We start from the raw sequence: 69,194 nt of genomic DNA on the forward strand, positions 1-69,194 counted from the left end.
AGGTCCCTCTGGTATTAGAGTCAGGGATATTCTTGCTGACTATCTTTCTTTCCCCAGAGGGTTGCGTACCATGCAAATGGAGGGGAGTAGATAATTTTTGTTTAGTTAAGCTGGAAACAGAAACAATTGGCCAATTTCTAAAATTATTTTTTAAACGTAGTTTGGGACTCGTAATACATGGAGGACCCTTGACATGGGTTGCAAGCTTAAAGGGACAGCCACTTGGTGCTTCAGGATGAGGCCAATCATTTATATACCCCTTCCCACCTGCTTGGTTTCCATCTTTTTTCTCCCTTCTCTAGCCCTAAGAAGCCAGAGCTGTCAAACAGGAGAGGTGGAGACTGAGGGAAAGCAAACGGATGGGAAGGTGTACTTAGATTATTGTCAGCGGAAGGACTTTGAACAGTCATCAGGTACCGACAGGGTCCCTTTAAGTTGTTTTTGGAAAATTAAAGACTGCTTTCTTGCAAGCTCTTGTTGTTTTCCAAAAACAACCAATACCTTATTACAATGTTCATCAAACTTATTGGGTTTTTTTCTTTTTAAAAAGTGTTTACGAATAAAATTGTAATGCTTGCTCCCAACATACGTCCATTTTGTTGGTTTGTTAGTTTCTCAAATACACTTTTACCTCATGGTACAGTGCACTTGTGTTTACTGATTATTCCACATGAGGAATCACTATGCATGTAAGGATGTCAAGTGCATAACATGCATTCACCAACCACATACATATTTTGCCCTAGTGAACCACAGAAATCAGCATGGCCAATATCTATATTTCTATTAGACTTGTATTATTCTGTATGCAGTTATCTCTAATTATGTACCTTTGTATGGGAGCGATTGGGGACATGAGTGGTAACCTTTCAAGTTAACTAATTATCCAAATAACATTCCCTTTTATAGAATGATGGTGAGGTTTTCTAAAATGGCTGGCCCTCTGTAGTGGCCACCAGGCTCCTGGGAGGAAAGGAACTTAAATCCATACTGTGGCAGAATAATAATAGTGTTATCCATATGCCGATGATTACTTGGATGACATCGTGATCTTCAGCCCAGATTGGGGAAGTCACCTGCAGAAGGTCCAGGCGGTACTCGATGCACTAAAGAAAGCGGGGTTTACCATAAGCCCAAATAAGTTATCCCTCGAGAAAGAGGAGGTGAAGTATTTGGGCTACATCGTTGGAAGGGATGAGATAAAGCCACAAATAGACAAAGTGGACTCAATCTAAAAGTGGCCACAGCCAGTCTCCAAAAAGTAGGTCAGGGCGTTCCTTGGTTTTGTGGAATATTATCAGCGATTTATCCTGAACTTTGCCATGATAGCTGCCCCCTGACTCATCTTCTCAAGGGCACAAAGTTGACGATGGTCAAATGGTCCTCTGATGTGGAGATGGCTTTCCAGGAGTTGAAACTCGTCCTGTGCCAACAGCCAGTCTTGGTCACACCAGACTTCACAAAGGAGTTTGTGCTCCAGATGGATGCTTCCGAAGTCGGTTTAGGAGCTGTGCTCTCCCAGGTAAGAGATGACGACAAATACCCAGTCCTATACCTGAGTAGGAAACTCTCCTCCTATGAGAAGAACTATGCCATCTTGGAGAAAAAGTGCTTGGCCATCAAGTAGGCAATCAACACCCTAAGATATTATTTATTAGGCTGAAGGTTCAGGCTAATATCTGATCATGCACCCCTGAGATACATGGCGGAAAGGGGAAGAATGCCTGGGTAACTAGGTGGTTTCTGGTGCTCCAGGACATCACTTTCCATGTGGAGCACAGGCCAGGGAGGTTGCATGGGAATGCAGATGCAATGTCCAGAGTCCCCTGCTTAGTCAGTGAAGGTGCAAAAACCCCTGGCTTTGGGCAGAGGGGGATATGTGACAGAGTCACTGGTAAAGTGATGGAGGGGAGATACGTGTCACTGTGCATGATTGCATCAGTGATGTAAAACCAGAGTAGTTTCCTCCAGCACACTACTTGTTGAGAGGATTAAATGAGAGTTATGTTATGGGCTGGTTTTAGTGGAGTTCCATAGAGCGGGTGGTCCACCGTATCTCTATCTGCAGTGCCCTGACAGGACCTGTGTGATGTTGAGATCATGTGATCAATCACATGATGGAGGAGTCGCATGGTCTGGGCTTAAATGGCTGACTGTCAGAGCTTTCAGTGTTCATTGTTGGCCTGGAGAGAGAGCACTCCAGGAAAGTGTGTGCTAAACCTGAACCGTGGACATTGCTGCCTGTGAGCGAGCTGACCCGCGCTAGGAAAAGGACTGTTTCTTTTTGTTTCTTTGTTTTTCTGTTTTGCCCAAAGGGCCATGTTTACTTTCCCAAGCTTGGTTTATGCCGTCTACAATAACCAAGTCAATTCTTAAAGAGATAGCGTTCCGGTTATACCTCTGTGTCCAGTGAGCCGCTCTACTATAAAAAAAAAAAATATATATATATATATATATATATATATATATATATATATATATATATAAAGTTCAAAACTGTAAATAAGAGAAAGTACATCAGCGGCACTAACCCACCATCTGACATCAACTGGTTACTCTTTGCGGAGGTAGCAGGCGAACTCCGTGCTACAGCCTGTCATCCAGACTTTGGGTGCTCCTTCACGGGAATACAGTCCTTATTTCATGTAACGTTTTTCAAGAAAGAAATTGTGCGGGCACTCACCAGTCTTCAATAAAAATAAATCCTTTATTGTAAACGAAACATCCAGAAGAAGTGGTTAATGCCGGGGGAGAGCAAGCTCGCGTGAGCGGGGGAGGTCCTCCCCCGCTCACACGAGCTTGCTCTCCCCCGGCCTTAACCACTTCTTCTGGATGTTTCGTTTACAATAAAGGATTTATTTTTATTGAAGACTGGTGAGTGCCCGCACAATTTCTTTCTTGAAAAACGTTACATATATATATATATATATATATATATATATATATATATATAAAATTGGAACAGCATCCAATACCACCTCAATAGCGTGCAAAGCTCTCCCAACCAGCAGTCCAAAAAAGCCTCCAGTAATAATTTCAAAAAAAAAGAAAAGCATCACAAAAAAATAATAAAAAAGTGGACTTTATTGCCTGAGCGGCGTGGCAACGTTTCGGATACAAAATCCTTTTTCAAGCGGTGAACACATAAGTGAGACAACCCTTTATACAAAAGACATACATATCCAATTACAAAGTTCATTATATATAATATTATAAATAAATATACCAACAGTCCATAAAATGGTGTATCAGTGTGACTTATAATATCCTTATTAAATTTATTATCAGTGAACACATTACAGTACATATTGTGTGATTATGTTTAAAATTGGCTCAATGAGCAATTAGTAATTTATAAAATACCAGGTGTTCCAGTCCCTAAAATCATGATAAAAGCGGACTTACACACATAATATTGTTTTCATGCATCCCACAGTCTCCGGCGTCCTATCGCACTTACTGCGCATGTCAGTGACGTCAATATCAACAGACCCATACTGCAATAGCTCGCAGTTGCGCAGAATCACCAAGGAGACCGCGGCGCCATTTTGTTTAAGGGAAAACTGCCATATGAAGTGTCAAATCTCCATAACATCGAAATTAAACAAAAATTAAATAAAAATAAATAGCGATATGCCTAATCAACATCGTCCGGTTCTTATTCGGCAGAATAGCAACAATATATAATACCAGGAAACAATAGAGGAAGCCTTCTCATATTTCTAATGGGACAAGTACAGATGTGCCACAAGCAGGATTTAAAGGGCCAGGGCATAAGCCCAAAAAGTCATAAGGTCTGGGATACCCTCCCCAATTAAGTGGGGCATCCCATTCCTCAATCTGAATACAGAGGCATTTGGGGGCGGCAACCCCCCGCATATCTCCAATCCATTAATGACATAGCATGACCCATATCCATGGCTACATCATTTACATCCCCCGAAAGATAAATACCAACAAAAACACAAAATTGGAATTGTGAAGGGACAGTTGGCGGACCCGGGGGTGTATGAGAGGTTATCTTGTGATCCTAAATTTGCTATTTCCAGAGAGATTAAGAATATTTTGGATAGTGCTTTGGATAGAGATATTATTGATCAAGATGTATATGATTTTTTGACAGTTCAATGTCCAATCACTCTGGTGATGTATATATTACCCAAAATACATAAGTCTCTCGTACACCCTCCGGGTAGACCAATTGTGTCAGGATGTGACTCCATTTTCTCTAAGATTGGGATTTTTCTTGATAAAATCCTTAATCCGATTGCCAGTTGTGCGGAGTCCTTTGTTCGGGACACTATAGACTTCCTTGAAAAAATAAGTGATATCGAGGTGACAGGTGAGGTGATGTTGGCATCGTTTGATTTCACATCGCTTTACACGTCCATTGATCATGGCCGAGGGTTGGAGGCAATAAATAAAAAACTATTGACCACACACTATTCTGTGGAAGCTAGGGAGTTTATAGTTCAACTTCTGGAATTAGTTTTGACCAAAAATTATTTTTTGTTTGGAGATACTTTTTATTTGCAATAACGCGGGACCGCCATGGGCGCGAGCATGGCGCCCGCGTATGCAAATATCGTTATGAGTGTCCTTGAGCAGGACCTCGTCTATGTGTCCCACCACTTTTGCTATGTGGCTGCGTGGTGGAGATACATAGACGATGTCTTCCTCATTTGGACTGGGACTGAAGACATGCTACGTGAATTTCATGATTATTTGAATATGATTGATGAGACAATTAAATTCACTCTTGTATACTCAGACACAAATATACAGTTTCTGGACGTAAATGTCCGAATTGAGAATGACAAATTGGTCACTCAACTGTATACAAAAACGACTGATAAAAATGATTTATTGTTGTTTAACAGCCAACACCCGCGGAAAACAAAAGAGTCTATTCCATACAGTCAACTAATGTGAATAAAAAGGATTGCGAGTGATGCAGATTCTCTGGAAAAATCTACTGAAGTGATTTTAAAAAAAAATTCTGATAGAGGCTATCCGAAAAATCTTTTGCAGAAACAAAAGAAAAAAGTTGATACAATATCAAGAAGGGATTTATTCCAAAAAAAGTCAAAAGTAAAGGAACTTGATCGTATTCCTTTTGTGACCTCCTTTTGTGAGGAAAGCAACAAGATCGCTGATATTGTATGTAAACATTGGGGGATGTTGCATAATTGCTTACCCCAGGTGAAAGAATTTTCCAAACCTCCAATTTTTTCGTATAAAAGAAATCGCACTATTGCCTCCACCCTGATTAAATCGGATATAGGTTCCTTGAAGAAACAAGGCCAAAGTACACTTACTGGCCTTAATAGAAGGGGGTGTTATCCATGTTTGTCGTGTATTAATTGTAGCCTGATACTCAAGGGTTCCAATTTTTTCCATCCTATCACGAATGAGGAGTACAAAATTCAACATTTCTTGACATGTGATTCAGATTTTGTTATCTACTTGTTGCAATGTCCTTGTTCCTTATGGTATGTCGGTGAGACTACGTGTGATTTTAAAACAAAGAATTAATCAACACCGACATACCATAAGGAAAAAACGTATGGACCTACCTGTCTCCAAACATTTTGCGGAAAAATCTCACACTGAGAGGGAACTGCGTTTTCAAATTATAGATATGATACCTATTTAAAGGAGAGGGGGTGATCGTGTGCGGTTGCTCAAGAGAAGAGAATTGGAGTGGATAAAGAAATTAAACACTCTGAAACCGCATGGCCTTAATGTAGACTTTAAACTTAGTCAAGTTATGTGATATACAGTTTGGTTACTATCCTTTCTCATGTTATACGATCTTATGGATTAAGTAATTGATGTATTTTACATGAAAATAAGGAATAATTTTTTCCTTTTTCTTTTTTTCTTATTCCAGGTGTCCCATTCTGAGAATCGAATATTGTTAAAAAAAAAATTTTGCCTATGAAGTGACTAATTCTCTTTTTCTATATATATTTCATTGGCCTTCACATCTCTTGGCTGTTTTGGTTCTTTTTTATACTTGATATACTTGTGAAAAGCTAATAAATATAAAATATGAATATGAAAGAATAATAAACTTTGAATATCAGGAACAATTCCAATTTTGTGTTTTTGTTGGTATTTATCTTTCGTGGGATGTAAATGATGTAGCCATGGATATGGGTCATGCTATGTCATTAATGGATTGGAGATATGCGGGGGTTGCCGCCCCCAAATGCCTCTGTATTCAGATTGAGGAATGGGATGCCCCACTTAATTGGGGAGGGTATCCCAGACCTTATGACTTTTTGGGCTTATGCCCTGGCCCTTTAAATCCTGCTTGTGGCACATCTGTACTTGTCCCATTAGAAATATGAGAAGGCTTCCTCTATTGTTTCCTGGTATTATATATATACGTGGCAGATGTATATAGGACATGTGATAGTGTACAGTATAAGGATAGGACATAAGATAAGGATAATAGACTTAGTATATACTATTATAGGATAGATAGTAACTGTAGTTAGCTAAGGTGTAGGATAAGACACAGTTAATTCTTGGGGTTAGCCCACAGTGGGAAGGAGCTAATGCTAGTGAAAAGCAGGTACTTTTTGGTAGTGACTCAGATAGGCAAGTACAGTAACAAGGACAAGTTCAAGTGCAGTGGGCTGCTAGTGCCAACATGTACCTAACCTTCAAGGCAGTGGGAGGTTGTACTAGAATCCTGTGCGGATATTCCTGTAACGTTAGGAGCTCAAAACCATGTATGGAGGCTAAAGGGTGCATTGTGTTCTCTTCAATACAGGGAAAGATGGACACGGAACCGTGTGAACGAAATGTAGAAAATCCCAGGTGCGCTGCGGAACTGGATAGGAAATAAAGATAATCTAGTGATAATCCAGGAGGAACGAATGGTAGGGCTGAAGATGTGTTGTGCTCTATGATACCATGATACCATCTGATTAACTTTAACTATCCAGTAAACATTTGCTTGTTGAAATAAACTTGGTGTTCCCTGAGTTGTGTGTGGCAGCTCCTGAACATGGTGGCTTGGAGAGGCTTGCGGCCTATAAGTTCGGAGGCTAGTGGCCTATAAGTGAGTGTGATGCACCTCATAACTGACAGCACACTGGGACACTGTTTTCCTGTAAAGTGCCAGAGCGTAACAGGACAGCAGTTCGGTCATGACTACCCCTCTCAGCTACTTTACAGATTCCTGATGCATCCTTGGATGATTTGGAAAATATGAGAGCATCCAAGGTGCCATTAACACAAGGCACACAGCAAGGCACCCAAGCAGGTCCCTCTGGTATTAGAGTCAGGGATATTCTTGCTGACTATCTTTCTTTCCCCAGAGGGTTGCGTACCATGCAAATGGAGGGGAGTAGATAATTTTTGTTTAGTTAAGCTGGAAACAGAAACAATTGGCCAATTTCTAAAATTATTTTTTAAACGTAGTTTGGGACTCGTAATACATGGAGGACCCTTGACATGGGTTGCAAGCTTAAAGGGACAGCCACTTGGTGCTTCAGGATGAGGCCAATCATTTATATACCCCTTCCCACCTGCTTGGTTTCCATCTTTTTTCTCCCTTCTCTAGCCCTAAGAAGCCAGAGCTGTCAAACAGGAGAGGTGGAGACTGAGGGAAAGCAAACGGATGGGAAGGTGTACTTAGATTATTGTCAGCGGAAGGACTTTGAACAGTCATCAGGTACCGACAGGGTCCCTTTAAGTTGTTTTTGGAAAATTAAAGACTGCTTTCTTGCAAGCTCTTGTTGTTTTCCAAAAACAACCAATACCTTATTACAATGTTCATCAAACTTATTGGGTTTTTTTCTTTTTAAAAAGTGTTTACGAATAAAATTGTAATGCTTGCTCCCAACATACGTCCATTTTGTTGGTTTGTTAGTTTCTCAAATACACTTTTACCTCATGGTACAGTGCACTTGTGTTTACTGATTATTCCACATGAGGAATCACTATGCATGTAAGGATGTCAAGTGCATAACATGCATTCACCAACCACATACATATTTTGCCCTAGTGAACCACAGAAATCAGCATGGCCAATATCTATATTTCTATTAGACTTGTATTATTCTGTATGCAGTTATCTCTAATTATGTACCTTTGTATGGGAGCGATTGGGGACATGAGTGGTAACCTTTCAAGTTAACTAATTATCCAAATAACATTCCCTTTTATAGAATGATGGTGAGGTTTTCTAAAATGGCTGGCCCTCTGTAGTGGCCACCAGGCTCCTGGGAGGAAAGGAACTTAAATCCATACTGTGGCAGAATAATAATAGTGTTATCCATATGCCGATGATTACTTGGATGACATCGTGATCTTCAGCCCAGATTGGGGAAGTCACCTGCAGAAGGTCCAGGCGGTACTCGATGCACTAAAGAAAGCGGGGTTTACCATAAGCCCAAATAAGTTATCCCTCGAGAAAGAGGAGGTGAAGTATTTGGGCTACATCGTTGGAAGGGATGAGATAAAGCCACAAATAGACAAAGTGGACTCAATCTAAAAGTGGCCACAGCCAGTCTCCAAAAAGTAGGTCAGGGCGTTCCTTGGTTTTGTGGAATATTATCAGCGATTTATCCTGAACTTTGCCATGATAGCTGCCCCCTGACTCATCTTCTCAAGGGCACAAAGTTGACGATGGTCAAATGGTCCTCTGATGTGGAGATGGCTTTCCAGGAGTTGAAACTCGTCCTGTGCCAACAGCCAGTCTTGGTCACACCAGACTTCACAAAGGAGTTTGTGCTCCAGATGGATGCTTCCGAAGTCGGTTTAGGAGCTGTGCTCTCCCAGGTAAGAGATGACGACAAATACCCAGTCCTATACCTGAGTAGGAAACTCTCCTCCTATGAGAAGAACTATGCCATCTTGGAGAAAAAGTGCTTGGCCATCAAGTAGGCAATCAACACCCTAAGATATTATTTATTAGGCTGAAGGTTCAGGCTAATATCTGATCATGCACCCCTGAGATACATGGCGGAAAGGGGAAGAATGCCTGGGTAACTAGGTGGTTTCTGGTGCTCCAGGACATCACTTTCCATGTGGAGCACAGGCCAGGGAGGTTGCATGGGAATGCAGATGCAATGTCCAGAGTCCCCTGCTTAGTCAGTGAAGGTGCAAAAACCCCTGGCTTTGGGCAGAGGGGGATATGTGACAGAGTCACTGGTAAAGTGATGGAGGGGAGATACGTGTCACTGTGCATGATTGCATCAGTGATGTAAAACCAGAGTAGTTTCCTCCAGCACACTACTTGTTGAGAGGATTAAATGAGAGTTATGTTATGGGCTGGTTTTAGTGGAGTTCCATAGAGCGGGTGGTCCACCGTATCTCTATCTGCAGTGCCCTGACAGGACCTGTGTGATGTTGAGATCATGTGATCAATCACATGATGGAGGAGTCGCATGGTCTGGGCTTAAATGGCTGACTGTCAGAGCTTTCAGTGTTCATTGTTGGCCTGGAGAGAGAGCACTCCAGGAAAGTGTGTGCTAAACCTGAACCGTGGACATTGCTGCCTGTGAGCGAGCTGACCCGCGCTAGGAAAAGGACTGTTTCTTTTTGTTTCTTTGTTTTTCTGTTTTGCCCAAAGGGCCATGTTTACTTTCACAAGCTTGGTTTATGCCGTCTACAATAACCAAGTCAATTCTTAAAGAGATAGCGTTCCGGTTATACCTCTGTGTCCAGTGAGCCGCTCTACTATAAAAAAAAAATATATATATATATATATATATATATATATATATATAAAGTTCAAAACTGTAAATAAGAGAAAGTACATCAGCGGCACTAACCCACCATCTGACATCAACTGGTTACTCTTTGCGGAGGTAGCAGGCGAACTCCGTGCTACAGCCTGTCATCCAGACTTTGGGTGCTCCTTCACGGGAATACAGTCCTTATTTCATGTAACGTTTTTCAAGAAAGAAATTGTGCGGGCACTCACCAGTCTTCAATAAAAATAAATCCTTTATTGTAAACGAAACATCCAGAAGAAGTGGTTAATGCCGGGGGAGAGCAAGCTCGCGTGAGCGGGGGAGGTCCTCCCCCGCTCACACGAGCTTGCTCTCCCCCGGCCTTAACCACTTCTTCTGGATGTTTCGTTTACAATAAAGGATTTATTTTTATTGAAGACTGGTGAGTGCCCGCACAATTTCTTTCTTGAAAAACGTTACATATATATATATATATATATATATATATATATATATATATATAAAATTGGAACAGCATCCAATACCACCTCAATAGCGTGCAAAGCTCTCCCAACCAGCAGTCCAAAAAAGCCTCCAGTAATAATTTCAAAAAAAAAGAAAAGCATCACAAAAAAATAATAAAAAAGTGGACTTTATTGCCTGAGCGGCGTGGCAACGTTTCGGATACAAAATCCTTTTTCAAGCGGTGAACACATAAGTGAGACAACCCTTTATACAAAAGACATACATATCCAATTACAAAGTTCATTATATATAATATTATAAATAAATATACCAACAGTCCATAAAATGGTGTATCAGTGTGACTTATAATATCCTTATTAAATTTATTATCAGTGAACACATTACAGTACATATTGTGTGATTATGTTTAAAATTGGCTCAATGAGCAATTAGTAATTTATAAAATACCAGGTGTTCCAGTCCCTAAAATCATGATAAAAGCGGACTTACACACATAATATTGTTTTCATGCATCCCACAGTCTCCGGCGTCCTATCGCACTTACTGCGCATGTCAGTGACGTCAATATCAACAGACCCATACTGCAATAGCTCGCAGTTGCGCAGAATCACCAAGGAGACCGCGGCGCCATTTTGTTTAAGGGAAAACTGCCATATGAAGTGTCAAATCTCCATAACATCGAAATTAAACAAAAATTAAATAAAAATAAATAGCGATATGCCTAATCAACATCGTCCGGTTCTTATTCGGCAGAATAGCAACAATATATAATACCAGGAAACAATAGAGGAAGCCTTCTCATATTTCTAATGGGACAAGTACAGATGTGCCACAAGCAGGATTTAAAGGGCCAGGGCATAAGCCCAAAAAGTCATAAGGTCTGGGATACCCTCCCCAATTAAGTGGGGCATCCCATTCCTCAATCTGAATACAGAGGCATTTGGGGGCGGCAACCCCCCGCATATCTCCAATCCATTAATGACATAGCATGACCCATATCCATGGCTACATCATTTACATCCCCCGAAAGATAAATACCAACAAAAACACAAAATTGGAATTGTGAAGGGACAGTTGGCGGACCCGGGGGTGTATGAGAGGTTATCTTGTGATCCTAAATTTGCTATTTCCAGAGAGATTAAGAATATTTTGGATAGTGCTTTGGATAGAGATATTATTGATCAAGATGTATATGATTTTTTGACAGTTCAATGTCCAATCACTCTGGTGATGTATATATTACCCAAAATACATAAGTCTCTCGTACACCCTCCGGGTAGACCAATTGTGTCAGGATGTGACTCCATTTTCTCTAAGATTGGGATTTTTCTTGATAAAATCCTTAATCCGATTGCCAGTTGTGCGGAGTCCTTTGTTCGGGACACTATAGACTTCCTTGAAAAAATAAGTGATATCGAGGTGACAGGTGAGGTGATGTTGGCATCGTTTGATTTCACATCGCTTTACACGTCCATTGATCATGGCCGAGGGTTGGAGGCAATAAATAAAAAACTATTGACCACACACTATTCTGTGGAAGCTAGGGAGTTTATAGTTCAACTTCTGGAATTAGTTTTGACCAAAAATTATTTTTTGTTTGGAGATACTTTTTATTTGCAATAACGCGGGACCGCCATGGGCGCGAGCATGGCGCCCGCGTATGCAAATATCGTTATGAGTGTCCTTGAGCAGGACCTCGTCTATGTGTCCCACCACTTTTGCTATGTGGCTGCGTGGTGGAGATACATAGACGATGTCTTCCTCATTTGGACTGGGACTGAAGACATGCTACGTGAATTTCATGATTATTTGAATATGATTGATGAGACAATTAAATTCACTCTTGTATACTCAGACACAAATATACAGTTTCTGGACGTAAATGTCCGAATTGAGAATGACAAATTGGTCACTCAACTGTATACAAAAACGACTGATAAAAATGATTTATTGTTGTTTAACAGCCAACACCCGCGGAAAACAAAAGAGTCTATTCCATACAGTCAACTAATGTGAATAAAAAGGATTGCGAGTGATGCAGATTCTCTGGAAAAATCTACTGAAGTGATTTTAAAAAAAAATTCTGATAGAGGCTATCCGAAAAATCTTTTGCAGAAACAAAAGAAAAAAGTTGATACAATATCAAGAAGGGATTTATTCCAAAAAAAGTCAAAAGTAAAGGAACTTGATCGTATTCCTTTTGTGACCTCCTTTTGTGAGGAAAGCAACAAGATCGCTGATATTGTATGTAAACATTGGGGGATGTTGCATAATTGCTTACCCCAGGTGAAAGAATTTTCCAAACCTCCAATTTTTTCGTATAAAAGAAATCGCACTATTGCCTCCACCCTGATTAAATCGGATATAGGTTCCTTGAAGAAACAAGGCCAAAGTACACTTACTGGCCTTAATAGAAGGGGGTGTTATCCATGTTTGTCGTGTATTAATTGTAGCCTGATACTCAAGGGTTCCAATTTTTTCCATCCTATCACGAATGAGGAGTACAAAATTCAACATTTCTTGACATGTGATTCAGATTTTGTTATCTACTTGTTGCAATGTCCTTGTTCCTTATGGTATGTCGGTGAGACTACGTGTGATTTTAAAACAAAGAATTAATCAACACCGACATACCATAAGGAAAAAACGTATGGACCTACCTGTCTCCAAACATTTTGCGGAAAAATCTCACACTGAGAGGGAACTGCGTTTTCAAATTATAGATATGATACCTATTTAAAGGAGAGGGGGTGATCGTGTGCGGTTGCTCAAGAGAAGAGAATTGGAGTGGATAAAGAAATTAAACACTCTGAAACCGCATGGCCTTAATGTAGACTTTAAACTTAGTCAAGTTATGTGATATACAGTTTGGTTACTATCCTTTCTCATGTTATACGATCTTATGGATTAAGTAATTGATGTATTTTACATGAAAATAAGGAATAATTTTTTCCTTTTTCTTTTTTTCTTATTCCAGGTGTCCCATTCTGAGAATCGAATATTGTTAAAAAAAATTTTGCCTATGAAGTGACTAATTCTCTTTTTCTATATATATTTCATTGGCCTTCACATCTCTTGGCTGTTTTGGTTCTTTTTTATACTTGATATACTTGTGAAAAGCTAATAAATATAAAATATGAATATGAAAGAATAATAAACTTTGAATATCAGGAACAATTCCAATTTTGTGTTTTTGTTGGTATTTATCTTTCGTGGGATGTAAATGATGTAGCCATGGATATGGGTCATGCTATGTCATTAATGGATTGGAGATATGCGGGGGTTGCCGCCCCCAAATGCCTCTGTATTCAGATTGAGGAATGGGATGCCCCACTTAATTGGGGAGGGTATCCCAGACCTTATGACTTTTTGGGCTTATGCCCTGGCCCTTTAAATCCTGCTTGTGGCACATCTGTACTTGTCCCATTAGAAATATGAGAAGGCTTCCTCTATTGTTTCCTGGTATTATATATTGTTGCTATTCTGCCGAATAAGAACCGGACGATGTTGATTAGGCATATCGCTATTTATTTTTATTTAATTTTTGTTTAATTTCGATGTTATGGAGATTTGACACTTCATATGGCAGTTTTCCCTTAAACAAAATGGTGCCGCGGTCTCCTTGGTGATTCTGCGCAACTGCGAGCTATTGCAGTATGGGTCTGTTGATATTGACGTCACTGACATGCGCAGTAAGTGCGATAGGACGCCGGAGACTGTGGGATGCATGAAAACAATATTATGTGTGTAAGTCCGCTTTTATCATGATTTTAGGGACTGGGACACCTGGTATTTTATAAATTACTAATTGCTCATTGAGCCAATTTTAAACATAATCACACAATATGTAGTGTAATGTGTTCACTGATAATAAATTTAATAAGGATATTATAAGTCACACTGATACACCATTTTATGGACTGTTGGTATATATATTTGACCGGTATTTATAATATTATATATAATGAACTTTGTAATTGGATATGTATGTCTTTTGTATAAAGGGTTGTCTCACTTATGTGTTCACTGCTTGAAAAAGGATTTTGTATCCGAAACGTTGCCACGCCGCTCAGGCTATAAAGTCCACTTTTTTATTATTTTTTTGTGCTGCTTTTCTTTTTTTTTTTAATTATATATATATATATATATATTGCTCAAAAAAAATAAAGGGAACACTTAACTCCAAGTAAATCAAACTTCTGTGAAATCAAACTGTCCACTTAGGAAGCAACACTGTTTGACAATCAATTTCACATGCTGTTGTGCAAATGGAATAGACAACAGATGGAAATTATTGACAATTATCAAGACACACTCAATAAAGGAGTAGTTCTGCAGGTGGGGACCACAGGCCACATCTCAGTACCAATGCTTTCTGGCTGATGTTTTGGTAACTTTTGAATGTTGGTTGCGCTTTCACACTCGTGGTAGCATGAGACGGACTCCACAACCCACACAAGTGGCTCAGGTAGTGCAGCTCATCCAGGATGGCACATCAATGCAAGCAGTGGCAAGTAGGTTTGCTGTGTCAGCGTAGTGTCCAGAGGTTGGAGGCGCTACCAGAAGACAGGCCAGTACACCAGGAGACATGGAAAGTGCTGTAGGTGGGCAACAACCCAGCAGCAGGACCGCTACCTCAGCCTTTGTGCAAGGAGGAACAGGAGGAGCACTGCCAGAGCCCTGCAAAATGACCTCCAGCAGGCCACAAATGTGCATGTGTCTGCACAAACGGTTAGAAATCGACTCCATGAGGATGGTCTGAGTGCCCGACGTCCACAGATGGGGGTTGTGCTCACAGCCCTACACCGTGCAGGATGATTGGCATTTGATACAGAACAGGATTGGCAAATTCACCACTGGCGCCCTGTGCTCTTCACAGATGAAAGCAGGTTCATACTGAGCACATGTGACAGACGTGACAGAGTCTGGACATGCCGTGGAGAGTAATCTGCTGCCTGCAACATTCTTCAGCATGACCGGATTGGCAGTGGGTCAGTAATGTGTGGGGTGGCATTTCTTTTGAGGGCCGCACAGCCCCCATGTGCTCGCCAGAAGTAGCCTGACTGTCAGGCTTGTACGTGTGGAAGAAATGAGAATAACAATACAATACCAAAGGGTACCTGTAGTAACAGGAGTAAAAGGAAATAGGGGAGGTGCAAATATCAAGACGCTAACAGGGCGATTGGGATTATACATATCCCAAAGGTCAAAACAAAATTATTATTTGACCTGTAGCATGACATGGTGAAACTTAGTAAAAATAAATCTTTGGATTTTTTCTAAAAATTCTGCACTTTTATTGAACATCCATCATATATAACTCTTCTATAGAGTGTTTGTAGCTGTTTAATGACAGATTTCTTTATTCGAGTGTATCACAGTCCACCTTCTCTGAAACAGAACAATTCTGTCTTAAAGGCAGGAATAACTGCACAATTCTTTTGTTTGGACCCCAGAAGGAAGGTCTTGCAAAATTAGAACAAGAATTATTTGACAATTTGTGCATATTTGGAAATGACTTTGATAAAAGCGCTCCTAAAACTTGAATGGCACAAAGGGTAAAGAATGGGATTAATTGAGGAGTTAATCCACAGCAACCAAAATGTAATTTCATACCAATAAGAGGCATTGCAGTAATCATGGCAGGCAGCCCGAATGGTCATAAGAAGTGAGTAAGGTGCCCAACAAATACAGAAGACACAAACCAAAATAAACAATGATTTGGCAATTTTTTTGTCATGGGATAACTTAATAATGTGAATATTACTCGGTGGTGCACTGACACTTTGTGATCTATTAGGTTTTGTCTTCTTAGAAGATAAGTGAGGACATGGTTTAGCAGCTATTTTGATTTTTGGTAATCTTAAACCATTTTGATCAGGGTGAATGAATCCTTCTAGTGCAATATACGGTATCTGTAAGATTTCTTCTTTAGTTGAGCAAATTGTGAAAACGGAAGCTTCTCTTTTCTTTTTGCTTCGTATCTTAATATTCCAATAGATGCTCAGGTTAAAAAATGAAATACTTAACAGAGGAAGTAAAAAGTCAAAACAGGATGCCACCAGCAGAAAGTGCCAACTGTTGTAGTATGAAGGGAGACAGAGTTCCTCGGGAAAGGAGTCATCACTATTGAAATAGTCCCAGAGGAGGATAGCTGGGCTGTATACGAGAGATGACAGTATCCAGACTGCAGCCATTTTAAGCACTGTTTTGTAATGCTGTTGCCGCTGAGTGTGATATGCAACCTAAACAACAGAAGACAAGAACATTTACACGTACATAATAGGCATTATTATTGTCTGCAAAAAAATCCAGAGTGATGGCAGGAAAAATGCTGTGTAAAACGTGTATTTTCGCCTGTTTTTATCTGCATTTTTGATCCATTTCTACAATTAATTTAGCTGGGTATAAAAAAGCGGCAAAAACTCTGAAAGAATTGACATGCTGCAGATTATAAAAAATCACTTTGATGGTTCAAATCCGCAAGGAAAGAATAAGCAGCCTGTGCAAGAGATTTCAGAAATCTCATTCACTTTGCTGGTAGTGTAAAAGGCAGTGTTTTTTTTTTAGCCTTGAAATACATGTAGAACAGGGGTCCCCAACCTGTAGCTCGGGAGCCATATGTGGCTCGCGGTCCCATGAATTGTAGCTCGCGACTGTCAACCAGCTTGGTGCATTAGCTCCAGGTCTAGCAAACAGGTATGAAGAGCACATCTCAAAATGATTAATTTTGTGAGCAGCCCTGCACAGAAGTGCAGATCTGGATGCACATTTACTGGTCTTAGGGGTTTAGAGATGTTTTAGGTATGGTACGCTAGACAATGGTTATAGTCCTCAGAATAAAGCGATGCCAAAATAATTATTTTTTCTATAAAATAGCTTTTATCGTATAAAAGCACCAAAACATAAGAAAATGATATAAATGAGATATCGCTGTAATCGTACTGACCCGAAGAATAAAACTGCTTTATCAATTTTACCAAACGTGGAACGGTATAAACGCCTCCCCCAAAAGAAATTCATGAATAACTGGTTTTTGGTCATTCTGCCTCACAAAAATAGCAATAAAAAGCGATCAAAAACTGTCACATGTCCGAAGATGTTACCAATAAAAACGTCAACTCGTCCCGCAAAAAACAAGACCTTACATGACTCTGTGGATCAAAGTATGGAAAAATTATAGGTCTCACAATGTGGAGACGCAAAAACTTTTTTGCTATAAAAAGCGTCTTTTAGTGTGTGACAGCTGCCAATCATAAAAATCCGCTATAAAAAACGCTATAAAAGTAAATCAAACCCCCCTTCATCACCCCCTTAGTTAGGGAAAAATAATAAAATTAAAAAAATGTATTTATTTCCATTTTCCCATTAGGGTTAGGGCTAGGGCTAGGGTTAGGGCTAGGTTTAGGGTTAGGGTTAGGGCTAGGGTTAGGGCTAGGGTTAGGGCTAGGGCTAGGGTTAGGGATAGGGTTAGGGTTGGGGCTAGGGTTGGGGCTAAAGTTAGGGTTAGGGTTGGGGCTAAAGTTAAGGTTAGGGTTGGGGCTAAAGTTAGGGTTGGGGATAAAGTTAGGGTTAGGGCTGGGGCTAAATTTAGGGTTAGGGTTGGGGCTAAAGTTAGGGTTAGGGTTTGGATTACATTTACAGTTGGGATTAGAGTTGGGATTAGAGTTAGGGGTGTGTCAGGGTTAGGGGTGTGGTTAGGGTTACCGTTGGTATTAGGGTTAGGGGTGTGTTTGGATTAGAGTTTCAGGTAGAATTGGGGAGTTTCCACTGTTCAGGCACATTAGGGGCTCTCCAAACGCGACATGGCGTCTGATCTCAATTCCAGCCAATTCTGCGTTGAAAAAGTAAAACAGCGCTCCTTCCCTTCTGAGCTCTCCCGTGCGCCCAAACAGGGGTTTACCCCAACATATGGGGTATCAGCGTACTCGGGACAAATTGGACAACAACTTTTGGGGTCTAAGTTCTCTTGTTATCCTTGGGAAAATACAAATTTGGGGGGCTAAAAATCATTTTTGTGGAAAAAAAAGGATTTTTTATTTTCACGGCTCTACGTTGTAAACTGTAGTGAAACACTTGGGGGTTCAAAGTTCTCACAACACATCTAGATAAGTTCCTAGGGAGGTCTAGTTTCCAATATGGGGTCACTTGTGGGGGGTTTCTACTGCTTGGGTACATCAGGGGCTCTGCAAATGCAACGTGATGCCTGCAGACCAATCCATCTAAGTCTGCATTCCAAATGGCGCTCCTTCCCTTCCGAGCTCTGCCATGCGCCCAAACAGTGGTTCCCCCCCCCCCCACATATGGGATATCAGCGTACTCAGGACAAATTGGACAACAACTATTGGGGTCCAATTTATCATGTTACCCTTGTGAAAATACAAAACTGGGGGCTAAAAAATCCTTTTTGTGAAAAAAAAAATAATAATTTTTATTTTCACGGCTCTGCGTTATAAACTGTAGTGAAACACTTGGGGGATCAAAGCTCTCAAAACACATCTAGATAAGTTCCTTAGGGGGTCTACTTTCCAAAATGGTGTTTTAATGTTTAGGCACATCAGGGGCTCTCCAAACGCGACATGGTGTCCCATCTCAATTCCAGTCAATTTTGCATTGAAAAGTCAAACGGCGCTCCTTCCCTTCCGAGCTCTGCCATGCGCCCAAACAGTTGTTTACCCCCACATATGGGGTATCAGCATACTCAGGACAAATTGCACAACAACTTTTGGAGTCCAATTTCTTTTCTTACCCTTGGGAAAATAAAAAATTGGGGGCAAAAAATCATTTTTGTGAAAATATATGATTTTTTATTTTTACGGCTCTGCATTATAAACTTTTGTGAAGCACTTGTTGGGTCAAAGTGCTCACCACACATCTAGATAAGTTCCTTAAGGGGTCTACTTTCCAAAATGGTGTCACTTGTGGGGAGTTTCAATGTTTACGCACATCAGGGGCTCTCCAAACGCAACATGGTGTCCCATTTCAATTCCAGTCAATTTTGCATTGAAAAGTCAAATGGCGCTCCTTCCCTTCCGAGCTCTGCCATGCGCCCAAACAGTGGTTTACACCCACATATGGGGTATCAGCGTACTCAAGACAAATTGCACAACAATTTTTGTTGTCCAATTTCTTCTCTTACCCTTTTGAAAATAAAAAATTGGGGGCAAAAAGATCATTTTTGTGAAAAAATATGATTTTATATTTTTACGGCTCTGCATTATAAACTTCTGTGAAGCACTTGGTGAGTCAAAGTGCTCACCACACATCTAGATAAGTTCCTTAGGGGGTCTACTTTCCAAAATGGTGTCACTTGTGGGGGGTTTCAATGTTTAGGCACATCAGGGGCTTTCCAAACGCAACATGGTGTCCTGTTGTGAATTTGGATTCTGGGCTCCCCCGGTGGCTACTGGTGGAATTGAACTGGTGTTTTCATCTTCTCTGTTCACCTGTTCCCATCAAGATGTGGGAGTCGCTATATAACCTTGCTGCTCTGTTAGTTGCTTGCCGGTCAACAATGTTATCAGAAGCCTCTCTGTGCTTGTTCCTGCTCCTAGACAACTACTAGATAAGTTGGACTCTTGTCCATGTTTGTTTTTGCATTTTTGTTCCAGTTCACAGCTGTAGTTTCGTTACTGTGTCTGGAAAGCTCTTGTGAACAGGAATTGCCACTCTGGTGTTATGAGTTAATGCCAGAGTTTTAAAGTAATTTCTGGATGGTGTTTTGATAGGGTTTTCAGCTGACCATGAAAGTGTCCTTTCTGTCTTCTGCTATGTAGTAAGTGGACCTCAAATTTGCTAAACCTATTTTCATACTACGTTTGTTATTTCATCTTAATTCACCGCCAATACATGTGGGGGGCCTCTGTCTCCTTTCGGGGTATTTCTCTAGAGGTGAGCTAGGACTAATATTTTCCTCTGCTAGCATTATTTAGTCCTCCGGCTGGTGCTGGGCATCTAGAATCAACGTAGGCATGCTACCCGGCCACTGCTAGTTGTGCGTTAGGTTTAGTTCATGGTCAGCTCAGTTCCCATCTTCCAAGAGCTAGTTCCTATATATGCTGATGCTATGTTCTCTTGCCATTGAGAACATGACAGTTTGACCGGCCCACTAAAGGGTTAAAATCCTTGGCTGAGAAAGGAGAGAAATAAGAAGTCTGCTGAGAATTTTTTTTTTTTTTTTTTTTTCTCCTTCTAATCTTTGTATGGCTCTGTGTCCACCTGTTTGTAATGGATCTTCAGAGTGTAACTGCAGGTTTGAATAATCTCGCCACGAAGGTACAAAATTTGCAAGACTTTGTTTGTCATGCACCTGTATCTGAGCCGAGAATTCCTTTGCCGGAATTTTTCTCGGGGAATAGATCTGGGTTTCAGAATTTTCGAAATAATTGCAAATTATTTTTGTCCCTGAAATTTCGCTCTGCCGGAGACCCTGCACAGCAGGTCAGGATTGTGATTTCCTTGCTCCGGGGCGACCCTCAAGACTGGGCTTTTTCATTGACACCAGGGGATCCTGCGTTGCTCAATGTGGATGCGTTTTTTCTGGCCTTGGGGTTGCTTTATGACGAACCTCATTTGGAGCTTCAGGCAGAAAAAACTTTGATGTCCCTATCTCAGGGGCAAGATGAAGCGGAAATTTACTGTCAAAGATTCCGTAAATGGTCTGTGCTTACTCAGTGGAATGAGTGCGCCCTGGCGGCGACTTTCAGAGAGGGTCTCTCTGATGCCATTAAGGATGTTATGGTGGGGTTCCCTGTGCCTGCGGGTCTGAATGAGTCCATGACAATGGCTATTCAGATCGATAGGCGTTTGCGGGAGCGCAAACCAGTGCACCATCTGGCGGTGTCCACTGAGAAGTCGCCAGAGAGTATGCAGTGTTGTCGCAGAAAAGTTCTGACTGCTCCGTGATGAGGCCTTGTGCCTTCTTTTCCCGTAAATTTTCGCCCGCTGAGCGGAATTATGATGTTGGGAATCGGGAGCTTTTGGCCATGAAGTGGGCTTTTGAGGAGTGGCGCCATTGGCTTGAGGGGGCCAGACATCAGGTGGTGGTATTGACTGACCACAAAAACTTGATTTATCTTGAGACCGCCAGGCGCCTGAATCCTAGACAGGCGCGCTGGTCATTATTTTTCTCTCGGTTTAATTTTGTGGTGTCATACCTACCGGGTTCTAAGAATGTTAAGGCGGATGCCCTTTCTAGGAGTTTTGAGCCTGACTCGCCTGGTAACTCTGAGCCCACAGGTATCCTTAAGGATGGAGTGGTATTGTCAGCCGTTTCTCCAGACCTGCGGCGGGCCTTGCAGGAGTTTCAGGCGGATAGACCGGATCGTTGCCCACCTGATAAACTGTTTGTTCCTGATGATTGGACCAGTAGAGTCATCTCTGAGGTTCATTCTTCTGCGTTGGCAGGTCATCCTGGCATTTTTGGTACCAGGGATTTGGTGGCAAGGTCCTTCTGGTGGCCTTCCCTGTCACGAGATGTGCGAGGCTTTGTGCAGTCTTGTGACGTTTGTGCTCGGGCCAAGCCTTGTTGTTCTCGGGCTAGTGGATTATTGTTGCCCTTGCCTATTCCTAAGAGGCCTTGGACGCACATCTCGATGGATTTTATTTCAGATCTGCCTGTTTCTCAGAAGATGTCTGTCATCTGGGTGGTGTGTGACCGTTTCTCTAAGATGGTCCATTTGGTTCCTCTGCCCAAGTTGCCTTCTTCTTCCGAGTTGGTTCCTCTGTTTTTTCAAAATGTTGTTCGTTTGCATGGTATTCCTGAGAATATCATTTCTGACGGAGGGACCCAATTCGTGTCTAGATTTTGGCGGGCATTCTGTGCTAGGATGGGCATAGATTTATCTTTTTCGTCCGCTTTCCATCCTCAGACGAATGGCCAGACCGAGCGGACTAATCACACCCTGGAGACATATCTGAGGTGTTTTGTGTCTGCTGACCAGGATGATTGGGTTGCTTTTTTGCCATTGGCAGAGTTCGCTCTCAATAATCGGGCCAGCTCTGCCACTTTGGTGTCCCCGTTTTTCTGTAATTCGGGGTTTCATCCTCGATTTTCCTCTGGTCAGGTGGAATCTTCGGATTGTCCTGGAGTGGATGCTGTGGTGGAGAGATTGCATCAGATCTGGGGGCAGGTGGTGGACAATTTGAGGTTGTCCCAGGAGAAGACTCAGCTTTTTGCCAACCGCCACCGTCGTGTTGGTCCTCGGCTTTGTGTTGGGGATTTGGTGTGGTTGTCTTCTCGTTTTGTCCCTATGAGGGTCTCTTCTCCTAAGTTTAAGCCTCGGTTCATCGGCCCGTATAAGATATTGGAGATTCTTAACCCTGTTTCCTTCCGTTTGGACCTCCCTGCATCCTTTTCTATTCATAACGTTTTTCATCGGTCATTATTGCGCAGGTATGAGGTACCGGTTGTGCCTTCCGTTGAGCCTCCTGCTCCAGTGTTGGTTGAGGGTGAGTTGGAGTACGTTGTGGAGAAAATCTTGGACTCTCGTGTTTCCAGACGGAGACTCCAGTATCTGGTCAAGTGGAAGGGATACGGCCAGGAGGATAATTCTTGGGTGAATGCATCTGATGTTCATGCCTCTGATCTGGTTCGTGCCTTTCATAGGGCCCATCCTGATCGCCCTGGTGGTTCTGGTGAGGGTTCGGTGCCCCCTCCTTGAGGGGGGGGTACTGTTGTGAATTTGGATTCTGGGCTCCCCCGGTGGCTACTGGTGGAATTGAACTGGTGTTTTCATCTTCTCTGTTCACCTGTTCCCATCAAGATGTGGGAGTCGCTATATAACCTTGCTGCTCTGTTAGTTGCTTGCCGGTCAACAATGTTATCAGAAGCCTCTCTGTGCTTGTTCCTGCTCCTAGACAACTACTAGATAAGTTGGACTCTTGTCCATGTTTGTTTTTGCATTTTTGTTCCAGTTCACAGCTGTAGTTTCGTTACTGTGTCTGGAAAGCTCTTGTGAACAGGAATTGCCACTCTGGTGTTATGAGTTAATGCCAGAGTTTTAAAGTAATTTCTGGATGGTGTTTTGATAGGGTTTTCAGCTGACCATGAAAGTGTCCTTTCTGTCTTCTGCTATGTAGTAAGTGGACCTCAAATTTGCTAAACCTATTTTCATACTACGTTTGTTATTTCATCTTAATTCACCGCCAATACATGTGGGGGGCCTCTGTCTCCTTTCGGGGTATTTCTCTAGAGGTGAGCTAGGACTAATATTTTCCTCTGCTAGCATTATTTAGTCCTCCGGCTGGTGCTGGGCATCTAGAATCAACGTAGGCATGCTACCCGGCCACTGCTAGTTGTGCGTTAGGTTTAGTTCATGGTCAGCTCAGTTCCCATCTTCCAAGAGCTAGTTCCTATATATGCTGATGCTATGTTCTCTTGCCATTGAGAACATGACAGTGTCCCATCTCAATTCCAGTCAATTTTGCATTGAAAAGTAAAATGGCGCTCCTTTCATTCCGAGCTCTGCCATGCGCCCAAACAGTGGTTTACCCCCACATATGGGGTATCAGCGTACTCAGGACAAATTGTACAACAACTTTTGGGGTCCATTTTCTCCTGTTACCCTTGGTAAAATAAAACAAATTGGAGCTGAAATAAATTTTGTGTGAAAAAAAGTTAAATGTTCATTTTTATTTAAACATTCCAAAAATTCCTGTGAAACACCTGAAGGGTTAATAAACTTCTTGAATGTGGTTTTGAGCACCTTGAGAGGTGCAGTTTTTAGAATGGTGTCACACTTGGGTATTTTCTATCATATAGACCCCTCACAATGACTTCAAATGAGATGTGGTCCCTAAAAAAAAATGGTGTTGTAAAAATGAGAAATTTCTGGTCAACTTTTAAAACTTATAACTCCCTAACAAAAAAAAATTTTGGTTCCAAAATTGTGCTGATGTAAAGTAGACATGTGGGAAATGTTACTTATTAAGTATTTTGCGTGACATATCTCTGTGATTTAAGGGCATAAAAATTCAAAGTTGGAAAATTGCGAAATTTTCAAAATTTTTGCCAAATTTCCATTTTTGTCACAAATAAACGCAAGTTATATCGAAGAAATTTTACCACTATCATGAAGTACCATATGTCACGAGAAAACAATGTCAGAATCGCTAAGATCTGTTGAAGCGTTTCAGAGTTATAACCTCATAAAGGGACAGTGGTCAGAATTGCAAAAATTGGCCCGGTCAATAACGTGCAAACCACCCTCCGGGCTTAAGGAGTTAAAGCTGGATGTGACAGCGTGTTGGGAGTCCTTGATGGGAGAATACTGAATGGGGGTATTGTGGGAATCCCTGGATCTCAGTGTACTGCTTTGGAGTGATTTCTGTGCAAAAGCTTTGGTTATCATTATACCTGTAATGGGGGCTTTGGTTGACACTACTTTGAAGGGGGTGGGAGCTAGATGTGGCTCCCGACCCTCTCTCAGTGCTGAATGTGGCTCGCGACCATTTCTCTAAGCTGAATGTGGCTCTCAAGGTCAGAAAGGTTGGGGACCACTGATATAGAACATAAAGCAAAGAGTGTGCACAAGCACAGGGGCAATATGCTGCTACTAAAACAAGTAAAGAATGGGTTTGTGAAGGATGACACCAGAGAAATCACGCAGAATCCCTCCGCTGACACAAGTGATGAACCCACACCTTGCCTGATGTCACTGTTACTTTCTGGTATGGTCTCCTCACTTGCACCAATATGATGTCCTGCAGCAACTGAGGATGGGTAAGGTCAGCTTGGTGCAGTTTTACACACACCCTGTTCACACAAGTCCAGGTAGACATGGGGAGTGATAGGATGTGGCCCATGCAGTCATTGACATGGCACAACACTTGCTCACAACCCTGACAGGCTGAGAGACCCCTTTCACTAGCACCAGTGAAGCAGAGATATAGATATTAGTAGGACAAAAGAAATAAGATGAATATATGTCAATTACCAGGTGATGTTAGGTCACGGGTGCGCTGTGCCACAGGTTGCATGGGATGCCAGCTGTCTACTTGGTCCCTGCTCAGCACGTTATTCAACATGGCCCCCACTTCCGAAGTGGACCGCATGCATAACAGAGAAATGGACCACATGGCCATACATTAGCCTTTATCCCTTTTGGGTCATTCCCTTCCTGCACTTTGGGCTTAACCTAAATCCCCTCCCCTGGCCTCTGCAGCTGTAAACTCCAAAACCTATGAAAGATCATAACGCCTTTCTGAATGGTCCTAGGGTGGCGGTCCTGGCGCCATCAGATCCAGCCAGGCCCCTGCTACACGTTAAGACCAAACACAGCTTTACTATCTGGTTTCTACTGGCTGTTCTATGCATCTCCATACCCTGGATGCTGAAATGAGTCAAGACCCAGTTAGGCGCTCGCCATGTTCTGGGGATCTCGAAAATATACGCGATGTACGGCTAGGATGTATAGTATCTCCATAACTCCTTATGGAATCATAGCTGACTAAACTAAGCAATTTCAACCACATGGAATCGACATGGCCAGCAAGCCTTTTGTTTTGCTCTGACCTGACTCAAGGTGAGAAATCTGTCACTCATAGCCCTTGAGGCTTGCCCCCTGCCACATAGGCTACAAACGATTGGCATGAAATTATAGCTCCAATATTCTTCACAGAGTTGTTACAGTAGTCTATTACAAAAAGCAAATGTCAATACGCTTACAGTATATGAATTCATCTGTATTACTCATCTGTCCAATATGACTCCACTACATTATTACTAACTGGCATATAACTGGTTAATCATAATATAAGTGAATAAGCGTACTGTTTAACCAACACAACTCTGTATCACTCTACGTGCTGGTAGGGAAGGAGAGAAACACTATATGTTTAGTTACCAGATGCAGCAGGCTACTCAAGTACTGCTGCGTTATCACATCCCTGTTGCCAGTACACTAACTGTAGATATTAGCCCTTCTTGGTATTGCTAGTACTGGTGTAAATTACTGTTAACACCATTTTATCTTTATTGTTTAGTATTCCTATAGGCTCAGTTCAAGAAACTATATTAGCCAGCAAAAAACCTCCCAGTGTATACATGCGCTTGCACTTTGGTACAAGCATGGCCATATTCAAGCAGGCACCAGCAGCCTAAAAAACTTTTCTTTGTATCCTCTGGTACACAATTTAGTTCTGCTTTGAATGTATATTTCTATAAACACTATTTGAGGAAGCATTCGAGTGATTCCATCACCTCCTTCGAAGCGCAGGTTCACCTTTGTGTGCAATTTTAGAGAATTTAATTGAATCAGTCACACCGAGTGTGACAAGTTATGTGTATGTATGAAACAACAGAGGCATAGGTAGCAAGCCTGCAACAGGATAAAAAACGTTGCTGATGGATCTCATTACAGCAGGTAAGTCTTGCTGCTCCGGAGAGCACAACAGGAAAATCGACAGGCGAGCTCAGCCTCAGCAGTACAGGGATGGAGGTCCAGGAGGTATAGCTAGTGGGGACTACAGCACAGCACAGGAAATTAAGGGGACAGAGGTTGCGTGTAGACTAGACCTGAAAGTGTTAGTGAAGAAATACTCGGTTGGCCAGGGCAGAAGAAAGTGGGCTGAAACAGGAAGGTAAGCAAGCTGGAATGGAGAGCCTAAGTTGATGGAGCTATATAATTGAAATACTTCATTACAGCATGTGCCACCATTTGTAGCCACTATATATGTGTCTCTGTTGGAAACAGAAGATGTAATGAACCAGTCATGTACCTGCTACGGATTGTACGTTAGTTCCATTAAAGAAGCACTCCCATCAAAATTTTTATCCTCTTAATATATTGCAGTCATCATATTATACAGTACTGTGTACTTACAATTGTGCATTCTGCCCTTCTACCAAGTTAATTTTTCTGCTTTCCATTAGTTCTATGACATTACATTACAAGCACTAGCTAGCTGAATCCTTCTAAGCTCTATGGAGAAACAGGAGGTCAATTTTCTATGTACAAGTCATGAGTTGATGCAAAAGTCTATTGCAGGGAGGATGAGCTGAGCAGTCAGATTGGGAGGTGAAGAGGGGGATGATAAATGCTGGGACAAGACACATCCTGCTTCTACATTCAGCAGAGAAAAGAGAATAAATAGCTGGGTAGAAAGGCAGACTGAGCAATTGTAAGTCCACAGTGCTGTATAATATGATGACTGCAATATAATAGGGGATAAAAACTTTGATGAGAGTGCTTCTTTAAGTCCCACAATAAAAATAAGTTTATTTTTGTAAAATGGACTGACCCGTTCCTTATCTATACTGAAAATTCTAGGTTACTGTGCCGTCAAAAATGTTCTGCCCTAGAGGGAAGTGGCTGGAGAGGACACAATCCTAATCTCCCCAAGGAACCTTTGTTCTTGTGTTTAGACTCTCCTCGGCCTGTGCGTCCCTTACATGGCCATTGTTTATGTGTCATATGAACTATTAACATAAAACAATGCTATACTAGAATAAAGAATAGGACAATACTTACAGCCATAGTGACAGCCAGAAATCGATCATAACTAATAAGAACAACATTAAAGGCTGACGCTGTGCACATCAGATTGTCGAAGACCAGCCATAGCTTACAGAGGAATTTTCCTAGCTTCCACTCGCCATTGAACATATAAGGCACATACAATGGAATGCAAAATGCTCCTGTTAAAAGACATTAATAATCATTATTATTTATTATTATAGCGCCATTTATTCCTTGGCGCTTTACATGTGAGGAGGGGTATACATAATATAAAACAAATACAATAATCTTAAACAATAAAAGTCACGACTGGTACTGGAGAAGAGAGGACCCTGCCCTCGAGGGCTCACAGTCTACAATTATTAATATTAATACTTACTATGGATGGAGCAAGGAAAAGGCTCTGTTATCTTATCAGTGCCATAACACAGAGATATACACTGAGGGGAGGCTTCCAGGCATGCCACGCTATATCCAAACAGTGTACGAACGTGCGCACAATGTAGAAAGATATCACATGATATACAAGTTTTTGCTGTAGGCCCCTACATAGGACATAAGTAAAATTGCATATACCGTAGTTAAAAATGAGTATGCCAATGTAGGCTTGTTTAATGAAGGCTCTTCTAGTTAGTGCATATACCAAATGTCTGTACATAACAAGATGTAGACAGAGCCAAAGACTCAAGATTATATACACATACAGAATTTTATTTTTTGTTATAAAGTTCAAAAAATAGACACACACAGAGGTACAATATGGACCGACAGACTATATTATTATTATTATTATTATTATTATTATTATTTATTGTTATAGCGCCATTTATTATATATAACTGATTCATCCATGTACCACAGTTCCCTAGTACTTATTTTTATTTTTAACCCCATATGCCAAATTGTCTTAACTGTTGGTCCCTGGAGTTTGCAAATGTGGAGAGGACTCGGGAGCTCAGCGTTGATTTCTACTGTTAACCATTTAAGTTTGTGAATCTCTGGCAGCAGTAATTATATGAAGCGGACTCGGCTGTGGTGCACTGATGGGTTAATATGGAATCCAAAAAATCTACTCTATCAAATATAAAATTAAGTAACCCATGTGGTAAACGCCATAAAGAAAAAGAAACAAAACTCCAAAATTGTTGTTTTTTCGCTGATGATACTTTCCTAAAAAAATGCAATACAAAGCAATCAAAACATTGTGTGCACACAAAATTGGTACCATTAAAACCATCAGCTCGTCATGCAAAAAACGAGCCCTTGCATATCCCTGTTGACAGAAAAAAAATTACAATTTTTTTTCATAAACATCAGAATTTTTTCACTACTTAAATAAAAATACATCTATGTAATTTAGGTATTGCAGTAATGATACAGACATGCTTACCTGGAGCATCATGCCTCCAGGTTATTTTATGCATACCATGAATACTATGAAAGCAAAATCCAAAAAACAATGGTAGGACCAGTGGTGCATCGTTAAAAGTGACAGACCCTCAGGCTGCTATGGGCCCATTGGTTGGGGGGGCCAATGCGGGGTCGCTACCACCCCACCAAGTGTCACAATTTTAACTATATCTGCATTCTTGTTGCAGATAGAATTTAAAACAATTATGGAACATTGAGCCATCAGCTTCCTGTTTCATCACTGGCTCTGTCGGAACTCTGACGTCTCAGCATAGCAGGCGCGAGGACGATACTACACCATGTCCACTGTGGAGAGCTACAGACTACATGCTATGAAGACCAGAACATGGGAAGAAGTGGGAACAGTAGGAAGAAGTTAGATTTTTTTAGTTTTTTTTTTTATCAATGTGTGCTTTTATGGGCTGTGTGTAGTGGAATATGGAGCCATCATAAAGTGTAGCTAGCTTTCGGGGATATCAACAGTATGCGTGGGGGACTGTGTAGGTGATTGAACTGTGTTTGGGCTGTGGGGGCAATCATACTGTGTGGGGGTCATTAAACTGTTTGAAGAGCTGTGTGGAGGCCATTTTTTGTTGTGGAGGGCTGTGAAGGGCTACTATACTGTGTGGAGGGCTGTGTGGGGGCCATCATACTCGTTGGACAGCTGTGGAGGGCCATCATACTGTTTTGCTAGACTGTGTGAGGCCATCATACTGTTTAGCTGGACTGTAGGGGCCATTATACTCTTTTATGGGGAAACTTTGAGGACATCACTATGTGAGGGGCACTATGGGGTTACATACTGTGTTGGTAGCACTGTGCTGACATCATATTTTGTAGGAGGAGTATAGTGGCGTCATCATACCGCGTGTGGAGGGTAATGTGGAAGCATTCACTGTGGGGGTATCATACTGTGTTTTGGAGGAATTTTTGCTAGCATCATATTTTATAGGGACCATGAAATAGCCATCGTGGTGGATGAAAACAATAAAAGGCTTCAATAGGGTCAAAATTACTTTGGAAGTGCCACATTACAATGTCCCTGTCGAACTATGACTATGCGCCATGCCCCATTTTTTTGGGGTGGGGTGGGTAAAGGAGGCCTAGTTAGGACTTCTGCTATGGAGCTCCATGGTTATGATTTGTATGTATGCCCCTGTTTAGAACAGCACCTTATTTCACCATTTCAACCAATTTAGATTTTTTTTTTCCATTTTTCAGTACATTGTATAAGGAAATGGATAGTTTCCTTCAAAACTAAAACTCATCTGACAGAAAATAAGCTCTCATATTAATGGAATTAAAAAAATGGTTGGCTACAGCAGTCAACAGCAGTCACTGATTGACAGAAGTCATAAGCTGTCAGAGCTGGAAAGGAGAAGTACGAAACTGTCACCATTCTCTTTTATTTAAAATAAAAATAAGTAGTGAACAACCCCTTTAATTTGACATGAACCAGTCATAGTGTTAAACTAATTGTCTCTTTGTTTACAAACTGCAGCAGGAGAACCTTTTGGGCCCTTTGGATTTAATGCATTTTCTATGAGTTTATAAAGGAACTGTAGATCCAAAGAATTAAGTGACAAACTTAATTAAGCGCTAGATGTGTATTAATTGTATATAAGTATAACTTTACCCTTCTTGTCCGAATTTTCTGATCTGCAAGAGAACCTTTGTGTGGAGGACATTAGATGTACATTTACAACACCAATACTCATATGAAATAGGACACGGAACAGAGATTGATGGTCCCAGTGCTATTGACACTGGCTGCTGTTCCCAGTGTTAACGACAATGAATCTAAAACCAGCACCAGGAGCAAAAAATGAAGGTATGCATCAGAATACCATATATTAGAGAATGCACATGATAACGTTAGACAGCAGAAAGCCACCATAGAAAAAGGTACAATATTCTCACCTTAGAGGACCCCCTCAATCTCTGGGCCACATAGAAGCTGTAATAGTTGTAGTTTTGCTACAGCTATAGTTCTCCTGCCACCATAGTTCTGTTACAGCTATAGTTCTCCTGCCATCATAGTTCTGCTACAGTTATAGTTCTCCTGCCCCCATAGCTCTGCTACAGCTATAGTTCTCCTGTCATCATAGTTCTGCTACAGTTATAGTTCTCCTGCCCCCATAGCTCTGCTACAGCTATAGTTCTCCTGTCATCATAGTTCTGCTACAGCTAGAGTTCTCCTTCCACCATAGTTCTGTTACAGCTATAGATCTCCTGCCACCATAGTTCTGTTACAGCTATAGTTCTCCTGTCATCATAGTTCTGCTGCAGCTATAGCTCTCCTGTCATCATAGTTCTGCTACAGCTATAGTTCTCCTGCCACAACAGTTCTGCTACAGCTATAGTTCTCCTGCCACCATAGTTCTGCTACAGCTATAGTTCTCCTGCCACCATAGTTCTGCTACAGCTATAGTTCTCCTGCCACTATAGTTCTGTTACAACTATAGCTCTCCTGTCATCATAGTTCTTCTACAGCTATAGTTCTCTTGCCACTATAGTTTTGCTACAATTCTCCTGCCACCATAGTTCTGCTACAGCTATAGTTCTCCTGCCACCATAGTTTTGCTACAATTCTCCTGCCACCATAGTTCTGCTACAGCTATAGTTCTCCTGTCATCATAGTTCTGCTACAGCTATAGTTCCCCTGTCATCATAGTTCTGTTACAGCTATAGTTCTCCTGCCACAATAGTTCTGCTACAGCTATAGTTCTCCTGTCATCATAGTTCTGCTACAGCTATAGTTCTCCTGTCATCATAGTTCTGCTACAGCTATAGTTCTCCTGCCACCATAGTTCTGCTACAGCTAGAGTTCTCCTGTCATCATAGTTCTGCTACAGCTATAGCTCTCTTGCCACCATAGTTCTGCTACAGCTAGAGTTCTCCTGTCATCATAGTTCTGTTACAGCTATAGTTCTCCTGCCATCATAGTTCTGCTACAGCTATAGCTCTCCTGCCACCATAGTTCTGCTACAGCTATAGTTCTCCTGCCACTATAGTTCTGCTACAATTCTCCTGCCACAATAGTTCTGCTACAGCTATAGTTCTCCTGTCATCATAGTTCTGCTACAGCTATAGTTCTCCTGCCACCATAGTTCTGCTACAGCTATAGTTCTCCTGCCACCATAGTTCTGTTACAGCTATAGTTCCCCTGTCATCATAGTTCTGTTACAGCTATAGTTCTCCTGCCACAATAGTTCTGCTGCAGCTATAGTTCTCCTGTCATCATAGTTCTGCTACAGCTATAGCTCTCCTGCCACCATAGTTCTGCTACAGCTATAGCTCTCCTGCCACCATAGTTCTGCTACAGCTATAGTTCTCCTGCCACCATAGTTCTGCTACAGCTAGAGTTCTCCGGTCATCATAGTTCTGCTACAGCTATAGCTCTCTTGCCACCATAGTTCTGCTACAGCTAGAGTTCTCCTGTCATCATAGTTCTGTTACAGCTATAGTTCTCCTGCCATCATAGTTCTGCTACAGCTATAGCTCTCCTGCCACCATAGTTCTGCTACAGCTATAGTTCTCCTGCCACTATAGTTCTGCTACAATTCTCCTGCCACAATAGTTCTGCTACAGCTATAGTTCTCCTGTCATCATAGTTCTGCTACAGCTATAGTTCTCCTGCCACCATAGTTCTGCTACAGCTATAGTTCTCCTGCCACCATAGTTCTGTTACAGCTATAGTTCCCCTGTCATCATAGTTCTGTTACAGCTATAGTTCTCCTGCCACAATAGTTCTGCTGCAGCTATAGTTCTCCTGTCATCATAGTTCTGCTACAGCTATAGCTCTCCTGCCACCATAGTTCTGCTACAGCTATAGCTCTCCTGCCACCATAGTTCTGCTGCAGCTATAGTTCTCCTGCCACAATAGTTCTGCTGCAGCTATAGTTCTCCTGTCATCATAGTTCTGCTACAGCTATAGTTCTCCTGCCACAATAGTTCTGCTGCAGCTATAGTTCTCCTGTCATCATAGTTCTGCTACAGCTATAGTTCTCCTGTCATCATAGTTCTGCTACAGCTATAGCTCTCCTGCCACAATAGTTCTGCTGCAGCTATAGTTCTCCTGTCATCATAGTTCTGCTACAGCTATAGTTCACCTGTCATCATAGTTCTGCTACAGCTATAGCTCTCCTGCCACAATAGTTCTGCTGCAGCTAAAGTTCTCCTGTCATCATAGTTCTGTTACAGCTATAGTTCTCCTGTCATCATAGTTCTGCTACAGCTATAGTTCTCCTGCCACCATAGTTCTGCTACAGCTATAGCTCTCCTGCCACAATAGTTCTGCTACAGCTATAGTTCTCCTGCCACCATAGTTCTACAATTCTCCTGCCACCATAGTTCTGTTACAGCTATAGTTCTCCTGCCACCATAGTTCTGCTACAATTCTCCTGCCACCATAGTTCTGCAACAGTTATAACTCCAGGCATGAGATAAAGCAAACACATATATAAATATAACTCACCTATGAAAAAGTCACAAATAGCTAAATTTAAAAGGAATAAGTTACTGCTGCTCCTAAGCCGCTTGTCTTCGATAAAACATACAATGACAAGACTGTTGCCTGCAACAGTGATGAAAATGAAAAAAGAGATCAACATAATTATTAAAATAGTTATGCCTTGTGCCATTTCATCAATCTCAAAAGATGAGTTTGCAGATATGATACCAGTAAGATTTCCTGAAAAAATTAACATTGATTTCATCTTGAAATGAGAATATAGGTACATAGTGATGCATGGAGGCGTGAAGGACAGATGTGTGCCTCAATGATCAATTACCTATACTGCAGCAAGCGGCAATATATATACAGTAGAATATTCCTATGGGGAGTCTCCATCGTCAGGATCTTAAAGTGTCTGGTACCTCATTACAAGCCACTTAGATAGATATAACATTATCTAACTGTTTAAAATAAGTGCTTAGATTTTCTTTTTACTTTAGCTTTATGTGCACAGTTTTAGATGCACTAATACACTAATATTATAAGAAACAAAATAAAGAAAATTAAATGAAATCCCTAGACAATCTGTACTCCCTGGAGAGCAAACTCATTACGTTCTATGTGAAATACAAGGAAAATTTACATTACCAAAAGTACCTTGATTTTCAAAACAATTTTCCTCTTTTTATAATTAAATATTTATTATTTTGGTTTTCAATTTCATTATATATGAAGTTAAAGTGATTTTTCATAGTTTGAACTGTATATTTTCTGAATTTGTAGTTATGCCAGCCTGCAATTGAATAAAATCTTAATATTGTACAATTTTTTTTTATCAGTGACGAGAATGGTATTCTAACATCTAATGATATGAAACAATTTTCTTAACCCCTTCATGACCTTGCCGTTTTTTGCAATTCTGACCAGTGTCCCTTTATGAGGTAATAACTCAAGAACGCTTCAACGGATCCTAGCGATTCTGAGATTGTTTTTTCGTGACATATTGGGCTTCATGATAGTGGTAAATTTAGGTCGATAATTTCTGAGTTTATTTGTGAAAAAAACGGAAATTTGGCAAAAATTTTGAACATTTCGCAATTTTCACATTTTGAATTTTTATTCTGTTAAAACAGAGAGTTATGTGACACAAAATAGTTAATAAATAACATTTCCCACATGTCTACTTTACATCAGCACAATTTTGGAAACAAATTTATTTTTTGCTAGGAAGTTATAAGGGTTAAAATTTGACCAGTGATTTCTCATTTTTACAACAAAATTTACAAAACCATTTTTTTTAGGGACCACCTCACATTTGAAGTCAGTTTGAGGGTTCTATATGGCTGAAAATACCCAAAAGTGACACCATTCTAAAAACTGCACCCCTCAAGGTGCTCAAAACCACATTCAATAAGTTTATTAACCCTTCAGGTGTTTCACAGCAGCAGAAGCAACATGGAAGGAAAAAATGAACATTTAACTTTTTAGTCACAAAAATTATCTTTTAGCAACAATTTTTTATTTTCCCAAGGGTAAAAGGAGAAACTGGACCACGGACGTTGTTGTCCAATTTGTCCTGCGTACGCTGATACCTCATATGTGGGGGTAAACCACTGTTTGGGCGCACGGCAGGGCTCGGAAGGGAAGGAGCGCCATTTGACTTTTTGAATGAAAAATTGGCTCCAATCTTTAGCGGACACCATGTCGCGTTTGGAGAGCCCCCGTGTGCCTAAACATTGGAGCTCCCCCACAAGTGACCACATTTTGGAAACTATACCCCCCAAGGAACTTATCTAGAAGCATAGTGAGCACTTTAAACCCCCAGGTGCTTCACAAATTGATCCGTAAAAATGAAAAAGTACTTTTTTTTCACAAAAAAATTATTTTAGCCTCAATTTTTTCATTTTAACATGGGAAACAGGATAAAATGGATCCTAAATTTTGTTGGGCAATTTCTCCTGAGTACACCAATACCTCACATGTGGGGGTAAACCACTGTTTGGGCACATGGTAAGGCTCGGAAGGGACGGAGCGCCATTTGACTTTTTGAATGAAAAATTATCTCCATCGTTAGCGGACACCATGTCGCGTTTGGAAAGCCCCTGTGTGCCTAAACATTGGAGCTCCTCCACAAGTGACCCCATTTTGGAAACTAGACCCCCCAAGGAACTCATCTAGAGGCATAGTGAGCACTTTAAACCCCCAGGTGCTTCACAAATTGATCCGCAAAAATGAAAAAGTACTTTTTTTTCACACAAAATTTCTTTTAGCCTCAATTCTTTCATTTTCACATGGGCAACAGGATAAAATGGATCCTAAAATTTGTTGGGCAATTTCTCCTGAGTACGCCGATGCCTCATATGTGGGGGTAAACCACTGTTTGGGTGCACGGCAAGGCTCGGAAAGGGGAGGCGTGCCATTTGACTTTTTGAATGGAAAATTAGCTCCAATCGTTAGCGGACACCATGTCGCGTTTGGAGAGCCCCTGTGTGCCTAAACATTGGAGCTCCCCTACAAGTGACCCCATTTTGGAAACTAGACCCCCCAAGGAACTTATCTAGATGCATAGTGAGCACTTATAACCCCCAGGTGCTTCACAGAAGTTTATAACGCAGAGCCGTGAAAATAAAAAAATAATTTTTCTTTCCTCAAAAATGATTTTTAGCCCAGAATTTATTTTCCCAAGGGTAATAGGAGAAATTGGACCCCAAATGTTGTTGTCCAGTTTGTCCTGAGTACGATGATACCCCATATGTGGGGGTAAACCACTGTTTGGGCGCACGGCAGGGCTCGGAAGGGAAGGCACGCCATTTGGCTTTTTGAATGGAAAATTAGCTCCAATCATTAGCGGACACCATGTCGCGTTTGGAGAGCCCCTGTGTGCCTAAACATTGGAGCTCCCGCACAAGTGACCCCATTTTGGAAACTAGACCTCCCAAGGAACTAATCTAGATGTGTGGTGAGCACTTTAAACCCCCAAGTGCTTCACAGAAGTTTATAACGCAGAGCCATGAAAATAAAAAATAATTTTTCTTTTCTCAAAAAAGATTTTTTAGCCCACAATTTTTTATTTTCCCAAGGGTAACAGGAGAAATTGGACCCCAAAAGTTGTTGTCCAGTTTCTCCTGAGTACGCTGATACCCCATATGTGGGGGTAAACCACTGTTTTGGCACATGTCGGGGTTCGGAAGGGAAGTAGTGATGTTTTGAAATGCAGACTTTGATGGAATGCTCTGCGGGCGTCAGGTTGCGTTTGCAGAGCCCCTGATGTGCCTAAACAGTAGGAACTCCCCACAATTGACTCCATTTTGGAAACTAGACCCCCAAGGGAACTTATCTAGATGTGTAGTGAGCACTTTGACCCCCCAAGTGCTTCACAGAAGTTTATAACGCAGAGCCGTGAAAAAAAAAAATGTGTTTCCTTTCCTCAAAAATATTTTTTTAGCCCAGAATTGTTTTATTTTTGCAAGAGTAACAGGAGAAATTGGACCCCAAAAGTTGTTGTCCAGTTTCTCCTGAGTACGCTGATACCCCATATGTGGGGGTAAACCACTGTTTTGGCACACGTCGGGGTTCGGAAGGGAAGTAGTGACGTTTTGAAATGCAGACTTTGATGGAATGCTCTGCGGGCATCAGGTTGCGTTTGCAGAGTCCCTGATGTGCCTAAACAGTAGGAACTCCCCACAAGTGACTCCATTTTGGAAACTAGACCCCCAAGGGAACTTATCTAGATGTGTGGTGAGCACTTTGAACCCCCAAGTGCTTCACAGAAGTTTATAACGCAGAGCCGTGAAAATAATAAATGTGTTTCCTTTCCTCAAAAATATTTTTTTAGCCCAGAATTTTTTATTTTTGCAAGAGTAACAGGAGAAATTGGACCCCAAAAGTTGTTGTCCAGTTTCTCCTGAGTACGCTGATACCCCATATGTGGGGGTAAACCACTGTTTGGGCACATGCCGGGGCTCGGAAGGGAAGTAGTGACGTTTTGGAATGCAGACTTTGATGGAATGGTCTGCGGGCATCATGTTACGTTTGCAGAGCCCCTGATATGCCTAAACAGTAGAAACCCCCCACAAGTGACCCCATTTTGGAAACTAGACCCCCCAAGGAACTTATCTAGATGTGTGGTGAGCACGTTCAACCCCCAAGTGCTTCACAGAAGTTTACAACGCAGAGCCGTGAAAATAAAAAATCATTTTTCTTTCCTCAAAAAAGATGTTTTAGCAAGCAATTTTTTATTTTCACAAGGGTAACAGGAGAATTTGGACCCCAATATTTGTTGCCCAGTTTGTTGTGAGTACGCTGATACCCCATATGTGGGGGTAAACCACTGTTTGGGCACACGTCAGGGCTCGGAAGGGAAGTAGTGACATTTGAAATGCAGACTTTGATGGAATGGTCTGCGGGCGTCACATTGCATTTGCAGAGCCCCTGATGTGCCTAAACAGTAGAAACACCCCACAAGTGACCCCATTTTGGAAACTAGATCCCCGAAGGAACTTATCTAGATGTGTGGTGAGCACTTTCAACCCCCAAGTGCTTCACAGAAGTTTATAACGCAGAGCCGTGAAAATAAAAAATAATTGTTCTTTCCTCAAAAATTATGTTTTAGCAAGTAATTTTTTATTTTTGCAAGGGTAACAGGAGAAATTGGACCCCAACAGTTGTTGCCCAGTTTGTCCTGAGTACGCTGGTACCCCAAATGTGGGGGTAAACCACTGTTTGGGCGCACGTCGGGGCTTGGAAGGGCGGGAGCACCATTTGACTTTTTGAACGCAAGATTGGCTGAAATCAATGGTGGCGCCATGTTGCGTTTGGAGACCCCTGATGTGCCTAAACAGTGGAAACCCCTCAATTCTAACTTCAACACTAACCCCAAAACACCCCTAATCCTAATCCCAACTGTAGCCATAACCCTAATCACAACCCTAACCCCAACACACCCCTAACCACAACCCTAACCGCAACACACCCGTAACCCTAATTCCAACCCTAATCCTAACCCTAATCCCAACCGTAACCCTAATCCCAACCCTAACCACAACTGTAACCCCAACACACCCCTAACCCTATCCGTAACCCTAACCACAAGCCTAATCTTAACCCTATTTCAAACCCTAGCCCTAATTCCAACCCTAACTCTAATTCCAACCCTAACCCTAAGGCTATGTGCCCACGTTGCGGATTCGTGTGAGATTTTTCCGCACGATTTTTGAAAAATCTGCAGGTAAAAGGCACTGCGTTTTACCTGCGGATTTACAGCAGATTTCCAGTGTTTTTTTGTGCGGATTTCACCTGCGGATTCCTATTGAGGAACAGGTGTAAAACGCTGCGGAATCCGCACAAAGAATTGACATGCTGCGGAAAATACAATGCAGCGTTTCTGCACGGAATTTTCCGCACCATGGGCACAGCGGATTTGGTTTTCCTTAGGTGTACATGGTACTGTAAACCTGATGGAAAACTGCTTCGAATTCGCAGCGGCCAATCCGCTGCGGATCCGCGGCCAATCAGCTGCGGATCCGCGGCCAATCCGCTGCCGATCCGATGCGGATCCGCGGCCGATCCGCTGCGGATCCACGGCCGATCCGCTGCAGATCCGCGGCCGATCCGCTGCGGATCCGCTGCGGATCCGCTGCGGATCCGCGGCCGATCCGCTCTGTGTGCACATGCCATAACCCTACCCCTAACCCTAACCCTACCCGTAACCCTAACCCTACCCCTAACCCTACCCCTAGTTCTAACCCTAGTTCTAACCCTAACCCTAGTGGAAAAAGAAAAAAAAATATTTTCTTTATTTTATTATTGTCCCTACCTATGGGGGTGATAAAGGGGGGGGGGTTATTTATTATTTTTTTATTTTGATCGCTGTGATAGAACCTACCACAGCGATCAAAATGTACTTGTAATGAATCTGCCGGCCGGCAGATTCGGTGGGCGCACTGAGCATGCGCCCGCCATTTTGGAAGATGGCGGCGCCCAGCGAGGAGACGTACGGACACTGGGAGGATCGGTAAGTATGAAGGGGTGGTGGGGGGGTGGATCGGAGCACAGGGGGGGTGATCGGAGCACAGGGGGGGTGGATCTGAGCAAGGAGGGAGCGGACAGGAGGACGGGGGAGCGGGCAGGCGGACGGAGGGGACCGGACCCCATAACGGAGCACTGGGGGGGCGATCGGTGGGGTGGGGGGGGTCACTTCAGGTTTTCCAGCCATGGCCGATGATATTGCAGCATCGGCCATGGCTGGATTGTAATATTTCACCAGTTTTTTAGGTGAAATATTACAAATCGCTCTGATTGGCAGTTTCACTTTCAACAGCCAATCAGAGCGATCGTAGCCACGGGGGGGTGAAGCCACCCCCCCTGGGCTGAAGTACCACTCCCCCTCTCCCTGCAGATCGGGTAAAATAGGAGTTAACCCCTTCACCTGATCTGCAGGGACGCGATCATTCCATGACGCCACATAGGCGTCATGGGTCGGGAAGGGGTTAAGGACTTATTCATGTGTGTTTTTGCTGTTTTTTTTTGGGGGGGGCAGAAAAAACTCAAAAAAAGCAATGATATTTATAAAATCTTATTCACATGGTGTGCTCTTTTCTATTTTTAAACCACGGCGTCAATTCTCTTAGCTCTTTTGCTGCAATTTTTTGCCCTTTCAATTGAATGCATAAAAATGCATGAAAAATGCATAATAAAAATGCATGAAAAATGCATCAAAAATGTTCATAATGTACTCAATGTTTTAATGTTTTTACTGCAAAAACTCTGCATTTACTTATGCAGAAAAAATGCAGCAAAAAATCTCTTTGTGAACTTACTCTTATACTAAACAATTTTTATATCAGTTATTCTATATACAAAACTAAAGTGAATATAGAAAATTATTGTTAAATTATACATTTTTTGAATGTGTAATTATGCACACCTACAATTTAACAAGATCTTAATTTATACCATTTTTATATCAGTAACAGAGAATGGTATTCAATATCTGATAATATGAAACAATGTTTTGGGGCTAAACCTTTTATGGTTATTTTATGGATTTATTCATATGTTACACACTCACTACACATAAAAAATATAGACAAAATAATTACAATTTGTCACTTCGGTAACTCGCACGTATATTCAGCACCATCCTGCTCACTGCTGTCTCCGCTCTGCTTCTTCTTGTGTCAGGCCTTCTCGCTGAGTTGCCACTTGCAGCAATCCCAGCACTGCTGCATCTTCCTGCTGTCTCCACCAGGCTATAGGGAGGCACAGGCAGACTTTGCAGTGATTTAACCCTGCTGTGTCCTGCAGGGTTCTTCTTCTACGGAATATCCCCTGCCAGCAAAGGATATATTCCGCAGCCCTTCTCTACCCTCTTTACTGAGCAATGGTTCCAGTTTGCAGTTCCCAGTCAAGGTGCTTTTTGGGTTCCTCTGTCCTGTTACCGACCCAGCTTGTATACACATTCTGTATTACCTCGGTTTTATATTCCGAACCAGTTCTGCCTGCCCCAACCTCAGACTATCTTACTATGTCTCTGTCTGTGCCCTCTTTACCACGTACCGTTGCCTCAACCAATTGGTCAGCTGCTGCAGGTCTGGACACTACCCTGGAGTGGCATCTGGTGGCTACCCAATGGCCCAACCCTATCCTCACAATCAGAAGCTCTAGTAAAGACCAGATAGCCACTTAAGGTACCTTCACACGAAACGACATTATAACGATATCGCTAGCAATCCGTGACGTTGCAGCGTCCTGGCTAGCGATATCGTTTCGTTTGACACGCAGCAGCGATCAGGATCCTGCTGTGATGTCGCTGGTCGCTGAATAAAGTCCAGAACTTTATTTGGTCGTCCGATCGCTGTGTATCGTTGTGTTTGAAAGCAAAAGCAACGATACCAGCGATATTTTACACTGGTAACCAGGGTAAACATCGGGTTACTAAGCGCAGGGCCGCGCTTAGTTACCCGATGTTTACCCTGGTTACTAGCGTAAAAATGTAAAAAAAACAAACAGCACATACTCACATTGCGTCCCCTGCAGTCTGCTTCCTCCTCTGACTCAGCGCCGCAAAGTGAAAGTGAAAGCAGCACAGCGGTGACGTCACCGCTCTGCTCTCACTGTACGGCGCTCAGTCAGTCAGGAAGTGGACGCAGGGGGACGTGAATGTAAGTATGTGCTGTTTGTTTTTTTTAGATTTTACGCTGGTAACCAGGGTAAACATCGGGTTACTAAGCGCGGCCCTGCGCTTAGTTACCCGATGTTTACCCTGGTTACCAGGGGACCTCGGCATAGTTGATCGCTGGAGAGCGGTCTGTGTGACAGCTCTCCAGCGACCAAACAGCGACGCTGCAGCGATCGACATCGTTGTCGCTATCGCTGCAGCGTCGCTTCGTGTGAAGGTACCTTTAGTCACGCCCCTCAGGGTAAGCCCTGCCAGTGGCTCCACAACCATCATTGTCAGACCATTGTTCTGTCATTTATGACATTTGGTGTCTACAGTATTCCTTTTATGACAAATGGCCTCCACACTATCTTCCCTTTTGAAATTTGACCTTCAATATCAATCTTCCCTTATAAGCCACCATCAGTACATGAATGCAGCACCATATATACAGCATCTGAATTGGTATAAGTAGATGAAAACAGTACCATAACCATCAAGAATGCATCAATACAGAACCAGAATTTTCATTATTACAAGATTAAGGCACTAGAACCACTATCAGTACATTAAGACAATACAAGAACTAGCATCAAAACATGAATACAGCAGCAGAACCAACATCAATTAATATTACAACTAGAGGCAAAGCTAGGGGTTCAGCACAATGGGGGACAAAACTCATCGGAGTGGGCCGCTAACCTAGGTAACCATGTTTGCAACTATGTTGCCACCCCAATCACAGTGGGCAAAAAGGGAACCTAAGCAGATGACCATGCATTTGCTACATTAAAAACTCACTATAAAAAAAAACAAGATCAATATTACCACCACATGGTGACCATACGGTGGGACATATCAGTTCTGCAAAGTGTTTCAAGAGATTAGAATCCGGCGGAACTTGAAGCTCATTGACTTCATTGCAAAATTTCAAACCAGGCCTCAGTAATACAAGCCAAAGAATTCCTTTTGCCCCCCTCCCCCAGGCTAAAGGGTCCAGCTGTGACTGTGAGTCACCCACCAAGGCAATGGGGATATTCTGTACCGGATCCGGTCGCGCTTAAAGGGGATGTCACGTTGGCTGCGACCCGGTCCGTGGCCCTGGGACTCAATTAAAAGGGAAATGTCTTTTAAGGGGCTTTGTAATAAAGTTTGTATTCGTGACTGCACCTGTGGTTCTCGGTCAGAGGAGACCGACGCTGCTTAAAGGGGTCCTCTGGGGTGATGTTACTGCAGCATAGATGGTGACGTTTCCCACAGGTGAAGCGGGGTTCCCAGGGCTCCCAGTGGAGTGGGCAAGGATGGTGGGTTGCCGGTAAATAAACGGAGGACACAGGGTTGCAGTCTTTACCTGGTTTACTGATGGTAGCAGGCCATAGTCCAGGATACCGGCAACAGGTGTTGATGGAGTCCAGGCAGCCTGAAGACAGGTGGAAACCCCCTTGGCAGGTCAGGTTGAGAGCCTTCCACTTAGCGCTAGCTTCTGGTCCCTTGCTACCTGTGGTTGTCTGACAAGGTACCTTTTCTCTCCAGTCCTGGGACAATACCTGCACGGCAGGCAACTTGAGCCATTCTCTTGGGGTCTCTGACATGGTGACACCAGGCGCTAGAATGCTGCTGTACCTCACGTGTGGTGTGGGCAATTTATGTATTGTCCTAAGCCCTCCGGTTCAGCTGTGGGACTTGCAGTTCCACACAGCCTTGGTCTCCTGGTGCCCGGTTTCTGCGCTTTAGCTATAAGGAGGCCCAATCGCAGCCTCCTCTTAGCTCCTAATCACTACTCTCCCTTCACTGGGTTAAGAGCTGGCTCAGGGATAAGAAACAAAGGATGGTTATTAATGGAGCACACTCGGACTGGGTCGCGGTTAGCAGTGGGGCACCACAGGAGTCAGTATTGGGCCCTCTTCTTTTTAACATATTTATTAATGACCTTGTAGGGGGCATACAGAGTACAATTTCAATATTTGCAGATGATACTAAAGTTTGCAGGGTAATCAATACAGAGGAGGATAATTTTATATTACAGGATGATTTATGTAAACTAGAAGCTTGGGCTGATAAATGGCAAATGAGCTTTAATGGGGATAAATGTAAGGTCATGCACTTGGATAGAAGTAATAAGATGTATAACTATATGCTTAATTCTAAAACTCTGGGCAAAACCGTCAATGAAAAAGACCTGGGAGTATGGGTGGATGACAAACTCACAATTAGTGGCCAGTGTCAGGCAGCTGCTGCAAAGGCAAATAAAATAATGGGATGCATTAAAAGAGGCACAGATGCTCATGAGGAGAACATAATTTTACCTATATACAAGTCACTAGTTCGTCCACACTTAGAATACTGTGTACAGTTCTGGTCTCCGGTGTATAAGAAATAGCTGAACTAGAGCGGGTGCAGAGAAGAGCGACCAAGGTTATTAGAGGACTCAAGATAGATTATTACACTTGGGGCTATTTAGTATAGAAAAATGAAAGGCTAAGGGGTGATCTTATTTTAATGTATAAATATATGAGGGGACAGTACAAAGACCTTTCTGATGATCTTTTTAATCATAGACCTGAGACAGGGACAAGGGGGCATCCTCTACGTCTGGAGGAAAGAAGGTTTAAGCATAATAACAGACGTGGATTCTTTACTGTAAGAGCAGTGAGACTATGGAACTCTCTGCCGTATGATGTTGTAATGAGTGATTCATTACTTAAATTTAAGAGGGGTCTGGATGCCTTTCTTGAAAATTCTAATGTTACAGGTTATATATACTAGATTTCTTGATAGGGCTTTGATCCAGGGAACTAGTCTGATTGCTGTATGTGGAGTCAGGAAGGAATTTTATTCCCCAATGTGGAGCTTACATTTTGCCACATGTTTTTTTTTTGCCTTCCTCTGGATCAACATGTTGCCTAGTTGCTAGGGAATCCCCACATGTACTTATGCTGGCTAACAGATGTAAATCATTCATCTGCAGCAATAAAAACTAAATATCCGAGCACTAAAAAATACTCGGAGGACACCCGAGCGTGCTCGGGAAATCTCGAGTAACGAGTATATTCGCTCATCACTAGTTGGGCGGGCTACAAGGTGTGCATCCAGACCCGAATTTCAGCCACACCAGATGGTTTTTGGCTTCAGGTCTGTGAACAAGCAAGGCCCTACCCACGCTGGCAATATGGGTTAGAACCAAAGGTGCACCTTAAGGGTGCCAACTATTTACAATGACAGTTTTTGGGCAATTCACTGTCCATTATCCTATTGTCCATTTTAAAACCTGTAACAAGTATAAGCAAAACATTTCAAACAGGTAACAGCAATTATTGACATTTTTAGTCCCTGTACCGGGCTGGGATTTGACCTCCGGTACAACGAGTAGACCTATGCAGTTCCTGGTCTAACATGTCTGCTGTTGCTGTTGCGAACCCACTAGTGTCCGTGCTACTTGTAGGCATGCATTGCATTGGCAAATTGGGCAAATGTCTGCAACTTCTTAGATTCACTATGGGTCTGACAGATTCACCGATAGCAGAGGGTGGATTCTCTTGTTCCACTGCTGGTGCGACATCTGTTGCTTGAGCCTGCTGGTCTAGAGTCTCTTCTGGTTCAGGATGGTTTTGAATCATGTCTTGTTCTGGTATTTCCAACTGGGGAAAAGTCAAAACAGGTATCACTATGGCTTCATGTACTTGAGTCCAAGATTGGGGTAAGTCTCCAAGACCAGTATGGATTCTCTTTTCTTCTTCTTCCGTAGGTTGAGAAGCACCTGGGTCTTTTTCCTTGTCTCTCAGTTTGTCAGGGCACACTTTGAGGTGATCTCTAGATACTGCGGTTGAAGTTTCTCCTCCATCTTTTCTTATAAGACGCACTTTAGCATTATCAAAGTTTGATGGTAAGATAGTATATGGTTTTTATGGTAGCTAAGAAGAAAACAGCTGACCGCACCACCAAATGCTCACGCTGTGAACTCACCGGCTTGTCGGCATCAGCTGGCCTGCAGATCTCGGGTGCTCAATCCAGAGGAGATGCTGATTGGAATCACAAAAGGAGAAAAGCGGTGGCACTCACCAATCTTCAGTGCAGGTAATACTTTATTGCGTATCAATCTTCACGGCACAGGGGTGTATTTACAGAGGAGTGTGACAGCTTAACGACGGCCGATGAAGCGCCAGACCGGCGCGAAATGGCCGTCGTTTAAGCTGTCACACTCCTCTGTAAATACACCCCGGTGCCGTAAAGATTGATACGCAATAAAGTATTACCTGCACTGAAGATTGGTGAGTGCCGCCGCTTTTCTCCTTTTGTGAGTATATGGTTCTGCTTCCCATTGGTCATCAAGTTTATGCATTCTTCTTTTTCGCTTTAGCACTTGTTCACCTGGTGACAAGGGAATTGCAGGGGTATATTGATTGTAGTTTCTCTCTTGTTTTTGTCTTGCCTAGGACAAGCTTCCCAATCTGCATCTGGTGAGGTTGTTTCTGGTGTTAGGATTCCCATTTCAAGACCAACAGGTAATTTGCTAGACCTTCCTCTCATCAGGTAGGCTGGAGTGCAGTTGGTGGAATTCACTTGGATGTGATTGTACAGATCTACCAAGTCTGGCAACTTCTCTGGCCATAAGTTTCTTTCTTCCAAAGGCAAGGTTTTCAGTAAGTCTATTGCCACTTGATTCATCTTTTCACACATGCCATTTGTTTATGGGTGGTACGGGGTTGTTCTGATCTTCTTACACCCATACAGGTTGCAGAACTCCTGGAACACTTCCGCTTCAAAGTCTGGACCTTGGTCGATGAGTACCTTATCAGGGTATCCATGTGGTCGACAGAAGTGTTGTTGGAAGGCTTTGGCTGCCGTCTTCGCTGTCTGGTCCTTGACAGGCACGACTACCAGGAGTCTGGAGTAATGGTCAACAATGGTCAGAGCATAGACAAAGCCTGACCGGCTTGGAGTTAGCTTAACGTGGTCTAAGGCCACCAGTTCAAGTAGCTGTTTGGTGACTATGGGCTGTAGGGGAGCCCTTGGCTGTCAAGGTACTTTCTGCGCAGGTTGCATGGGCCACATTCTCGGCACCATTTTTCGATGGCTTTTCTCATGCCAATCCAGTAAAACCCTCCACGAAGTAGGATCTCTAACTTCTTCCATCCGAAGTGTCCTGCTCCATCTTGGTACGCTTCCAGAACCATTGGCGCATCTTGTCTTGGGGCCAACACCTGCCAGACCAGCTCGTGAGTGCATGGGTTCATATTTCTCTGACACAGTTTACCGTCATAGATAAACAATTTGCCTTTCTCTTTCCACAGCTGTTGAGTCTCTTGTGGAGCATCTGGACCAGGGTGTGAATCGGCTTGCGTCAGCAGCTCTTTTACCAGACTGACTGCTTGGTCACTATCCTGCATCTCTGCCCATCCATGGTGGGGCAGTGGATTCAGCATGACTTCTTGTTTGTCTTTGCGTTTGTTCCTCACATAATGGGAGTACTGAGTCGCCCCAGGGCAATGGAAAGCTGGTAACTCAATCTCTTCAAGTGCCTCCGGATCTTCTCCCACTTCTGGTAAATTAGGCATCCTGGACAACGCATTGGCATTTGTGTTCTTGTGCCCTGCACGGTACTTGATGCTGAATTCATAATTGGACAACTGGGCCAGCCATCGCTGCTCCAAAGCACCTAGTTTTGCTGTCTCCAGGTGGGTCAGCGGGTTGTTGTCCGTGAAGACGGTGAATCTTGCTGAGGCCAGGTAGTGCTTGTGGAGCGCCCCCACTGCCGCAGGGCCGAGGGGTACCCGGTACCGGGCCTCTCTGTCTCAGTTCTGGGGTTGTCACAGTGGCTAGACCCGGTCCGTGACCCTGCTGAGGGGCGTCCAGTGAAAGTTGAGAATGATGTGGTGTGGTGCAGGTCGCGGTGAATAACGAGGACACCAGGTTGCAGTCTCTTTACCTCTTTACTGAAGGCTTCAGGATCCTCAATCCGGAGTACGGTTAACAGGGCTGTCTGAGACCGGCCGGTCCGATGGCACTTCCAAAGTTCCCTTTGCAGGTGGAAATCTGTGCCTACCTTCTAGCGCTTGTGTGTTGTAGTCCTTCCCTGCTTAGCACCACGGGATAGTCCTCACAACTGTTGTGTCTGTTTCTGAAGTTCCCTCACAACTGATTCTGATGTTCTTCTCCGTCCCCCAGATGATATGGCTAGGACGCACCCGTATGACGGGTAGGCCTGGAGGTCTTCCGGGACCCTAGAGTTGCCCCTCTCCAACTGTTGCCCCCTATGTCTGCTTAGGTGATTTGAGTGAGACAGCCCACCTATAACTGACTGTCCTGCCGTAGGTTTGAAGTAAGGCCTGGAGCTCAATACTTCCTCGGCGTTTCCGGCCACCGGCTACGCGCCTCAGTAGGATGTTGCCTCGGTCTTACAGCACGACTCCTACTGGTGTTATCTCCTTGTTGCGTTGATCTCGTTTCTCACTCTTCACAATAAACCTCGCTTCTTGTCCTTTCTTGGGGTACCGCCGCAATGAAGTGCAGGCGCAGTCCCATAACGTTCTCTCTGTTCGCTAGGCCTCTGTCAGGATCCCACCCCTGACAGGGACCCCCCTGAATCTTCTCTGCAACACCCTCTGCCACAGGATGTTGCCTGGTTCCAACCCAGTCAGCTTTCTAACTAACTTCCTATCTAACCCCCAGTTTTACCAGATTGTGAGGAGTGGCCTAATACATAGCACCCTTAGCTCCCCCTGGAGGCCAGACTGTGAAGTGTATTGGTGTCTGTGATACCTGGTCAGGTGAACTCCTTCAGTGCCATCAGACGTACCAACACTCCCCTTTGCGGCGGAGCATCAGCACTGCAATGACCAGGACTCTGGGGCGCTGCACTCCCCCCCCGGTTAAATCCAGTACTCCTGAACTGTGAAGAAACAACAATACATGTTAGCAAAAAGACATACAATTTTCAGAAATGCAAAAACAAGCAAATTTTAACAGAGCTTCCCTTTATGGGAGGTGAGAACACTTGAACGTTACAAACATGGTTAAATACTTTAAATAACATACCATAAATAACTTCTATTACCCAACCGGGTATTCTTCTTAGTGCAAGTTCTGAACAATAATTTAACTTTGCCTCTAAGGACGTATAAGCTGAATCCACTAAAGGCTTACTATAAAACACTACAAGGCTAATCACCTTTTCTTCATTTTTCCAACTTTACATTCGCAGGACCGCCTGTCTATCTGCCCCAGGCCTACTGCCTCTCGCTCTTCTGCAGGACCACCCCATTCTCATCCGGGCCTACTGCCTTTCTCTTTCTATACACAGTATAGGACTTATCAACCTTCTCTCAGCACAAGATCACTGAGCCATCTCTGTATGGCTCCTAGGAGGACTCACCAATTAACCCCGTACGGGTTCACTTCCTGTCCTCATTCTTTAACACATTATTAAACATTTCCTACAAGCAACTAATTAACTACATATAACTTTTTCATATAAATACTATCATTACTTCTTTTAAGGCAACATTATGCTTTAAGTGCTATTGGTGAACGTTCCCTTTAAGAGAGAACCAAGTCTCTTGGCGGTTGTGCAGCTTCTCAAGCTGCAAGTTCGTGTAAGGCAGGGACTCCTGTACTGTTTCCAGGAACAGTTTTCTTCGCAAAGAGTCCTTTTTCTTGTAAAACCAGTAGGGGGCACCTTTAAGAAGGTGCAAACTATTTACAATAAGTTTGTAATCATGCAGTGTTCATGATCCAGCAGTTCTTTTCAACAGTGATAAACAGGAAACAAAACAAAAAGGGAAAAATAGGGATCCCGGGTAAACTAAGGGATCCCTTTAAGAGTTAACCCTAGTCTGGTTGTAGCAGCAGAAAGACACATAGAAAGACAAACAGTTAACTATTTACACTATGTCAAGCACTTATGCTTACTCAGGTTCTGGCTGAGCAGGAGGTGGCCTCCTTGTCCCAGACAGGGGTCTGGGTGGCCACCGTTTTGGTTTCAACGCTAACTTGGGCACCAGCTACCGCCGCGGCCAGGCTTCCGGCCACCACAGTGGTGGTGGTAGCAATGGTGCAGGTGGTGGTCTTCACCACAGTGCAAGTGGGAGTAACCACTGTGGTCTTTGTAGTGACGGTGGATCGGTCACAGGAGGGTGTCTTCACCACAGGGGGCTGCTTTGCGGGCACCTTGGTTGGGGGTTTCATGGAATTTTCCTTATGGACGTTCAAAGCAAACCACCCCTTCTCCCCAAAGTGCCGGGTGTAGGTATCTTCGTCCCCGGGGTGGAGGTCCCGAGCCGGGTGACCCTCTCTCAGGTGGGACTCGACATCCCTCCGGTTAACAAACACCTCCGCGTACAGGCCTGGCTCTTTAATAAAGCCCCAGCCTCCGCGGAGCTTGAAGGCGATGACGACGCCCTGCCTGCGCGGGGTCTGATGAGTGGTGGGGTCCTTGTGGGCCCGATCCTTTACCGCCAAGTCTTTTTGGTGATGGGCTTCCAGCCCAGCCTGGTACGCCTTCTCCTTCTGTTCCCACTGCTGTTCTAGCTGGGCCTGGTATTCCTCCCAGCTAAGGGCCTGCACCATCTCACCCTCCTGGGTCGCCACCCCGGGGAACCCCATAAAGTTGGCCCCGGGGTTCACCCAGCGGCACAACGTGCGCTCCACATAGACCGCGCCCGGCAGGGTGACTGGTGAGATCGGGGGCTTTAGGAGGTGCTCCATGCCTGTGGCCTGGTCCCAGGGAAGGAGGCGCTGGAGCCGATAGGTCCCAGGGGGAGGTGGCGCTGCAACTGGGCCTATCAGCAGGCCCTCTGCTGGCGGGGCAGGGTCGGCGGCCTTACCAGCCAGTGGAGCGTCCTCCCTCGCAGTGGGTCCCACCCGCGGTGACATTGGTGGAGACGTTGGCAGCAAGTCGATCAGCGGTGCGTGAACCAAGGTCGGGGATTCCTCCGCTGGCATCTCCTGGGGTGCGGCCTTGGCTTCCATCCGCAGCTGGAGAAACTGTTCGATTAAGTCCTCCATCTCAAGTTGCAGGAGACCCACTTCAGCTGGGGAGACGAGACTGCTACACTCCTCCGGGTAGCTGGGGGAGTTCTCCACTTCCACCCCACACTCTGGGTCTGAGCGATCAGCCATCGCGTCCTCCACGTGGGTCACTTCCTGGCCTTTTTCCTGCTCTCTCCTTCGTGGGCGGTTTCTTTTTCCCTGTTTCCGCCCCCCATTGAGGATTAGGAGACGGATCTCGGACGCTGACGGACACGTCCTCATGGTACAGAAATATTTAGACTGGGCGGCCATTGTCTTTCGCGCTCTCCAGCGTGTCTACGCCCACTCCACGCCCTTCTTCTTCTCCTGTGCTCTCCTTAGCGCTGTAATGGCGGTGGTTTTTGGCGAGAACTTTTGGCAGCAAGTGGCAATACACAGTCTTTGCAATAAGTCACAATCCAAGCACAATAAATCACAGTTCCAAGGCACACATGACCTGATTGTTCAGGCTTAAGTAGATCCTGTTCGTGACGTCAAGTTGGAACGCCCCCACTGCCGCAGGGCCGAGGGGTACCCGGTACCGGGCCTCTCTGTCTCGGTTCTGGGGTTGTCACGGTGGCTAGACCCGGTCTGTGACCCTGCTGAGGGGCGTCCAGTGAAAGTTGAGAATGATGTGGTGTGGTGCAGGTCGCGGTGAATAACGAGGACACCAGGTTGCAGTCTCTTTACCTCTTTACTGAAGGCTTCAGGATCCTCAATCCGGAGTACGGTTAACAGGGCTGTCTGAGGCCGGCCGGTCCGATGGCACTTCCAGAGTTCCCTTTGCAGGTGGAAATCCTTCTAGCGCTTGTGTGTTGTAGTCCTTCCCTGCTTAGCACCACGAGATAGTCCTCACAACTGTTGTGTCTGTTTCTGAAGTTCCCTCACAACTGATTCTGATGTTCTTCTCCGTCCCCAGAGGATATGGCTAGGACGCACCCGTATGAGGGTAGGCCTGGAGGTCTTCCGGGACCCTAGAGTCGCCCCTCTCCAACTGTTGCCCCCTATGTCTGCTTAGGTGATTTGAGTGAGACAGCCCGCCTATAACTGACTGTCCTGCCGTAGGTTTGAAGTAAGGCCTGGAGCTCAATACTTCCTCGGCGTTTCCGGCCACCGGCTACGCGCCTCAGTAGGATGTTGCCTCGGTCTTACAGCATGACTCCTACTGGTGTTATCTCCTTGTTGCGTTGATCTCGTTTCTCACTCTTCACAATAAACCTCGCTTCTTGTCCTTTCTTGGGGTACCGCAATGAAGTGCAGGCGCGGTCCCGTAACGTTCTCTCTGTTCGCTAGGCCTCTGTCAGGATCCCACCCCTGACAGGGACCCCCCCCTGAATCTTCCCCTGCAACACCCTCTGCCACAGGATGTTGCCTGGTTCCAACCCAGTCAGCTTTCTAACTAACTTCCTATCTAACCCCCAGTTTTACCAGATTGTGAGGAGTGGCCTAATACATAGCACCCTTAGCTCCCCCTGGAGGCCAGACTGTGAAGTGTATTGGTGTCTGTGATACCTGGTCAGGTGAACTCCTTCAGTGCCATCAGATGTGCCAACACTCCCCTTAGCGGCGGAGCATCAGCACTGCAACGACCAGGACTCTGGGGCGCTGCACTTGAACCGCTCTGTTACTGCCCAGACTATGGCGAGGAACTCCAGCTTAAAGGAACTTTAGTTTTCAAGATTCCTTTCCATGGGATGAAGCTTCCTGCTGGCATAGCCAGCATTTGCCTTTCTGCACCTGGGACAACACTGCTCCCACGTTGCTGGCATCTGTGTAGAGCACAAACGGTTGGTCATAGTCAGGGTAGGCCAGTACCTCATCTCCCGTGAGAGCCAACTTCAACCGAGTGAAGGATCCTTCCAATCTGTCGTTCCATTCAAACGGAGGGCCCTTGCTCTTGGTCTTCTTGGATTGGCCCACTAACAGGTCTTGCAGTGTTGCGGCTATCTTGTAGGTCTTTAATGAACCTTCGATAGTAGCCTACCAACCTGAGGAACTGCCGGACTTTATGGATGTTGCTGGGCTTCGGCCAGTCCCTGATCACGGTGCTCTTGTCAGGGTCTGGTGCCACACCTTCGGTGCTCACCACATGGCCCAGGTACTGCACTTTGGGTTTTAGCAGTTTACACTTAGATGGCTTTACCTTCAGGCCAAAGTTAGACAGAGCTTCAAACACCTCGGCCAGGTGCTTCAGGTGGTCTTCATATGTCTTGGAGAAGATGATGACATCTTCCAGGTACAACAGGATGGTTTCAACATTTTTGTTCCTGAGACAGCACTCCATCATCCTCTGGAATGTTCCTGGTGCGTGGTACAGTCCGAACAGAATGTAGTTGAATTCAGAGAGGCCCATCAGTGTCGTGAAGGCAGTCTTTTCTGCTACGGGAACCTGCCAATACCCACTAGTGAGCTCCAAGGTGGAGAAATAGTTAGCGGATTTTAAAGCAGCAAATGACTCTTCGATTCTGGGCAACGGGTAGGCATCCTTGTGTGTAATGCGGTTTATCTGCCTGTAATCAACATACATCCTCATTGTACCATCCTTTTTCCTGATGAGGACTAATGGAGCTGCCCAGGGGCTACAACTATCTCTGATTACCCCAGTCTCCTTCATCTCTTGTAACATACTCTTGGCACATTGGTAGTGAGCTGAAGGTACAGGCCGGTACCTCTCTTTAATGGGCGGATGACCTCCAGTGGGGATATGATGTTGAACCCCTTTTACCTGCCCAAAATCTAGTGGGTGTTTGCTGAATACCCGCTCATACTCATGAACCACCCGGTAAGCCCCCTGTTTTTGATGTGAAGGGGTAGAGTCAGTGCACACGTGTAACTTCTGGCACCAATCCTCCAACTGTCCTGCAGAGCCATTGTCCTCCGCCTGGTCTGATGGGACTAAGGGTTCTGTTGCCTGTATTGCATTATTATTAACAGTGAACAGTTTAGCAAGTGTGGCATATCTGGGTAAGTGGACCTCTTTCTCTCCACAGTTAAGGACACGTACTGGTACCTTCCCCTTGCGGACATCAACCACCCCTCTGGCTGTCAAGCTGGTGGGCCTAATGTCTAAATACACAGGTTCTACCAGGGCCTGGTAATCTTTACCTCTGAGGCCTATTTGTTATGCTGTAAGAATCAGGCTGCACTCAGATGTCACCCGAGTGCAGTCCTATTTTAATGTGACGATTCAAAGAGGGAAAACGGAGAGTGGACCCTCTAGACCGTGACGACGAACCCCTCATGGACGAGCTGAACAGATAGACCGCCCCCTATACAGGGAGAGTTAGGGGCAGGCCCGTGAGGGACTATCGCCACGGAAGCTGGAGGACCAGGACTGGAGAAGACCAAGAAGAGGCGGAGATAGTAGGAACACAGGATAAGTGAGTACTGCAGAGAAACAGGACTGATGGGTAAACTGCAGCAGTGCAGGAACTGGCGGAGGAACTGAGGAAACGCAGAGGCTAGCAGGATAAACCCAAAGTCAGAGGGAAAACAAACTTCACAGAGACTAAGAGCGTCCAGGAACACCTGAAGGAACAAATGATAACCAGGCACAGAGGGACGGCAGGAAGCAGTTTAAATACCTAAAGGCAGGGTAGCACTTCCAGGTAACAGACCTCCAGAACCATAGAGAGGACAATAAGGAGGACCGACTTCTGGGTACTAGTCCTCCAGGACCATAGAGGAGATGAAGAGGAGGACCGACAGAAGATCAGAAGTGCACATGCGCAGCACTGAACCTGGTATGCGCGGGCGCACGAGAAGCAGAGGCCGGGAGCGAGCGCGGAGGGAGAGACGCTGACTGGGGAGGCGGCAGCAGTGGTATGATACTATTGCTGCCCGACACCATATTAACATTTTACTCCTGGGGGGTATTACAATGGGGATCGGATCACTCACTGTGACACGTCCGGCTTCTCCACCAGACAATTCTACCTGTTATCTCTGCACCAGGGCTCTGATTTCCTTTTGCAGGACATGCTGCTCACTGGAACCAGCAGTTTCGGCCACCTGTTGTAACAAGACAATAACCTTGGCAAGACAATTTTCAATGACATTAGTACCTACAGTCATCATGGGGTTACAATCACCAGTCCTTGGGGCTTCAATTCTACCCACCCCACCTTAATGGCGACCTCCTTGTACCCCACTTGTGGCAAAGGCTGACCATTACTGGCTACTATTGTCAAATAACTGTCTGGGCCACGAGTAATGTCTGAGTCTGCCCAATACCGTTTATAGAGAATGTAAGGCATTGTCATCACCTGAGAGCCGATGTCCAGTAAAGCGTTCATTGGGATACCGTCGATCACAATGGGGAGGACTGGTCGTCCTCCGACGTACTTGGCTCGACAGTTTGGTGGGCCTAGTCGTCCTACTCCTGGGGGTTGGCCCTCTGCCCCAGGGGTCATTAGTTTAAATGGCAGTACCTTGTGATGTGTCCTGCCTGGTTGCAGCGGTGGCAGATGGGTCGTCCATCCTGATGATAGCGGTCGTAGTCTCTTCCTCTGATTGGTGGGATCCTCTTCTGTCGTTGTCAGGGGACGTTCTCCGGACTGGAAGCCAGCTTGATTTTCTCCTTTGGGGATTCCTGCAGGGACTGCACGATTTTAGCTAGTGCAGCTACGCTTTTAGTCAGTTCCTGGACCTGGAGGCGCAGTCCTGCGGAGGGGTCATCATCCAGGATCTGTGCGTCGGCCTCAACGGGGACCTGATGACAGGGTACCACCTCCTGATGGTAAGCGATTGCTGGACGACTAGGGGGCACTGTGCGGTTGGGTGGTGGTTCATGCAGCACCCGGATAGCCCTGTCTTTAAATTGTGCAAAGTCTAGGTCAGGGTTTTGCAAGGCCAGGATGCGCAGCTGGGTCCTGTGGGTGCTGGACAGGAGCCCCTCAATGAACTGTTCCTTTAATAGTTTGTCTCCATCCTGCACACTGTTAGGGTCAACCTGTTTAATGGCCCGCAGTGCCTCTTACAGATTGAGGGCATAGTCCCATATGCTATCCTGTGCTCCTTGTTTGCAACCGATAAAACTCATTTTGATTTCTGCAGCGGTGTGGGTGTCAAAAGTGGTTTTAAGTCTGGCAACTATCTGCTGCACAGTTCCTTTTTCCATATCCGGCCAGGATTTTACTTCTCTTAGGGCCACGCCAATTAGTTGGCCAGTTAAGATGCTGACCTTTTGATGCTCGGTCAGGGGATATACCTCAAATAGGCTGCATGAGTCTTTCCTTAAAGTCACTTAACATATGGGACCGGCCAGAATATTGTGGAAGCCAGGCCGCTCATGGTATATAGGGCATGGATAGCGGCATAATTGGCGTTGTAACTGTGGCTGGGTCCGGCCTGTTTACAGGAGCTGCAGGCACTGTGAGACCTGGGGGCACCATGGGGCCTGCGGCTGTGTCCACCGTAGGGTCTGGGGGAATCACCGGGCCTGCGGCTGCGACCACCGCCAATCCTCCTCCCGGGTCAGACATGGCTTTTCCCCCCGTGCTAACCTTGTAGAGGCCGGCGTCTCTCCTCTGGATTCTGCAGCGGTTCCTCCTGTGTGCGGTCCAGCGCTTCTCCCGGTCCTCCGTCCAGGGCCCCTGCACGGCATCTTCACTTCCGGCTCTGCTGCACGGTGTCCTCACTTGCAGTTCCTCTCGCAGCGCGGCACCCGCTTCCTCTTTGCACTCTTTTGCTGACTCCGCCCACCAAGGTACGCCTCCTTCTTCCCCTCGCGCTCCACGCGGCATGGCAATGGCGTCTTGCAAGAAAATTGTCACAGTCTTTGGCACACAATACCTGTCGATGCCAGGGCACAAAATCCTGTTTGTGACGCCAAAGTTGAGTTGCCCACCAGGGTAATTGGGATACTTGGTACCGGGTCCGGTCGTGCTTAAAGGGGGTGTCACGGTGGCTGCGACCCGGTACATGGCCCTGGGACTCAATTAAAAGGTAAAAGTCTTTTAAGGGGCTTTGTAATAAAGTTTTTATTCGTGACACCACCTGTGGTTCTCAGTCAGAGGAGACCGACGCTGCTTAAGGGGGTTCTCTGGTGTGATGTTACTGCAGCATAGATGGTGACACTTCCCACAGGTGAAGTGGGGTCCCCAGGGCTCCCAGTGGAGTGGGCAAGGATGGTGGATTGCCGGTAAATAAACGGAGGACACAGGGTTGCAGTCTTTACCTGGTTTACTGATGGTAGCAGGCCACAGTCCAGGATACCGGCAACAGGTGTAGATGGAGTTCAGGCAGCCTGAAGACAGGTGGAAACCCCCTTGGCAGGTCAGGTTGGGAGCCTTCCACTTAGCGCTAGCTTCTGGTCCCTTGCTACCTGTGGTTGTCTGACAAGGTACCTTTTCTCTCCTGTCCTGGGACAGTACCTGCATGGCAGGCAGCTTGAGCCGTTCTCTTGGGGTTTCTGACACGGTGACTCCAGGCTCTAGAATGCTGCTATACCTCAGGTGTGGTGTGGGCAATTTACGTATAGTCCTATGCCCTCCGGTTCTGTTGCGGGACTTGCAGTTCCTCACAGCCTCGGTCTCCCGGTGCCTGGTTTCTGCGCTTTAGCTGTAAGGAGGCCCAATCGCAGCCTCCTCTTAGCTCCTAATCACTCCTCTCCCTTCACTGTCTGCTCCAGACTGTCTAACTCCTCCTCCATACCAGGATGTATATTCGGGAAGTTCCCCTTGAACAGGGTTTAGAGCTTCCCCTTCTTGCCTGGAGTTAGAATGTGTTGCATGCACAGTTTACCTGCCAAAGGGATCCCTCTTGTCTCCAGGCATGGCACTACCCTTCCCGAGAGGAAGGCAGCACTACTGTGGTACCTGAACTCCTGGGGTGCCACAACTGCAATCCCTGCACTTATTGTAGTTACACCCTTTATTACAATAAAGTTATAAATACTGACTTATAGGCTATAGCACACATACTTTCTGAAGAGTCATTCACTTTTCCCACCTTTTCCATGTCGCACAGACCACCATGATGACATTTTCCAGCCAGAACTCTTCTGCAGAGTTTACAACAAATGGAAGATGGAAGAAATGTTGGTGTGCTGCACTGCTGGTAAGGAATTGACAAAATGCAGATGAATAGAAATAGATTGTAGTTTACTAGGGAATAATCCTGTGAATTCCTAGCATATGTGCATTTCTCCCATTGGTACATATTGACGTTGGTTATCAACCAGCGGAGCAGCAGCACCTAGGGTATTGCTATATAAAGCTATTCAATTGCTGTGGTTTTACAGCATTACAAAGTGAGAGCAAGAAAACGCAATAACACTGCATGGTATTTGGTTAATGCCACATTTGACGTGTCCCATTTCCAGCACCGTCCCCATCTATTCCCAACCTGCACAAACCCTGTATCCCTCTGATTCCCCATGCTCAGTCTGCTGCCTCCATATTTGTTCTTTTTACTGGACTTTCTGCATGACACGGTAACAATACTCCTCTTGGTGATACTCAGATATTTGTACCAAATTAATCAATTGAACCAAGGAATTAAAACAAAGAGGTGAACATAAATTCCCTTAAAAATAGTCTTTAATAATCCATGTTAAAACACACCTACCCAGTGATCAAAATGGTAAAAAAAATCTAATATATAATTGCCTAGAATACTACTTCCTGCAATTTGTGCCAACTTCCGTGGCTTTGTCCGGAGCTAATGTCCGGAGATAAGTGACGTCACCAGTGTCCTACACCCAGGCAGAGCACAGGGGCCCCAGGCAGAGCACAGGGGCCCCAGGCAGCATATGGGGCCCCAGGTAGAGCACAGGGGCCCCAGGCAGCATATGGGGCCCCAGGCAGAGCACAGTGGCCCCAGGCAGAGCACACACCAAATCGGAGGCCGAGGGGCCCCGCCAACCAAATCGGAGGCTGAGGAGCCCCGCCCACCAAAGCGGAGGCCGAGGGTCCCCGCCCACCAAATCGGAGGCCGAGGGTCCCCGCCCACCAAATCGGAGGCCAAGGGTCCCCGCCCACCAAATCGGAGGCCGAGGGTCCCCGCCCACCAAATCGGAGGCCGGGGGTCCCCGCCCACCACATCTGAGGCCGAGGGGCCCCGCCCACCACATCTGAGGCCGTGGGGCCCCGCCCACCACATCTGAGGCCGAGGGGCCCCGCCCACCACATCTGAGGCCGAGGGGCCCCGCCCACCACATCTGAGGCCGAGGGGCCCCGCCAACCAAATCGGAGGCTGAGGAGCCCCGCCCACCAAAGCGGAGGCCGAGAGTCCCCGCCCACCAAATTGGAGGCCGAGGGTCCCCGCCCACCAAATCGGAGGCCAAGGGTCCCCGCCCACCAAATCGGAGGCCGAGGGTCCCCGCCCACCAAATCGGAGGCCGGGGGTCCCCGCCCACCACATCTGAGGCCGAGGGGCCCCGCCCACCACATCTGAGGCCGTGGGGCCCCGCCCACCACATCTGAGGCCGAGGGGCCCCGCCCACCACATCTGAGGCCGAGGGGCCCCACCCACCACATCTGAGGCCGAGGGGCCCTGCCCACCACATCTGAGGCCGAGGGGCCCCGCCCACCACATCTGAGGCCGAGGGGCCCCGCCCACCACATCTGAGGCCGAGGGGCCCCGCCCACCACATCTGAGGCCGAGGGGCCCCGCCCACCACATCTGAGGCCGAGGGGCCCCGCCCACCACATCTGAGGCCGAGGGGGCCCACACCATCCAAATCGGAGGCCGAGGGTCCCCGCCCACCAAATCGGAGGCCGAGGGTCCCCGCCCACCAAATCGGAGGCCGAGGGTCCCCGCCCACCAAATCGGAGGCCGAGGGTCCCCGCCCACCAAATCGGAGGCCGAGGGTCCCCGCCCACCAAATCGGAGGCCGAGGGTCCCCGCCCACCAAATCGGAGGCCGAGGGTCCCCGCCCACCAAATCGGAGGCCGGGGGTCCCCGCCCACCAAATCGGAGGCCGGGGGTCCCCGCCCACCAAATCGGAAGCCGGGGGTCCCCGCCCACCAAATGGGAGGCCGGGGGTCCCCGCCCACCAAATGGGAGGCCGGGGGTCCCCGCCCACCAAATGGGAGGCCGGGGGTCCCCGCCCACCAAATGGGAGGCCGGGGGTCCCCGCCCTCCACATCGGAGGCCGGGGGTCCCCGCCCTCCACATCGGAGGCCGGGGGTCCCCGCCCTCCACATCGGAGGCCGAGGGGCCCCGCCCACCACATCGGAGGCCGAGGGGCCCCGCCCACCACATCGGAGGCCGAGGGGCCCCGCCCACCACATCGGAGGCCGAGGGGCCCCGCCCACCACATCGGAGGCCGAGGAGCCCCACCCACCAAAAGTAAGTGCGGCCCCGGGTGCAAAAGTAAGTGCGGCCCCGGGTGCATAAGTAAGTGCGGCCCCGGGTGCAAAAGTAAGTGCGGCCCCGGGTGCAAAAGTAAGTGCGCCCCCGGGTGCAAAAGTAAGTGCGCCCCCGGGTGCAAAAGTAAGTGCGCCCCCGGGTGCAAAAGTAAGTGCGCCCCCGGGTGCAAAAGTAAGTGCGCCCCCGGGTGCAAAAGTAAGCGCGCCCCCGGCCCCGGGTGCAAAAGTAAGCGCGCCCCCCAGTCCCGTGTGTGAAAAGTGCTGCTGTAAAGCTGGTAGCGCTGTTCAAGCACCATGTATTTCCTTCAGGAAATGCCCATCTAATATATAATTGCCTAGAATACTACTTCCTGCAATTTGTGCCAACTTCCGTGGCTTTGTCCGGAGCTAATGTCCGGAGCTAATGTCCGGAGCTAATGTCCGGAGATAAGTGACGTCACCAGTGTCCTACACCCAGGCAGAGCAGAGGGGCCCCAGGCAGCATATGGGGCCCCAGGCAGAGCACAGTGGCCCCAGGCAGAGCACAGGGGCCCCAGGCAGCATATGGGGCCCCAGGCAGAGCACAGTGGTCCCAGGCAGAGCACAGGGGCCCCAGGCTGCCTATGGGGCCCCAGGCAGAGCACAGTGGCCCCAGGCAGAGCACAGGGGCCCCAGGCAGCATATGGGGCCCCAGGCAGAGCACAGGGGCCCCAGGCAGAGCACAGGGGCCCCAGGCAGCATATGGGGCCCCAGGCAGAGCACAGGGGCCCCAGGCAGAGCACAGGGGCCCCAGGCAGCATATGGGGCCCCAGGCAGAGCACAGGGGCCCCAGGCAGCATATGGGGCCCCAGGCAGAGCACAGTGGTCCCAGGCAGAGCACAGGGGCCCCAGGCAGCTTATGGGGCCCCAGGCAGAGCACAGTGGCCCCAGGCAGAACATGGGGCCCCAGGCAGAGCACAGGGGCCCCAGGCAGAACATGGGGCCCCAGGCAGAGCACAGGGGCCCCAGGCAGCATATGGGGCCCCAGGCAGAGCACAGTGGCCCCAGGCAGAGCACAGGGGCCCCAGGCAGCATATGGGGCCCCAGGCAGAGCACAGTGGTCCCAGGCAGAGCACAGGGGCCCCAGGCAGCCTATGGGGCCCCAGGCAGAGCACAGTGGCCCCAGGCAGCATACGGGGCCCCAGGCAGAGCACAGGGGCCCCAGGCAGAGCACAGGGGCCCCAGGCAGCATATGGGGCCCCAGGCAGAGCACAGTTGTCTCAGGTAGAGCACAGGGGCCCCAGGCAGCCTATGGGGCCCCAGGCAGAGCACAGGGGCCCCAGGCAGCATATGGGGCCCCAGGCAGAGCACAGGGGCCCCAGGCAGCATATGGGGCCCCAGGCAGAGCACAGTGGCCCCAGGCAGAGCACGGGGCCCCAGGCAGAACATGGGGCCCCAGGCAGAGCACAGGGGCCCCAGGGAGCATATGGGGCCCCAGGCAGAGCACAGGGGCCCCAGGCAGCATATGGGGCCCCAGGCAGAGCACAGCGATATTTTGGACCACTGTGCGGTGTTTCAGACCCCCTGTGTGATGTCTGGGGCCCTGTTCTTAAGTATATTAAAGATTAAAGTAACGTATATTAAAGTATATTATAGATCAAATTTGACACGTTTATGAGCACCATTGAGTGATATACTCAAGAATGACATAATTTTTCAACATTTTATGGTTTCAAACTGTAAACACTCAGAGTTTTTTTTACTTCAACCAGAAAACCTTAACGGTTCATAAAAAACTTGACTGTTCAGGATATGATAAAAGTCATAGTATTCTGAATCTTTAACTCATAAAGATACCTTTACATGGGGTGATTATTGGTTCCAGAGAGGCTTTCGGCCGATAATCGTACACATGGCTGGTGACAGGACAATACAATATAAACGTTCAAAGGTAAACACTGATAACATTAAAATCTAATATATAATTGCCTAGAATACTACTTTCGGCAATTTGTGCCAACTTCCGTGGCTTTGTCCGGAGATAATGTCCGGAGATAAGTGACGTCACCAGCGTCCTACACCCACTCAGGGTGGACAAAGATATATGCCTTCGTGGTGCGCGGCACTTTTCTGATTGGTTGCCGCCTGCTGCGAGCGACCAATCAGAAATGTGCCGTACTGTCAAGAATTGTCAAGAGCTGGTGAGTGCAGCCATTTTTTGTTCTTTCTTACTATTATTTATTAATTGTATTATTCTTACATTTGAATAAATAAAGTATATATGGATTCTAGACTCCCGATTCTTTAGAATCGGGCTGCCATCTAGTTACATATAATTGAGAAATCTTGCAGGTATATTGTAAACAAATAGATGCACATGAAATCAAAAATAAATATAACATCCCAGACATTGACTAGTGCTCCAAAAATATCAAAATGGCATCTTGATGATTGTGGTCTTAATCAGTATAGGCCAGTTATAGCTATTGCATTGGCAAAGCAAACTATAACGCCACAATATAACATAGAGTTCACTTATCGTGCATAGGATGCGCCCCGATGCGTTTCCCCGCTGTCATGGTTCATTAGGAGGCCTTAGCAGTAGTAATGATATCAAAGATGCCATGATGAATAAAGCTTTATTTATCATGGCATCGAACATCTTTGATATTGTTACAATAATATATACAGTACATATGTACATAGTAATTATTGAGACTACTTTGTATGAAAGAAAAAACAACATGTAAGGGTATGTGTCCACGTTCAGGATTGCATGAGGATTTGGTCAGGATTTTCCATCAGTATTTGTAAGCCAAAACCAGGAGTGGAACAATTAGCGGAAAAGTATAAAAGAAACATATGCTCCACTTCTGTATTTATCACCCACTCCTGGTTTTGGCTTACAAATACTGATGGAAAATCCTGACCAAATCCTGATGCAATCCTGAACGTGGACACATACCCTAAGAAAACTTTCACAAATCAAACATCTGTATAAGAATTGATGATTTTTGGTACATAATGGTGGTATTAAACTTCCAAAAAATGCTTTTACTGCTGCAGCTGACCATTTTTTTTTAATTAAAATAAACTTGGTTTAATGAGACCTAGCAATTAGAAAATGTGCAAGGCATGCGGTAAGGGACAGGGTAGTGGAAGTGCTGATGATGGTGCACGCAGACGCCAAGAACGTGTAGCATGTGTGACCACATCTGTTGCTGGAGGACAAGAAATACACCCATCCACGACACATAGGTTCCTGCCCCACATTGCAGGGAGGTATGGTACACCACTTCTGAAGCCAGAACAGTGCAAGCAGGTGGTTGGTTGAATAGTAGATAATGCTTCTGTGACACCCCAGAAATCCGGTTGTCACAGTGGTATTGCCTGCCTCCTGGGGAGGGTGATGCCATGCCTGGAAGAGAGAAGGAATTCCCTTAGGAGCTAACTCTAGCATACAACACTTTCCTGACTCCAGGCCAGAAGGGGGAGTGTCATGGTTCTCAATGGCAAGAGACCGTAGTAAAGCATACAAAAGGACTAGCTCTTGGAAGATGGGAACTCGAGCTGACTGTGAGCTAAACCTACCGCACAACTAACAGTGGCCGGGTAGCGTGCCTACGTTTTATCCCTAGACGCCCAGCGCCAGCCGGAGGACTGACTGACCCTAGCAGAGGAAAATACAGACCTGGCTTACCTCTAGAGAAATTTTCCCCAAAAGGCAGACAGTAGCCCCCACATATATTGTCGGTGATTTTAGAGGAAAATGACATACGAAGTATGAAGATAGGTTTAGCAAATTGAGGTCCGCTTACTAGATAGTAGGAAGACAGAAAAGGGAACTTCACAGTCAGCTGAAAACCCTTTCAAAACACCATCCTGAAATTACTTTAAGACTCTAATATCAACTCATGACACCAGAGTGGCAATTTCAGCTCACAAGAGCTTCCAGCCTCAGAAATATTCAAAAACAGAGAACTGGAACAAAAATGCAAAACAATCTTAGGACTACAAGTCCAACTTAGCTGATAGTAGTCTAGGAGCAGGAACATGCAACAGAAAGGCTTCTGGTAACATTGTTGGCCGGCATAGAAATGACTGAGGAGCAAGGCTAAATAGAAACTCCCACATCCTGATGGAAACAGGTGAACAGAGGAGATGAAGCACACAAGTTCAGTACCACCAGTAACCACCGGGGGAGCCCAGAAACCAAATTCACAACAGGGGAGCTCTAGACCCTGTTTCAGGGTAGCTTCCCTATAAGTTCTGGTCTGGAGGAGGAGTTAGAGTTCAGTCTGTGTGAGACGGTGAAGGGAGAAGAGGCAAAGAAGAGGGAAACTGGAAGTGGAGCTGCGATTGAGCTCACCCCCAGGATTGAGCGCAAGAAACTGGACACTGGAGTCCGAGGTTGTGTGGGAACAGTATGCCCCACAGCAGAAACTAGAGGGTAGGAGATTGCAGGTCTCCTGGTCACAACTGACACCTGAAGGCACAGCAGCAGATTAGACCCCGGAGTCACCATGAGAGAGGACACATGTAAAAAGGCTCAAGTTGCATGCCATGCGGGTAGTGTTCTACCTAAGGGACAGATTGAGAGAGGGACTTGAGAAAAGCTAATGCATCAAGAACCCAGAATACAGCGCAGAAAGGAAGGCTTCCAACCCCGCCTGGCTGGGGGGATTCCGAACTGCTTCCAGGCTGCCCGGATTTCAAAGATCACCTGTAACCTGTGCCCTGGACTGCAATTTCACCAGTAAAAGGTAAAGAGACTGCAAATCCTGTGTCCTCCAATTATTTCCTGCACCCCAACATCTACAACCCCTCATAGACTGTACTGGTAGCCCTGGGGCCTCTGCTCCACCTGTGGGGAGCGAAACCATCTAAGCTGCATTACCATCAGCCCCAGTGGACCACTTCAAGCAGCATCGGCCATCCCTGGCCGAGTACCACAGGTGGCGTCACGAACATTACTACATTAGACTTTATTTCCACATCCATTCATCCTCTTTAACTGAACGCCCAGGGCCACGGACCGGGTCACTGCCACTTTGACCACCCTATTAAGAACCGTGCAGACCCGTTACCGAGTATCCCACGGCCCTAGCAGGCACTCCACTTCCACCATGCTTGACAGCACCACCTAGTCTTCCACACGGTCCAGTCTCATCAGCCAACAGTCTAGATCACTTAATCATTACCCTGATCCTCCTTCCTCCCAACATGTTGAGTCCCAGGAGAATGATCCCACACTAGGACACTCCGAGGAGCTCTTTACAACATTACTTCTTGATTGTGGTCTCTTAACTTGCATGTTCCAAGAGGGACAAGGGGAGATGCTGTTTAGTGATGCACAACATTTAGAGCAGCCACAGCCACAAGAAAATGATGGTGGGGAATGGCAAATTTTGCCTAAGGAGAAAGATTATGAGACACAGCGTCCGATAAGTCAAGTTGTTGTTAAATCACCAAGTCAGGAGGACCAGGGTGCATCGGTGGAAGATGAATTGGTTATTGGTCAGAGTGGATTCTCTTTGGACAACTGTATACTCGGATGAAGTATCTGAAAATGGCTTGTGCTGCCGATTGGGCAGTCTGATCGGCGTTATCACAGCAAATTTGGTAAAATGATCGGTCATCACCAACAGTGTTCATATCCTAGGCTAGCTGGACCCACAGTCAAGTAATCGATCATCAAAAACCTCTAGGGGAGCAGAAGTCATGATGGTCTGTGTAGGGGCCCTCTGTTCTGGAGGCTTAGCCAGTTCGCAGTTCCTGCACCTGTGACAAGCTTCGTCTACTGCAGTCTTTAGCCGAGGATGATAGACCAACTTCTGCAGCCACTGGAATGTCTTCTCCGGGCCAAACTGGCCCCTCTTTCCTGAGCTTCGGTGGCCACCTCACTGATCAGTTTTTCAGGAAGCACTACTTGCCAGGTAATTCCCAACTCTTGTGCCAGCTGCACTTTCCGGTACAACAAGCCATATTCCAACTGAAGCCTCTACCTTTGCTGGAGGATTTGCAGTGTTCCAGGGGACAGGGCTTACCTCTCTTCTCAGCTGAGAAGTTGCTTCAAGGCCACCAACTGCCTCAACTGAGCGAGTTCCCCATCCTCTTGCTGAAGCCGGACCCAGTCATCATGCGGTAGTCCCAGGGTGTGTTCTCCGGATGCCTCCCGGAACTGTCCCTGTGTTGCCGCCAATGTCCTGGTGGGGTTCTGAAACCCAGGGATCTCTTCAGCCTCCAGCTCTTTGTCCCAATTAAGCCCAGGTCACTCGTGAGTCACTCTGGATAGAGCATCAGCATGCGTATTCTCAACTCCTCTCCGATAGGCGATCTTGTATCGGTACTTTGCCATACGGGCCACCCAGCTATGCTCCAGAGCCCCCAGTTTTGCATTTTCCAGGTGGGCCAGAGGATTGTTATCAGTGCGTACCAGGACTTCAGACCCGGATAGGTATTCAGCGAATTTCTCGGTCATTGCACACACTAAAGCCAGCAGTTCCAGCTTGAAAGAGCTGTAAGTATCTGGATTTCGTTCACAGTTATGAAGAGACCGGCTCGCATAAGCAATCACTCGCTCTTTCCTGTCCTGCATCTGCAACAATACAGCTCCTAGTCCGTGTAGACTCCCATCTGTGTGGAGGGTGAAAAGTTGAGAGAAGTCTGCATAGGCCAGTACAGTTGCTTCAGTCAGTGCCATTTTTAGGGCTCGGAAAGCTTCTTCCTGTCTATCTCCCGACTGGATCTTCCGATTCTTGGCGCCGTATGGTACTCCCTTCAATAATTCAATTCCAACAGCAGTTTAACAATTCGAGTGAAGTTTTTCACGAACCGTCGATAGTATCCGGTAAGTCCCAGAAAGGCCCAGACATCCTTCACCATCTTCGGTGTGGGCGAGTCCTGCACTGCTGCTATCTTCTCACGTGCCGGTCTCACCCTTTTGGCAGATACGACATGTCCCAGATATTCAATCTGCTTGCGAAAGAGATGACACTTCCAAAGTTTCACTTTCAGGCTGTGCTTCTGCAGGCGACTCAATACCTGTTCCAGCTGTTGCAGGTGCTCCTCAAAGGTGGCGGCAAAGACGATGATGTCATCTAAATAGATGAGGGTGGCTTTAAAATTCAGGTCTCCCAAGCATCTCTCCAACAATCGTTGGAAGGTCCCGGGTATGTTGGTAAGGTCGAAAGGCATCCGATTGAACTCGAACAATCCCATAGGCAGTATGAATGCTGTCTTCGCCCAGTCTTGCTCGGACATGGGCACTTGCCAATATCCACTGGCCAGATCCAGCGACAAAAAGTACTTCGCTTTTCCCAGAGCAGACAAGGACTCCTCAATCCTTGGTAGCGGGTTCGAGTCTCGCACAGTGCAGGCATTCAGCTTCCGGTAATCTACACAGAAACGCAGGGTCCCATCCTTCTTTCGTACTAGAACAATGGGGGTAGTCCATGGGCTTTGGCTCTCTTGGATGACCCCACTCTGTAGCATATGCACCAACATCTCTTTCACATCCTGGTGCATTTGTGGTGGAATTTGTTGATATCATTCCCGAATGGGTGCGGTGTTTCCCATTGGAATCTCATGGGTGATGGCTGTGGTGCAGCCGAAATCATCGTCATGATGGGCAAAAACATCCTAGTATCGCTCTAGCACTGCTTCCACTTGTTGTACCTGTTGTGGTGAGAGTTCCGTTAGTTCAGCCCGCATCTGCTCCAGGATTCGGCATCCTTCTTTAAGGTGACTAGGGGGCGCTTCAGAGGACACCACCGCGGCCACTGTCCAGGGATCCCATCTTTCACCGTCAATTGAACAGCCTCTGGTGGTATCAACTCTTCCGGCATACCCATTATCGGTGCTACTTCACTTTTGGGCAGGAGTGTAAGACTCTCCTCTCCTAGGTTGACACATCGCATTGGCACATTGCCGTCGTGAACTGTGGCTAACGTCCATACAATGAGAAGCCCTGGAGGTAGTTGTTCCATTAAAACGGGCTCTATCTGAACTTCTACTCCTTCAAGAGGGGTGAAGGCTTGGATGGGCAGAGTGAGCACAGTCTGACCTGGTGGTAGAATGAGGTTGACAGCTGCTGGAACGACCACCTTCCCCAGTGTTCTTCCTTCACTCAACGTCTCTTGGGCCTGGGCCACCCGTATCAGCTGTTGAAGCACCTTTCTCTGGGGGGTGTAAGGACTCCATCGATTCAGGAACACATCTGCCGACCGATTGACCAGGATGCTCCTGAGTTCTTTCAACACGTTCATTCATAGTCACAGTGGGACCATTGCCTGGGTCCTCACCAATTACAATACTCCTTTCCGGCCCACATCTTTGCCGCACACAGTGATTTGCATCCAGACCACCCCTGCAACCGGGTTTGGGTAACTGATTGACCTCCATCAATTTAATAACTGGGCCCCATTCAGGCCACATCGCCTCGGGAAAATGACGTCTGAAATAAGTCTTGGGTACAGTAGTTACTTGAGAACCGGTATCAACTAAACTGCGGACGGCCTGACCATCCATTTCGGCCCATACAAGAAGACTCAGAGGCACTAAACTTGTGGGACTTCCTTTTCTCCCTCTTGACTGCTCAGGCTCCGGGCGGTGTCCCCCAGCCACAGAGACCACTAGTTTAACGGACGGCAGTTTGGAGATCTCTCCGGGTGCGTGCATCCGTGGGTATAATGTGCAATGTCTCCACATGCAAAACCTCTGTGTGAAGTTGTCTCTTTTCCTGGTGAGGCTTGGGATTAGTTCGACCTCTGGAAGGATCAAGGGTTAGGGGAGGTTTCTTCCTTAAGTCGGACCATCCTTCTCACACACCCAGCTTGGTTCAGTTGCAAGCGGAGTGGATACCTCCCTGCTCCGGACCTTACCTGCCGGGGTTGTCACTCCTTGCTCTTGCTCGCGTGCGCGCGCCTCCACCCCAACCTCCAAAAAAGACATACGCGGATTAACTCACAAGCGCTCCCGCAAAGCATGTTTAAGCAGCGCATCTCTAAAGCCAGCCACTAGTTGGTCTCTCAGAACTATGCCAGGAGGCCCTACGCCTACGTCATCTGGCTTAGCTATCGCAGCATGGATCTCCTGCAGCGCATTCATGTATTGGGTCACCGACTACCCCTCCCTTTGGACACGACTAAAGAAGCACATGCGCAATTTCCTGATTTCTATAGGGTCCTTGTGCATTTCCTCTAGAATTTGTAATACCTTGGTAGGTGTTTCGCTCATGTGGGGGCCAGAACA

At 45.7% G+C, this 69,194-nt stretch overlaps 1 protein-coding gene across 1 annotated transcript; it reads right to left on the bottom strand.

The window, feature by feature from the left end:
• Window positions 1-15,667: 15,667 nt before the first annotated feature.
• Window positions 15,668-50,667, bottom strand: LOC143783298 (histamine H3 receptor-like). The gene is made up of 4 exons (XM_077271704.1): window positions 50,487-50,667; window positions 33,528-33,743; window positions 27,653-27,819; window positions 15,668-16,426 (listed from the first exon to the last, which is right to left on the bottom strand). The coding sequence occupies exons 1-4, from the start codon at window positions 50,665-50,667 to the stop codon at window positions 15,668-15,670; spliced, it is 1,323 nt and encodes a 440-aa protein (XP_077127819.1).
• Between the last annotated feature and the right edge of the window lie 18,527 nt (window positions 50,668-69,194).

Source organism: Ranitomeya variabilis, chromosome 6, assembly GCF_051348905.1.
Source record: "Ranitomeya variabilis isolate aRanVar5 chromosome 6, aRanVar5.hap1, whole genome shotgun sequence".
NCBI classification, from domain to species: Eukaryota; Metazoa; Chordata; class Amphibia; order Anura; family Dendrobatidae; genus Ranitomeya; species Ranitomeya variabilis.

Coding starts and splice junctions, on each gene's coding strand:
- LOC143783298 (XM_077271704.1), bottom strand. CDS start 50,667: ATGGAGGACTTAATCGAACAGTTTCTCCAGCTGCGGATGGAAGCCAAG. Junction 33,744..50,486: donor GGAGGACGCTCCACTGGCTG/GTAAGGCCGCCG, acceptor TAATTTTTTCAG/GAAATCTTACTGGTATCATA. Junction 16,427..27,652: donor TTCTGGCTGTCACTATGGCT/GTAAGTATTGTC, acceptor TCTGTTGTTTAG/GTTGCATATCACACTCAGCG.